This window comes from Haliotis asinina, chromosome 8 (genome assembly GCF_037392515.1).
Source record: "Haliotis asinina isolate JCU_RB_2024 chromosome 8, JCU_Hal_asi_v2, whole genome shotgun sequence".
NCBI lineage: Eukaryota > Metazoa > Mollusca > Gastropoda > Lepetellida > Haliotidae > Haliotis > Haliotis asinina.
In genome coordinates this window covers 62,144,541-62,208,570 of record NC_090287.1, presented here as the reverse complement: position 1 = coordinate 62,208,570, position 64,030 = coordinate 62,144,541, and the positions used below count along the sequence as shown (strand labels likewise).

At 39.0% G+C, this 64,030-nt stretch overlaps 1 protein-coding gene across 2 annotated transcripts; it reads left to right on the top strand.

Moving 5' to 3' along the window:
• Positions 1 to 31,253: 31,253 nt before the first annotated feature.
• LOC137295060 (homeobox protein SIX6-like) lies at positions 31,254 to 61,261 on the top strand. 2 transcript variants are annotated; one of them, XM_067826331.1, is made up of 2 exons: positions 31,254 to 32,091; positions 58,244 to 61,261. In XM_067826331.1, the coding sequence occupies exons 1-2, from the start codon at positions 31,307 to 31,309 to the stop codon at positions 58,446 to 58,448; spliced, it is 990 nt and encodes a 329-aa protein (XP_067682432.1). In that variant the 5' UTR covers positions 31,254 to 31,306; the 3' UTR covers positions 58,449 to 61,261. The 2 variants fall into 2 exon arrangements, with proteins under 2 accessions (XP_067682432.1, XP_067682431.1); XM_067826330.1 differs by having other exon boundaries at positions 58,241 to 61,261.
• Positions 61,262 to 64,030: the final 2,769 nt, after the last annotated feature.

Sequence of the window (64,030 nt, the reverse complement as noted above, 5' to 3'; positions counted from 1 at the left end):
GGTCCTAATGGCCATCGTAGTGTAGAAAAGTTTCTTCGTACTTGTATATAGACCTCTCAGTTCTTATTCTGTTCATGACTTGCTTGACTAAAGGCGGGTATGCTTGTCGTAAGAGGCGACTAACGGGATCGAGTGGTCAGGCTCGCTGTCTTGGTTGACACACGCCATGGGTTCCCAATTGTGCAGACCGATGCTCATGCTGTTGACCACTCGATTGTCTGATCCAGACTCGATTATTTCCAGACAGCCGCCATTCAGCTTGAATATTGCTGAGTGAAGCGATAAACAACAAACAAGCAACAAACTTCATAAACAAGGACCTTGAAATTTTGAAGCAATGAATTTGCCAAAACAGATCCTCGTCGGCAACGTGGTTTTGGGTGTTGTTGTATCTGTTAGTGTTGCAGGAGTCATCTCCATGGCCAGCTGCTTTTGCAACCATTACAGATGTTGACAGAAATTTATAAGTGATTGCGGCGTAAAACCAAACTCACTCTCTCATCACTTGCTTGATAACAATGTTCGAGCGTCGTTCTTCCTGTCATAAAGAAGTTGTTTATCCATATATTTTATCCTTTCCAATATCATCATAATAATGTGAAAAATAGGCTGCCTTAAGCGTTGCCTATATAATATCTATCGTACTCGCGTGTGTATGTAATTTGGGGCCTGAGGCTTTGTGTTAAGTAAGTTGATCAGTTTTGCCCTCAACAATTACCAACTCTATAGAATACAACTCTCAATGAAATATGGTATAACCCTTTTTAATTTTATTACATTCTATTGTTCTGCTCATTTTTCTACAAAGAAACTAATTAATCAAATAAAAATATGTCACAGTTTACTACGTGTACATATGAAACTGATCTTTATTTAAACGATTTAATAACGAAGATGACATTTTGTCATCTGTTTACCATACTCGAGGGCGGAGGATATTGATACTAAATGTTTTATGCGATTTTCTGAAATGTTTATGCCGTGGAAAGGTCCGCTTGTCATGATTAGCTAGGTCTCATCAATATTATTCGCCATAAAATCAAAATAACCCTGGCAATATACTCGGAAAGTCAAATTGTTGTTCATCATTAAAAAGCGCCAAAGGTCCATGGTATAAGATATGCATTCATAAAAAGGTAAATTTGACTAATATTTCTCTTATCTTAATAACAGTAATCATTATTATTATAGCCGTTATTTGAATATAAACATTGAAATTGGAGATTTTGATTTACACTGTATCATATAGTGTATGTTTGACATATAGCGCCATTGTTAGTCAAACATTGGAAGAAATCATTTTGCGTTGCAATACATTGATGCACATCTTCTCATTCAACATTCCCATTTTGAGGGTCGGACGCAGTGACGCTCATCTTGCATAAGATATTAAATTTGTAGGGCTATTAACTGTTTTTCCAGTTGTAAGTTTTGTCAAACAAAACGAATCAATAGATGTTTAATTCAACAACGCAAGAGGGAATGGGGACATTGTACCTCGAACTAAGTGACCAAAGAATGGCAACATGCGTGCACGTCGTTGTTTGAAACGCCACTAAAATATCCAGAATTACATTATCTCGTTGGACGAATGACTGAAATCATTGTTCTCCGTCGTTATCACGAATTTAAAAATATATCACGCCCAGAAGTCATTGTGTCATATTTATAATCATGATTTTAGGCATTTAGTGAAAACCTACTATGTAAAAGAAGATTACTGAGGAAACTCGAGTCCGTGGATAATTACCTTAGCACTACGACGTCTTTACTGTTATTCTGGCGTTAATGTTTGTTAAAAATGGTCTTATCTTCTGTGTGTCCTCATTTAAGGCCTCTTCCTCGTTTGCGTCCAGATCCTTCTTACCCACGTTGACGTCAACGTTAACGTCACAGTCCTTGCTACGTCAACGTCCTTACCGTCTTCCTCGTGTCGTCGCAACTGATTCGTGGGGCGTTGGGGTAGGCTTCTGGTTAAAGCGTTCGCTCGCCAGGCCGAAGTCCCGAGTTCGATTCCCCACATGGCTCCAGGTCCATTTCTGGCGTCCCCGTGGTGATATTACTGGAATATTGCTTACAGCGGCGTAAAACCGTACTGACGTATCCTATCTTAATGTGTCAGGTCCACGTCGTTGTCCTCGACATCGTCCACGATCACGTACAGATGTACATGTTTATTCTTCCACTTTAACTTCAGTTAGTTCACTTTAACTACCTTGTACTCGTCCTCGTCATCGTCCACGATCACGTACAGATGTACACGTTTACGTATTCTTCCACTTTAACTTCAGTTAGTTCACTTTAATCACCTTGTACTCGTCCTCGTCCTCGTCCTCGTCCTCGTCCTCGTCCTCGTCCTCGTCCACGATCACGTACAGATGCACATGTTTATTCTGTCACTTTAACTTCAGTTAGTTCACTTTAACTACCTTGAACTCGTCCTCGTCATCGTCCTCGTCCTCGTCCACGATCACGCTCAGATGTACATGTTTATTCTGTCGCTTTAACTTAATCTAGTTCACTGTAATGTCCAAGTCATCGTCATCGTTCACGTTCTTGTAGATGTCCAAGCACAGGCAAACTATAGAGCAAATGGGATTGCGCAGCATAGAGAATATGACCGGTCTTCTTGTATGCGAGCGAAGCGAGCAAAGGTTGCCAACTTGCTTCCCTCGCTTCCGTTCGCCACCATCAAACGTGGACATCCATTTCTTCACTGATTTCCAATCCCGTGTTGAATAATTACGCACGTGAATATATTTCATTAAATATTTTAAGGCAACTCGTGGTATATCAGCTTCCGTTTGAACGGAGTGAAGGCACAGGAGGGTATTACTTATGTAATATGGAATACTTACAGAGTTACCTCTCCTGCTTCGCCCACTACGCCAGAAGTGTTTTTTGTGTAGAATAAATGTTACGTAAATTGTAACGATAACCACGACAGATAAGACAAATTAACTCCAACAGGTTCGTGATAAAATGAGGCAATATTGTATTTCTTGTTCATTTCTGCTTATTCTAGTTCCTTCACTCCCTTGAACCGGAAGCTGGCGGGAGTAATGGAGGCAAAGAACCACCTGCATACCACAAGTGGCGCTTAAAATGTCGAATAAAATATATTTCACGTGAGTAATTATTAAATATGGACCGGATATCTGAGAGCACAACCAAGTGAGGAAATGGGAGTGTACTTTTGATGGTGGCGATATTTCATTTGACATGTAAAATATTTTTCGAACCGTAGCGAGCGAAGTTCGTTGCAAACCTTTGCTCGCTTCGCTCGCACGCGAGTATAAGAAGACTGGTCATATTCTCTATCCTGCGCAATCATAATTGCGCTACAGTTTGCCTGTGGTCCAAGCCCATACCCTTGTCGACTGTCACGTCCATGTCGCCATTGTTGCAAAGATACCTATCATAATGAACCTGATACCATGAGAAGAAAAACCTGCAGCAATGATCTTAAAAAAAAAAACGTTACAAAATTAGTCCGTCCAACTACCGTAACCGAACGTACGTGAGAGGTCCTTTTTCTAGTTCCACGCTCAAATCATAATAACAGAGTTCACCTGAAAGTTCACTGGCATTTATTCCGTTAAAGATAACCTATGAGGAACTTCCTAAGTTCTCGTGTTACAAAGAGCACACACAACCGGGTGTAATCAAGTGTGTTCAATTCCCTAAGGACCCAGGTTTACTGTTTGCAGCAGAGAGAAGACGAAACTGGCGTAACACAGCGTACATTCAGGCAAAATCAGTACCACTATTCCTCCAACTTGGCGATAGTTAATTGCTGCAAAATGGGCAATTACGGCTAGACAGGCTGTTACATGATGATGTGGATAGTTGCTAATGTTCGGTAACATTTTAACGTGGCTGGGAGAGTTACATTATGTTGTCAACAGTGTTATACACGCATAACGCTCTGAGACAATGACCACGATGAGTTTGAATTCCGATTCACATGTAGGTTTGCCAGCGCCAAAGTAGTAAATGTTTGAGACATGCTCTGAAACAAACTGAAAAGGCCACTCACTCATTCCCTTGTTCTGTCTTCGTGAGTTACAAGAATTCGAGTTAAGATTATGTTTGTCCGGGCTGCTCAAGGACACGTAGGCATCCACTAGCTTCAGTAAACAATGCGCTAAATAGAATTGGTCATTATCATCAGCTACAGATTAAACTTCTCCTACCAAAACCTTTCCGGAAAATGTGTTGATTCTGCAACACTGCCTTCTGCATTACCCAGAGTGTCAGATGGTCGATGTCCCTAACTGCAAACTAGTCTCCCGATTTCAGACGTTAGGTACAGAATCACAAGCTCTTCTGAAATTTTCTGTCACCATGTGAAGGATTTATTGTCGGATCAGTCAAACTAGCCCTCTTTGGTAGTAAATATTGTTCAACCTTTTGCACAACCAAGGCTGAACATACCTTGTATCCACTAGAGAAGTAATGACGTCTAGGTACAAGGGTGCAGTTCCTAATACCGGTTTCGAATACCACCAGACCCTGCAACTGGTACAGTACTGAATTTGACTTTGGTCCCTAGTATGGTGATCTACCTTCAGATGTTGGCGATATATAGTCTATTTTTATATTATGTATTTTCCAAATCGTGCTATTAGTTTTAACTTGACATGTTAGTTTTAAATTCGAAATGTGATAGTCTGGTTGCTTTACTTTCCTTTGAAGACAGTATTTTTATGCTTACATAGTCGTTATTATCGTCAAATTTGTGCTCGTCAGGACATCGCTGACATGTTACCGATGGGACGTTGAATGTTAACTCACTCACTATTGGACTGGACTGTTTCGTTTACTTTATTAAGCACTCTGATGTAATGAAACAACGCACTCCATAGTGACCATAATTGTCAGTGTAAATTGTAAGGTGTAATCCTCCACTTTGGTTCCTCAATTTTGCAGTTGCCGCGAACAGACAATAACTGCCCCCAATACCTTTCACTGTAATCCATATTGGTAATTATGTTTTTCAGCAGACCCATTCGTTGCATTTTGTTGCCTGTAAAACAATTTCGCATCTACAACTTGCCTTCAAGTCTTTTCTTGTGTTGTTTTGTATTTGGTTTGAATTTGTTCCAGTTTAATCTTTGACGATTTGTCATTTATTCCTCTGAGGTAAGTAATTTCAATCAACGTTCTATCACTGACATATCCCATCATGCTTCTTTAAACTTTGCCTCGAATCAGTTGTTTTTTGGGTTTTTTTGTGATTCTGTTTCTTACCATTTTGTGATTCTTTGTCATTTGGAAACTGTTCCCATGGAGTTCCTACAAAGTTCTTGCAGCAGCATATAGGCAACAGAAAGGTCATGCAAAGGACATATAACATGATTTGATTTATCATGTCAATTCTGTTTATCATACGATGCATCAAATATTTGATAAGATGGCATAAACAAAATACCAGAAACATCATTGGTAGGTAGGAATTGGAAGAAGGCGCTAAATCTTCGTGGTCAGCACCAGGGATTTCATTTTGTGGAACCGTCTGTACAATCACAGTTTCAGAACTGGTGATCCATTTATTATATTCCTTACCCATACACTCGCATACTTTAATCCCACATGCCTTCATACTTCATACATGATGTATGTGTGCTACCTTATTCATGTATTGAAATGGGTTTTTTATAACTTTGATTTTCACACATGAGTAGGATTTTATTGTAAATATTTCTCATGTATGTAAGGCCGAAGAGATCGATTAGAATTGGTTTCAGGAAACCATTCTTGCCGTAAGAGGCAACTCTCGGTATCGGGTGGTCAGGCTCGCTGACATGGTTGACGCATGTTGAACTTTTCCAGTAAATCGATGTTCATGCTGTTGATCACTGGAAGGCCTGTTCCAGATTCGATTAGATTGTATAGCTAAAACATGGCTGGATGCGGCGTAAAACTAATCTCTCTGACTCATGTAGTTATGGTCATGTACTTCCAGTAGTTATTTTGATTTTCGGTTTGTTCTTATTTATAGTGGTTGAATTTGTGTTTCAGTTGTTGGGCAGTATATGGGGTTTTCATGTGGCAAAATGACAGTGAGGTATGCCTAATGTGACTATGATTAGCATAATTTCTAAGAGTGAACTGATGAAAGTAAGCGTTAACTGTCAAAGCCTCGCATTCTTTCCACTCAAAAGATGAGGTGGTAACGCCAAGGCACGAGGACAGTCTGGATTCAGACAACTTGTCTCGTGGGATGTAAGCATAGCGTTTCGTACGTAAGGTCCTCATATTTGCCAAATGAATCTTATCAACTGTATCAATATCAAATGGAACAAATATTTAAAGATGTCAATGATTTCGTTAGTTTTTTTTAAACGACTAAGCCTGGTTTGTGTTGTAGAGACTTCTACAATCATCATTTTCCTTGAAGTCCTCTTCTTTTTCAGAGTCAGAAGCAAGGTGAAGACGGTACTGCAATGTTCTCACCATGTCATCTTGTCAACCAACTGAGCTCGCACCCACCACTAACGAGGTGTTGAACAGTCTCATCAGTCTAACATGACGCGTAATCTACGTCTCAGATTAACATTTTGATGCGCAATCACACTCTGAGGGTTTCGAGCGGGAAGAGACAAGGGTCTAGGAGCTATCAGAAGACCTTCTGTTTCATTTTTCAGGCCAGTTCACTACAGGGTTGCGTTTCTCTTCAACACATTGTCCATAACCACGTCACACTAGTCGTTTAGAGATGACAATGAGATTGTGTTGTACATAATTCTTTGGTTATTGGTATTGTTGATGTTATATTTACATTTACCCACTCTTTTGTGGCGGTGGTTAAAACGTTCGCTCGTCACGCCAAAGACCCGGGTTCCATTCCCCACATAGGTGCAATGTGTAAAGCCCATTTCTTGTGTCGCCCTCCGTGATATTGCTGGAATATTGCTAAAAGCGGCGTAACACCATCCTCACTCACTTGATTTATTATCAGAAATTGGTACATGCATTTCTATGTCATGCCTATACCCTCCGCCATGGTCACAAAACTAACTCACAGTACAAAAGACCTTAATAGATTCCTTTTGCATGACACTTGCGTGTTCTGAAATCCTTAAACTACCTATATGATGATTAAACGTTGATAAATGTTGACCATACAGAATCTCTGGACATAGAAGGAGATACGTGGAAATGAAGCCGTATGAATATTGAACAGCAGCTCTACGTTCAACTGTAAGTACATTCAACTTAAGAAAAAAATTACAATCTCTTTTTGAGATGTTGAGACAATAAAATTATTCCGAAGGGTTTTCGACTCAAATAACCAATGATTCCATCAAAAAGAAGAAATCCAATCCGAAAAGTTCTTTATGATCATCAAATGGCATCTTTTGATATGCCAGTCAAGCATTTGTGATAAATGGTGTTCATGGTTTCACTTCTCACGTAGCCTTTGTTTTATGAGTGTGGAAGCGCCATTGTCTTTACGTATCAATACGCGTATATATTTATACATCGTGACTGCTGTACCTTCTCTGTTGTCTGGTCCCTCCACATTCTGGATGTGTTACAGTTACTATTTTGTTTACAGTCTTTCATTGCGAAGATCGAGGCTGTGCCATATTAAGCCAAGACTATTGCAATGATAAGAAACGATGGAAGGATATTGATCTGGAGTACTTTATCTACACGAGTGAACTTTAAACTTTGTAAAGGCGACGCGAATCATTCGTGTCTTTACATCAAACACAAAACATTTAAACGTTCTTCATTAATAGCCATTTTCTCTCTTTAGAGTAGTCTAATCTCATTGAGGATCACATTTCAAAGTTCATTTTTGTCTGTTTCAGGAATTGACGAATAGATGTTGTGTTTAATTAACTATCAATGCCTAGTGAATCCTGTTTGTACTTGATGATTTAGATGATCATGGTAAGGTGAAGCGAAAACGATATGGTGACATTCCCGTTTATGTAATCATGATGCAATGCTGGTGTACTTGTAGCTACTATAGATACCGACAGAAACGTACATGACATATGCAATGTAACGTTACAGTGATGTGCACATATAATGTTCAGTGTGATATACCTATGTAACGTTACAGTGATGTGCACATGAATTGTTCAGGTGCTGTAACGTTAGGGTGATGTACACATGAATTGTTCAGCGTGATGTACCTATGTAACGCTAGAGTGATGTGCACATATGATGTTCAGTGTGATATACCTATGTAACGTTACAGTGATGTGCACATATAATGTTCAGTGTGATATACCTGTGTAACGTTACAGTGATGTACACATATAATGTTCAGAGTGATATACCTATGTAACGTTACAGTGATGTGCACATATAATGTTCAATGTGATATACCTGTGTAACGTTACAGTGATGTGCACATATAATGTTCAGTGTGATATACCTATGTAACGTTACAGTGATGTGCACATATAATGTTCAGAGTGATATACCTATGTAACGTTACAGTGATGTGTACACGTATATTGTTCAATGTGATATACCTATGTAACGTTACAGTGATGTGTACACGTATATTGTTCAGAGTGATATACCTATGTAACGCTAGAGTGATGTGCACATATGATGTTCAGTGTGATATACCTATGTAACGTTACAGTGACGTGCACATATGATGTTCAGTGTGATATACCTGTGTAACGTTACAGTGATGTACACATATGATGTTCAGAGTGATATACCTATGTAACGTTACAGTGATGTGCACATATAATGTTCAGAGTGATATACCTATGTAACGTTACAGTGATGTGCACATGAATTGTTCAGGTGATGTACCTATGTAACGTTACAGTGATATGTACACGTATATTGTTCAGAGTGATATACCTATGTAACGCTAGAGTGATGTCCACATATGATGTTCAGTGTGATATACCTATGTAACGTTACAGTGATGTGCACATATAATGTTCAGTGTGATATACCTATGTAACGTTACAGTGATGTACACATGAATTGTTCAGGTGATGTACCTATGTAACGTTACAGTGATGTCCACGTATATTGTTCAGCGTGATGTACCTATGTAACGTAAGAGTGATGTACACATGCAATGTAAGAAGTGATGTACCAGTGTAGCGTTAGAGTAATGTAACCATGTCAGTTTCGGCGTGATGGATCTATGTAACGGACATGTAATTTATCCTGTGTGTACATGTGAGTATGTGATTCAATGTACAGATATAAGATGAGATGATATTGTATAGACTTAGAACATGAACTACAACATACAAAAGACAGCGTTGTGTTATTTTCATTTTTCAATAGGCCAATGAAATCAGTCATACCATGCATGTACCCTACTGTTCGTTTGTTGTTCATGCACAATATAACAACATGGTAAATCAATGGAAATATCGGCCGTGGACGCTGTATCTGTGATTCATGACAACAAACAGACCAGACATCACGATAAAACCTCTTCAACAATATTCAGCTTTATGACACTCATTTTTTGGGGCCAGGGAGAGAAAGCAATACTTGGGAAATACGAGACCCATTTTCAAGTTGATTAGTTCTGAAGCCATTACTAGATTTTTATTTGCTTCTACACTGTTAATCTGTAGTGTATTACTCCCATAGCACAGCTTGGTCTTGGCTAGCCTGGACTCATATGCACAAGAACCAAAGAGGGACGCTGACTGGCTCAAATTACCAATCGCTACCTGAGCCTACCGGCTGTAATAACAGATATTCTCTCTCCGGCCGGCGGACCAAACACGAGCGAGACTAAATACTGCCGGCAACCATTATTGGAAATGTCTCGCTTTACACTCTTATAGTTTCTTCTTTCTGTTTAAACGCTAGGCTCTCGACATCGTAAATAGCTCCTTAAATTGTGATTTTGCATAATCCCGAGTATCAAATGAGAGCAAATTACGAACACCAGCGCCCAACGGGCTGCTGCCAAAATACACATGGGTCAGCCATGAAAACATAGGGTTGTTGTCACCGTTCTTGCAAAACAGTACAAACGGGATTTCACAAATCTCCTTAATTGTATTGCTTGCACAATACACAATAGGATTTGACCCTTTAGTGCTTTTATGTATAGCGTTTGATGCCGTATGGTTTGGTCACTTGAACCATGGCGATGAAGTTCATTTACGACCGTTAATGCAGTCTTGCAACAGCAGTGAAATTGTAACTGAGTTTTAGCAAAACAATAAACATCTAATTAAATGCGTTCAAGAGACAGGTAATACTGACGTAAGACTGGAGAACTCATACTGAATGTCACGTGTAACATGAAGTGATAAGTATTGACGCTATGTGTAAGAAGTAAATACTGAAGCTGTCCTGTAGAAGTTCATACTGAGGTTATGTGCTGAGCTATACTAGCGTAATGTGTCAAAAGTAAATCCTGAAGTTGTAGAATTTTATGCTGACGACATGTGGTAGAACGTAATAATGAAACTGTCTTGTAAACATTCATACTAACGTTATGCCTGGGAAATAAATGATGACACAACAATTTAGAAGTTCATGCTGACGTTATGTTTGGGAAGTATATGCTGTTTAGGAAGACAATATACCGAAACAACATCGTAGAAGTTCATACTGAGCTAATGTGTAGGAAGTATATGCTGAAACAACATCGTAGAAGTTCATACTGACGTTATGTGTAGGAAGTATATACTGAAACAACATTGTGGAAGTTAATACTGAGCTTTAAAAGATTATGTCTGGGACGTATATGCTGAAACAACATTGTAGAAGTTCATACTGACGTTATGTGTAGGAAGTATGTGCTGAAACAACATTGTAGAAGTTCATACTGACGTTATGTGTAGGAAGTATATGCTGAAACAACATCGTAGAAGTTCATACTGACGTTATGTCTGGCAAGTATATACTGAAACAACATTGTAGAAGTTCATACTGAGCATATGTCTGAGACGTATATGCTGAAACAACATTGTAGAAGTTCATAGTGACGCTATGTGTAGGAAGTATATGCTGAAACAACATTGTAAAAGTTCATACTGACGTTATGTCTGGCAAGTATATACTGAAACAACATTGTAGAAGTTCATACTGACGTTATGTGTAGGAAGTATATGCTGAAACAACATTGTAAAAGTTCATACTGACGTTATGTCTGGCAAGTATATGCTGAAACAACATCGTAGAAGTTCATACTGACGTTATGTCTGGCAAGTATATACTGAAACAACATTGTAGAAGTTCATACTGAGCATATGTCTGAGACGTATATGCTGAAACAACATTGTAGAAGTTCATAATGACGTTATTTGTAGGAAGTATATACTGAAACAACTTTGTAGAAGTTCATACTGAGGTTATGTTTAAGAAGTAAATATTGAAACAACATTGTAGGTGTTCATGGTGACGGTATGTTTGGGAAGAAAATACTGAAACATCATTGTAGGTGTTCATGGTGACGGTATGTTTGGGAAGAAAATACTGAAACATCATTGTAGGTGTTCATGGTGACGGTATGTTTGGGAGGAAAATACTGAAACATCATTGTAGGTGTTCATGGTGATGGTATGTTTGGGAAGAAAATACTGAAACATCATTGTAGGTGTTCATGGTGACGGTATGTTTGGGAAGAAAATACTGAAACATCATTGTAGGTGTTCATGGTGACGGTATGTTTGGGAAGAAAATACTGAAACATCATTGTAGAAGTTAATAAAAATACAACAGGTTCAGGCATTTACGACGTTCATCATGATACTACAAGCCACTCGAGTTGAAAAAAATATTCTTTATATCACATACAAATTATGGCATTAGGATGATTAAAAAATTATGTTATGTTAGTTGTGTTGAACAACGTAATTTAATTCAATGTATACATAAATCATAAATTGATATTGTATAAATCCGTGGAATACCAATCTTTGTTTTATACACACACACACACACACACACACACACACACACACACACACACACACACACACACACACACACACACACACACACACACACACACATACACACACACACACACTCCATGCCAGGGTTTTATGACCTTCGTCATTAGTGTTTATTCCCACATAGTGCTTTGACTTGCACAAGGTAATAGTTAATAGTTTAAATGATAAAATCTGAAAACAATATAATTAACAGACTGAGATTCTTAGATTGTTTGTACTGTCCCAGATCACCGTTTATGGATTTACACAGTACTCACTACAGCCTTGGAGCACGGCTAAGGTAGAACATAGCACATAATTACTCAGGCATGATAATCTCTTGATAATCATGATAATCTCTTGACGGTTATAGTGCTGGTTATTATTCTGAAGAACAAATAATCGATTTGTCAGGCCTAAGTCAGCCTAGGGGTAGAAGAGCTCTCTTTCCACTATTGAAACCTCACTCTATACGTATGAAAAGCAACGAGTTTAATGTCAACATGGACCTTCAAATACAGAGACAGCTATCGATAGATGAGGAATTCTCGTGAAAGGCAATCACATCTAATCTGTAAAAGGTCGCTACTTCATTCTACTGATGGTCACCATTTAACATAGTCTCATGATCTCAAATCGGCAAGTGTATGATAAAATTATGATTAACTTTGTTAATAGTCATTAAATGAAGACATGTTAGTTCCCGTTCTTGCAAACGTCTAGACGGTAGACTACACGCCAAATATTTTCAACGGTTTAATTCACCCGAAAGACTGGGATTAACGGGAACTTAAGAAATGAAATGATTAGTAGTTTGCCCTCTGAAGCGAGGGAACAAGATGGACGCCTTGACTTTATTACCTTCATGACGGATATAAGGGCACAGCACGCCATTAATCAAACGTATTGACTCTTGTGAGGAACTTGAAGAGAGCGTTAATCTATACATAGTTTTGATGAATGATGTATCCCCTTTCGGTTTGTTTATAATTTAGATAGGAATTGCTTTTTTATTTCATATTACTCCCAGTTTTAGAATGAAATGAACTGATTTATTTCCTTGCATCATTTCCGATGATTAGTTCCTGGAGTTAAAGTGCGGTGGTCAACGGTTAACATATGGTAACGTGTTAGCAAGGATCACTTTCCAAAGGTCAAACATACTCTCTGGAAATAAAAAATAATACATATACACAGTTTGTGGAACATGAAAAATCTTCCCACTGACAAAGCCTCGCGGAAAACATAACTATTACATGTAGCACATATATGTTTTGTTAACATTAACATAGTGACGTGTAAAATAATACAATATATTATTAAACGTTTCTGTTTTTATAGAAAAGTTCGATAAAATCCGGACAAAAACAACCTTAAAACACACTGAAACATTTTGTTCGCAGTTTGTTTTACATAAGTTGAATTACTATCATGTGCTTTCTGAAAAAAAACCTGAAAAGATTCGGTTAATATTCAGAACCTTTCAAAAGAAAATATGAATTAGTTCTGTCAAACATTGCTTAATACCTCAACTGTGGCACTGGAATGTCATTGGAAGTATTTTCCAATTTCAGTACAACCGCACGGGTTTTTTATTTATATAACAATATATTTATTTAGATTGTTATGAATCATATTTCCTCCGTGAACCTGTTTGGTGTTTGTACGAGAGTATGTGGAACTGTAAGTTCATACAGAAATATTTCGCTATGAACAATCATACAAAATTTGGTAAGAAACATATCTATGTAAAAATGATACAATCAATATCAGTAAGTACAATTTGCGATGAATAAACCGGACTAGAAACACAAACAAATTCTCAGTAGAAGAGAACTATTGATTTCACCAAGCATCATACTCTTCATCACAAACCACCAACAACGTCTCATGCTAACATTCCTCGCCGTAATTTATGAGGAGAGCTTCAATTTCACCGATGTTTAGAGAAAACGACATGTCATTTCAATTGATATATTATTCAACCTAACTATATGAATTTGACCCAACAAAACTAATGGCATGTAAAAACAACAGTACCTGAAACGCCGACATCGTTAGACAAGAATTACAGATCAAACGGCACTTTTTGTAGAGCGACAGCCTCATGTTATTATGTGTGTTTTGGCTCTAAGTATACTGTATGACATGATAGGAATGGTTTAATGTAATCCCGCTATAAAGCATACCTACTTAACAATTATAGGCAAACGGGAGAAACTCTAGCTGCTGCAGCGCTAATGATCACAGCAAAGCTCGAAATGTATCGCATGTGTACTTGTTAAAACTGTCAATGGGTCAAGCATCGAGTGTCGCTGTTGGCAACTCAAAGCCACAGCCGTTGCTTGAGCCGGTTTCACGTTGTAATGCACTGAGTAAGGAAATCAGGCAATAAAGAAACTCCCCCAAACACCCAGACTATATGCCATGAAATGTATTAATGACAAACCTGTAACCTACTCTCTTGCTGTATTTAGAGGCCTTGTAATTTTAGCAGTGGTAATAATTCACTTAATCCATGATAGGTTAAATCTAGATTCTCAGTTTCTAAATATCAGGTATATCACATTGCAACATGGTACACTTCCCAAAGGCGTTGACACAGCCACGATCACAAGAAGGGACGTAGGCCAAAGGTACCATTCATTTGGAGGAGTTGCTGCCCTTCCTGCAGGAACAGTTGGAACTGCACGAAGTTAGAACAGGACTATACTCTCAATCCCTGACAGAAATTAAACGATTGCACCTGATGGGTGGCTCTACAGTCATAAAAGCCCACAATGTCGACGAGAGAGTACAGTTCTTGATATTGTTTCGAAACTTTTGGCAAAGCTAGAAACAGAAGCACCTGAATCAGACAAAGACCAAATGTTCCTGAATCATAAATTTGCAAACAAGGGGAATGGTGCATTAAATATGGCAATAATCTGGGGCAAAAAACCAGCCCTCAAACATCGTTTCATCCAGGTTGTTCAGTTATGAAAATGTGTTACAGAGCATGGACTTGGCAGATCACGAGGTAAATTCCACATCATGTAACTTCTCCATTGTTGACAAAACAGCCTTCGTGAACTGTTTAAATATGGACCTAAATATCGTAAACAGTCTTCTATCATATGGGAATATAACATTATAATCATCATGGTTGCTGTAGAATAAGTTATGCTGCAATATATAAGTCCTAAAGAGAAGAACTCGTGGAATGCCTAATTGTGGGTGAGACAAGCGGAATTAATATCATTATACTCATTAACTACCCATAGTCGTCTATACTCACCTGTTGATTAGCCGTCTATACTCACCCACTGTTTAGCCCTCTTTACTCATCTCTTGACCTCAAGCTGACAATACCCATCACTTGATTAGCCGTCTATACTTACCCACTGTTTAGCCCTCTTTACTCATCTCTTGACCTCAAGCTGACAATACCCATCACTTGATTAGCCGTCTATACTTACCCACTGTTTAGCCCTCTTTACTCATCTCTTGACCTCAAGCTGACAATACCCATCACTTGATTAGCCGTCTATACTTACCCACTGTTTAGCCCTCTTTACTCATCTCTTGACCTCAAGCTGACAATACCCATCACTTGATTAGCCGTCTATACTCACCCACTGTTTAGCCCTCTTTACTCATCTCTTGACCTCAAGCGACAATACCCATCACTTGATTAGCCGTCTATACTTACCCACTGTTTAGCCCTCTTTACTCATCTCTTGACCTCAAGCTGACAATACTCATCACTTGATTAGCCTTCTATACTCAACTGTCCATTAGTCGTTTATACTCATCTCTTGACCTCAAGCAGTATAAACCTATCTGACGATCACCATGAAGCCTGACAGTCCCTTGACAGGAGCCACAGATGGAGCAGGATACACTGACCTTTTCGTGAACACCTGGTGTCATCACTAATTGACAGTGAAACACCTGCCCAAGTCGGAATCGTATTGTCCACATGCTTTTAACAGAGACTGTAATATTATGGAAATGATTTTGAGGACTTCAGGACTGGATTTAAGATATTTTAAATTGAAAATGGAATATCGTGACTTGATAACAATGTAAACAGAACCCTAAGCATGTATGGACCATTTTCCACCCGACATGCACAATGAAAGTTCTGTTGTTACATATTCTCCCAGACAAACATGCTTTCATAATGTTAAACCTATTAAGTTTAATCTGTTGAGTAATTTTTGCTTTTGAGATATTGTCCAAAGCAATGGACACTTTGCGATGCAACGATCCATTCGTATGTTGTTGGTATACAAGTGAATTTGTAACGTTAGTTTACATATAAAATGTGACATGGGAAGTAAGTATCAGGTTATATCACAAACTGTTGCCATTTAATCCTTAATACTGCCTTATTTATACTAGATGTCGAAAACCAATGTCATCGATGGTAGCTGGAAACGACGAATAGTGTAGATCTATTCGTGGAGAAAAATACGAGGCATGCATATTTCATGTTTTGCTGAATTGTAACAAATAATCAAAGGCTGTCTTGATGTGTTATATATATCCCCTTTTCTTGTGACAGATTTTTTTCATTTCAGTGGATCTTCATGCTGAAATGATCGATGGCCATATGTTTGAGTACGTGACTTTGGTACCACAATCAGATGCTGATCATTCAACGGGATAGAACGTGCTAGTTTTGTGTGGTTTAGTTCCTAACAGTATGCCAACACCAGGCGATACATTGCCTGGACTACCAGAATGAGTAGTTTGCTTTAAAAGAGTACTTTCTTTGGCAGATTGGCAGTCACTGTAGTTCAGTCAGTATTGGCATCACATGTCCCCCCTTATGGTGCTATGCACCGGTCGTAGTTTTTATTTTAATTTCAACGACAGCCTCGGCGGAAGGAGACACATAAAACTTGTCCACTGTCTGTAAGGATATACACCAGGTCCACTGTGAAGAAATACTTCATGCCCATTGTCTCTGAAGACATATATTATGCCCATTATCTCTGAAGGCATGCATTATGCATACTGTCTCTGAAGACATATATTATGCCCACTGTCTCTGAAGACATACAGTATGTCCACTGTCTCTGAAGACATACACTATATCCACTGTCTCTGAAGACATAGATTATGTCCACTGTCTCTGAATACATACACCATGTTCACTGTCTCTCAAGACATGAATTATGTTCATTGTCTCTGAAGACATATGTTATGCACACTGTCTCTGAAGACATACGGTATGTTCACTGTCTCTGAAAACATACATCATGACCAATTTTTTATATAGAGGGACATCAGGACGATTGTGTTCAATAATAAAGAGATCGTAGGTACTATTAACACAGTACTCTACACATCCTAAATGTGCACATTTATAGAATCGAAAAGATGCATGTCTTGTCTCCTACATGCAAGCGCATTCATACATAGCACAACACTGTCGTCATCCAGCCAGCTACTATCTACCGATACCATGTGTGACCCTCCACAAAAGGGGCTGGGGTTCATATTACCTTATGTGACCTTACATGGCGCAAATATACATATACTACTATATATATATTGTTTTGGCAAAACATGCAGTGTTTCTGACTTGCAAGTCCCGATCAAACCGCTGATCAGAATATTCAGATTAAATATGTTTCCTTTAAAATAATCCCAGAGAAACAGATGCCTACTTTCTTTTGTACATGGGTGTATATCAAACACCCTAAAACGATAACATGTTGATATACATGAGACACATGTAACACCAGGAAAGACGTCAGTTATAGTTTTACCTTTGGTCATCGCCCTGAAGTGTCCGCTTACGTGTCTTGACTTGGCTGTTACAAGTGATTGCAGATCGGTTTTCAGCCCACATGCATGTACATGTAAGAAACACAACCCTGGAAGTACATCAGAGCATGGACGCTCATGTCTGTTTCCCCGTAATTATGTTATCCTTTTAATCCTTTTCTTTACGTGTTCTACGCGTTATCGTAATTACATCATCGTAATTTCCGTTGTGAAAACCAGATTGGAACAGTAACATGGGTATGTTGTTGATAGTACTCCCAACAAACAATCATCGCACTTAATGAAATGAGATTAGAAATAAAATGAAATGTAATCGTTTGTGCCCTATGTCTTCCTGTGTGAATAACGCAGAAGTTATCTGTGGATCTACATCACGTGGTGTACCGTTACAAGCAATTACAGCCACAACTGGATGGCAAGGACATGGCATAGCAGTCTGGACGATTGAAGAAGCGTTATCGTTACAATGGTCTAGAAAAAGACAATAATTAAACCATCTTCCCTAACTTCAGACGTGGTATTTTTTCGTTTCGGTTTTACAAAACGTTGACATTAATTCCACTATGTAAATGCCACTTCCATACAAATTAATTGAATCATACGTCCGTAAATATCAATCGACATACTGACCAGGAACCTTGTACATGATAAATACGCCCAATATATGATCATGATTGAAAGGTTAATCTTCATTTTTTTTAACTAAAATACCTTTTTTCAGCGGTATTCACATTCACATATAATTCACATTAAGATCACAGAATGTGTTTTTTCTGACTCTAATTCCAATGACTAGAGAAAGAATGAAGGCGGGATCTCACAAGCTGATACTGGAAGTAGACGAAGCAGAAATATGACAATGGCTCTTACTTGTGTAAAACTTCAAGAATCATGAAGAATCGTTGAAGAGAATATTTCATATTTATTTACTGACTGACATAATGAGTTATGCTCATGGGATAAAATTTGATACAAATGGTTCGTTACACTTGAGCATAGTGTTGGATGTTACCAAGTTTTGTTAAGGGTTTTACTGCCAGTCCATCTGTGCTATTTGACTCTCCAAGCTCAGTGTTACTTTACGTAATGTGTCTGTTTGTATGCTGGGTGGTTCTTGGCGATGCTATGGTACATAATTCGTCAAATGCCCCTTTATGTCAACACAAAAATTGAAACCAACGTTTCGACTGAAAGGCAGGGACTTAACGGATCACATTTCACAGACAGAAATAAATACCTTGACTCTAATCTCATGTGGCGGGAAAAACCACAAATACAATTACATCTCTACTTAAAACAGAATTGTCATAATGAAATATCAGACTCACTTTTATCATTGTTACGTCATTTAGCACTGTGAGATGTTTCATCCGCTCTAATGGTATTACATTATCATAATAAAAACTTTTTTGACAGTTTCCGGACTAAATGTGGTTTATCAAATTTGCCATCTGTTTCCCAGCTGTTAAGCGGTTAGTTATACTCACTTCTTGTCATAGGAGAAGTGACCGAAAAGGAGAAAACTGTAAGAGTCCATTTACTGCCGCTTCGAACACTTTCACAGCTCTTCATCGTCTTCATGAGAGGCCGTGTAGACAGTGCATACTTTCGTATCGGTTATATTAACATTTCATTTTTTTTTTTAAATTGATCAAATTTTATCAATGATGAAATGAACTAAGACAAATATAGAACTCTTCACAGTTTCTTGATTTCAAAATTCTTGATTTCAACATTGAAAGGTTTAACGCTTCCACAGAAGCTTCATCCATGTCGTGATTAATATTTGCTCTACAGCTTCTGCAAGGCCTCTGTGCATGTAAAACATACCGTATCCCAAAACTGAAAACAGGAGGAAAGTTTATGTTATCACCATTTGAGGATATACCGATGTGTAAAAGCGACGTATCACTATTAGAAATGATTGGTTTGAAGTCTGATACAGTTTGGGGTTGTTCTTTTCTTCACATTTGCCAGTACCAAAGTATTCGCCCACACAACACAACGCTCTTCAGGCCTACTATTACAGCGAAACACTCTAGAGAGTCCTACACTTCGTACCACGACAAAGTAGAACAGACTAAGAGCTACATCCTGCAAAGGGTAATTTTTGAAAAAAAATAGAGCTAGCCAATCTCTTGACACGCCAAACAGAAATAGTACACAAACGAAATACCACGTTTAACTTTGGGAGACCGAGACAGCACCATTGGTATGGCCAACAAGGGAGCATCGCAGACCATGTTGTAGGCATCAGGACCTGCACTGCATGGAACTGCTTTGACTCTCAGACCTCGACCGGTTGCGTTGGACAAGGACTGTTCGACGTTGGCAGCGACGTCAGTGGCACCATGTTTACCGAGGAAGGATGAGAGCTTCTGGCACCATTGTGCGTCCATAGGTACTACCAAAGTGGAGGAAGTGGTCTTAGGATCTATGGATGAGTTGACTGTGATCAGAAAATAAACGGTAACCTAAATGCGCAAAGGTATCAAGACAAGGTCCTATGCAAGACATTGTCGGGCAACAGTCTGTCTCCTATTGTTCAGTATCCCCTTGGCAACCATGTTCAGGTACTGTTATGGTCGGTCTGATCCCCGAATATGACCCCTATTGACCTCTTATGAGACCACTCGGACAGGCAACTTAGAAACCCTCAACACCCACAGACAACAGGAATCAGCTGAAACAAGCTCTTTCAGAATAATGGCTCAGAATTTCCTATGACGTCATCAGCAGACTAACGACATCAGTATGGGTGCACATGCAGGACACAGACGATATCTAGCACAAGAAAATAAAAAATGGACATTATTTGGAACCCTACAATAAACCTGCACCATAATAGCAATGTCGGTTTCGATCCCACCTGTGTTAAAACTACATTTTATAGAGGCTCATTATTTGTTTGGTGTGAATTTATGTAACAACATATCATAAACATATACATACAACGTACAGTTTGATAACGGTTTATTGTTTATATAGCATGGTATTATGAAATATATACGAGAAGTATATAGTTTTGATATCGTATAGTTTTGATATCGGTTGTTTCTATAATATGATGTTATGAAATCTATACAATCTATGTATAATTTTGATAGCTGTATTTATATTGGATTTTCTTTCACTGAAATTCAAAACGAATGTGAAATGGCTCGTCGCTGCAGCTCAGAATTAAAAAAATGGGTGATCTTCTGGCCATGTGGTTCTGAGTAGCACTACTGCTTTCTGTGATTAAAACATATGGACGAACACAGTGGGGGCTCAAGCACCAACGTACCCCTGGCTGTAGCCGTATCGTCCATGCCATGCCCCGACAACGCTGGTGTTATTTGATTGATGGAATACTTCAACAATTCACATGTTGCTGGAGGAAATAAATGCAGTCGAGGAACAGACTGTCGACCAGATACGCTCTGTCATCCTTCCTAGGAACTATGGCGCGTGTGCTGTTTTGTGACAATCTTTCTGCACGTGCTCGCCACGCGCGTCTGGCGGAGTAATACCCTACTTAGCGACGAAGTGATAAGGTTTTGTAGCAGGTACTAGGATCGGATGACAGATCCCAGGGCAATTTTCTTCATTACAGTCAGTGAGCGTGCGCAGCCACGCCCGTCACGTGACCTAGTGTCATATTGCCACAACACTGGCAACTGATCCAGTCCTTATGTCACGTGACTGTTTGCAAACATGTATTTGACCTGCGATTCAAATTCTGATTACTTCGAGTTATCACTCGATTTCCTCTTGGAAAACATGGCTGCAACTGATGTGTATTAACAGCCGTAAATCCAGATTGTTGTGTTATTCGAACTAATTAGCAAACACTATCCTATGTACCAGTAATCTTCTCTGTGAAGGCTCAGAGAGGAATTGGTATTGCATTTAAAGGCTTTGGTGCTCAACATTATTTGTGATGAAACGGTTTCAGTTCCAAATCAGTTATGGTTAATTACTGTCAGAAACATGTCCTTAAACATTCTTTTGGCAAAGACAGCTAAATTAATCGATCTTCGAATAATTTTAGACTAACTGTGATGAATTCACAGAAATCATACAAGGTTTACGAAATGTCAGATAAATATACTCAAATACACAGCTAGAAAATCTGTACTAAAACGGTACCGTCTGAACATGTCTCAAATATATACATTATTGGTGCTTCTTGTCTTTTTTTCTGTAAATGTCTGAAGATTACGAAATACATAAATGAGTGTATTAGAAGCGGGTCTCTCTATCAGTGCATGTTGTTGAAGAATTTAGAACTATTCAGTTCTCTTAAAATAAAGCTCCTGTGTAATGAAATAGTGTAATTCGATCTCCGTTCAAAATATTATTTTCAAAGAAGCCTACAAATCCCCGATCCAGAGATGAATAGCTTCCATTCTAAATCTAAATTTGCGATCCCTGGAAACGTTAAAAATAATTAGGGGACTTCATGATGCCCGTCACTAGGAATGTCAATGTACTTGAAATAGGGAAGTCCGCATTTGGAAGCGCCAAAATGAACCAGAAAGCGTGTTATTATTCAAAAGAATTCAAGAATTATTTTATGCATTGCTATTAAATGCAGCAAATACTGCCGTATTTCTGGGTCTCGGCTTTGTCAAATTGGTATATTAGTCAATATGTCCTATCAGTATATCTGTTAATTATGAAATATGTCTGGGAGTATATTCTATCGATATATCCGGTAGTACTATTTACTCTGTCGGTATACCGGGACATATTATCATATTATCAAAGCAACATTAGGACTTCCGGTTCATTTTTGCAGTGGATCAAGAGAATCACATCTTAAGCTCACACAATGTGGATGGAACGCCATTTTCGATTCGCGCTGTGAGTAAGGGGCGTACATTATCGCAGAACACAGCACACTGAGGGAAGGGAATCTGGTTGGGGACGACGTGTATACTCACACGTGGATGAGGGAACTGCGTTTATATCGCACACGGCAAGTGAGGAGGGAACGGTGTTTATATCTCACACAGAGAGGAGGGAACGGCGTCTGTACCTCACACAGAGAGGAGGGAACGACGTTTATACCTCACACAGAGAGGAGGGAACGACGTTTATACCTTACACAAAGGGGAGGGAACGGCGTCTGTACCTCACACAGAGAGGAGGGAACGACGTTTATACCTCACAGAGAGAGGAGGGAACAACGTTTATACCCCACACAGAGAGGAGGGAACGACGTTTATACCTCACACAGAGAGGAGGGAACGGCGTTTATATCTCACACAGACCTATATGTACCTCACCCGAAGAGGAGGGAAAGCTACGTATATCTCATACGGAAGAGCGGGTGCTGAGGGAACGGTATGCTGAATGGCGATGACTGTCATATTGATTAGGGAATAGGATCACCTTTCTTTCTGAGAGAATAGCACCGCTTGTCGTACTGAGGAGAGATTGGAACCACCTTTCATAATGACCAGATCATAGAGCCACCCGCTACAGTAATGAGACGAGCCTTCTTCTAATAGGGAGCGAACAGTATCAACGTCCACGGTGAATACTAACAGACACTGCGAGGCAGCCTATCTGTATCTACTCTGTAGACTGTTCTGCTATCAGTTGTCTATTTTGGGGAAAATATATAAAAAGTGTAAATGTTCAGTTCCACTGTTGTTTTATTTAGTAACTAATTAGTCTAGACTGGAAATGTCGTCTTAGCGGCGTTCTAGTCACTTGGATCATATATCATACAGAGTGGTGAAAACAAAGTCCTAAGTCTATCCTTTCACCAAAGAAGACACCGAATTAGTGACGTTCGTTTTAATATCACTGACAATACAAGCGGCACTATCTCATTATGTATGGTGTAACTTAAGCAATGGGCCCTTGGGTTCTGCTCACAGTATTAAAGTACTTCAAGGAATTATGATTCGCCCAGCAAATGTCAAACTGTTTTTTTAACTTTAGTTCGCTGTTGTGACGCCCTTTGACATAGTAGAATCATAGGATGTTGATGGGTATTACATGAGTAGGTTAAACATTTATACACTGATTAACATGAAAATGCGCCACATTACCAATATATGGTAACCGATACAAGATGATGTTGCATTACCACAACAGCTTCCACACCCGACACATTTAGTGTTGACGTTAACGAAGTCGATTTAACACTGATTGTGACTTTCTGTTTATGCTGACTCGTACGTCTATGCGTGTATGCCTGTGTTCCTACGTCCCAACGAATACGTGCCAACGTCACTACCTGCCAACGTCACTACCTGCCAACGTGTCTTGTGCCTACGTACGTTTTACCTCAATCATAACTTGACCGATTTTCTTCCTTTTTTTCTTTCTTTTTTTTTCTTTTGAGGGAGGGGGGACTTCATAAACATCACGTGTATATCACGAATGTGTTGAATTTATTTTTCTCCGTTTCACGGATTCATTTTTCAGTTGCACGTGATGTTCAGATACACTTCCCTTTATCCATATATCTTCGTTATGACTGGAGTTCCCATAGACCTCCAATGAAGCTGGGTCTGACCTCCAATTAAAGCGCATTCAAGACAGCCACGACTCCATCAGGTAGTCATGGAAACTTCAAATGCAGAACCTTTTTTAATGTGGAAAGCTCTTAATGTATGAAAATCTTAAAGATCTCGATAAGGAACAAAGACGAAATGGTCTTTACAAAACGTGTGATTCCTGAATGACATTGCCTCAAGGCAATCATAACGTTTTTATTATTAAAAAATTGAATCCAGCACCCCGCTCGCCCAAGCTTGTCAAGCGGTCCCTAGTTTTCTATGAGTCCCCATTCAAAGGGTCCTTCTCGTCCCTCTCGTCGCCTTGGTCCGGCGAGCACCACACACTGTCAGACAAGTCCTGGACTTGAGAACTGCCTTGAGGACCTTGTCAGTCCCATATGACGCTCCTGGGTTTCCGCACATATAATAGCAAATTATAGGCTTTGTATCTTTCTTCTGCTCGTCAAATCTGTACGTAAACAGTGTGCTGATTTGTTCATTGGCCACGGGTGTGTTGGGATTAGACGGTCCCGGTCTTGACTTCAAGATGATTCGGCATCTGAGGATGGGATATTACTGATTGTTAGCCCTCCATAGCCACAATCGCTACTCACAGTCGCTTATTATCAACAAGTGTTTGCATTGGTAAAAAGAAGTTTAACCAGTGTTGGTGTTAAATGTATATATATTGAACGGAGTCGTTGGATCATTGCCTTGTCAATATTTAGCTAGTGGGTAACGATGCGTTAACAGGTTGTATATACAATGAACACAGCGTAGCTTCATTGTATCTCTTCCCCCGAAGCTGAAGTGGCCTGGAAATACACGCCAGTCACACCATCTCGGGCTGTAATCCATAGCATGACACCAATGTAATATTCAGATGAGATGTATACTCCAATAACAACCCACTATCTGTATGACCTTCAAAGGTCAAAACCGGCGTCTACGAACAGTCCATACACATACCGCCAGTACCTACAGCGTTAGCACTTTACGTGAATGATATGACAGCGATAGACAATACACCTAACCTTTCATGTATGTCTTTAACATTACGAATACACGGATTCAATCAGAATACCGAGTCGTTGATATGGCGTTCGTTACAAATTGTAATTTTCTAAGTAATTTCCTTAACGGATGGGAAAGACAATGACATATATTTTCCTGATGAATATCTGGAAAACTCAAACTACAGAATGTTAAAGTTTATTCAGACCACCAGTTAACACAATCTAATACAATAAAATATTGTTGTTTCGACCTTTGATGTCACGAACTAATCACTGTCTCGAAACAAATACTTTGTGTATTTCATTTCAATTCATCATTAACTTCGAATGTTCCCAATCGAATGTGTCGAAGTTACGGTTGTGTCGAATCCAGGTTCCACTCCCAAAACAAAATGTACCCGGATATGTCGATCTACCCCCGACTCATCGGTCATGCCCTTACAAGCCGCAAAAGTATATTATCTAAAGTACTCGAGCATTTTTAAAAACTGGAAATGATTTTCCTAGGTTATTTTACCAAAATGTGAAGAACGGAAAGAGTCATATAGATGGCCATGATATCGCTGTAATTTAGCATAAGAATAGACCAATACCCATCAAAGACCAGGAAGTCAGCAAAGTGGAAATTATGAACGCTGCAAAGAAACACCCAGGAGGCCAAATTCGACAAAAGGTGAAAAATGGCAAAACCGAAACCGTAACACATGAGAAACTGTAAACAATCAGGTGTCGTACATTCTCGACGAGATATGTACCAGCATGTTAGCAAGGCATGTGCTGTCTGTGCAGGGTACCATAAAAATCTGCCATTGATTATAAAGTACAATATGACTTCAGGAAAAGAAGAGCGTCGTTTAAGAGAGTATTGATGAGACAGCTCAATACGGACGTAGTATTCCCTGTTTATTAATTATAAAAGAATACAAGCTGGGCATAGGCACAGATATGTACGTGTATGTATTATCGCAATTAAGCGTGAGTTTCAAAATCAAATACCATCACGAAAACGGGACGTGAATGATTCAGTTATGCTCCTTACTCATGTCAGGATCCGCGTCTTGATTATGACCCCCCTCGGGGGTTTCACAAAAGTGTCTATATCAAGCATTTCGCCTACATAAACCAACACCTAGTGGCATACATAAATATTGTTCAAAGCGGCATTAAATTATACTCATACTATGACATACGGATCCGCGAATCACGGGTTCGAATCCAAGGCTAGATTGTCTCATGGTACATCAGCACAACAATCGAGGAGGTTGTATACGTTTACAATCTACATCAATAATGTGTTATTGTCCATAATAACTCCTGGTTTAAGTGAAATATTGTTCAAAGCGATGTTAAATAAAGTCAGGTATCAAAGTATACTCTATAATATTAGACTGATTTAATCTCTGTTACTTTAACATTTGACAAACGTACATTATTAAACACAAGTTAACTGTCAGTGCTTCAAATCTCTGTAAGTTGCACAATGAAACATGATATTGTATACCATTAAAAAAGTAGGGATATTTTGCGAGCATATCACTAGCCAACGCCAGTGCGTATGAGAAAAAAGTAATATATATCCTTACAGATGAAACATTTCAAAGGGAATGAATAAGTTGTCAGATTTTCCCTTAACTTCTCTTCATCATCTACTTCCTCCTTGACTTCATCATCTGCATTGTAACAATCTTGGAAATCCAATATCCCCTAGTCTTTTTGAATGGTGTACATAATGTGAAACATGTTTTACACAAATAAATCCTGTACCTTAAGCCGTGTTCACTGCGTTGTACTATATTATAATCATTGCAATGCGAAAACCACAAACTTATCAGGTAACGCATGCTATGTATATTGTAGATCAACGAAGATCCGTGTTAGAACTGGTCTTCAGTAACCCATGCTGGTCATAAGAGGATAACGGGATCGAATGATCAGGCTACTAACGGGATCGAATGATCAGGCGACTAACGGGATCGAATGATCAGGCTACTAACGGGATCGAATGATCAGGCTACTAACGGGATCGAATGATCAGGCTACTAACGGGATCGAATGATCAGGCGACTAACGGGATCGAATGATCAGGCTACTAACGGGATCGAATGATCAGGCTACTGACGCGATCGAATGATCAGGCTACTAACGGGATCGAATGATCAGGCTATTAACGGGATCGAATGATCAGGCTACTGACGCGATCGAATGATCAGGCTCACTGCCGTGGTTGACACATTGGCACATTGTCATCGTATCCCAATTGCGTAGATCGATGCTCATGCTGTTGATCACTACATAGTCTGGTCCAGTCTCGATTTTGTACAGACCGCCGCCATATAGCCGTAATATATCTGAGTGCGGCTTAAAACAACAACGATAGGTATACAGTAATATACAAATCGGCAGGATATAGAAGCAACAACAAGAATATATATGAAGTAATAAAATGGATAAAAGATAATCTCGTCTTGGAAGAAAACAATTCCCGTCTGAAATTATTTAAAATGAGTTTGACACATTCGTGTAGAAATCTTAAGTATATGTTTGCCGCATCGTGCGGAAATCCATCTCGTGCGGAAAGTCATCTAAGCACAACGTTCTCTGTATAATATGCAGGTTTTTGATGTGCTGGCATCATTCCATATTTGGAACATTGATCACAAAGGTGGAAAAGATATCACGTGTTTCTCATTGTTCCTAAATAACAGGCTTTGTTTCTAATTCTGAGTCTTTTAGCAGTTTTAATGCCGAGAAGCCATTGCACGTTATTACCTATCGCATGGTCAACTTGACTAGTTTTTGCGGTCATAAAGAAAATCGGAGCCAGGTGGTCAGTATGTGGACAGTAGATAATCTGTCCATAATAAGACGTGAAGGTACAATAATACATGTAACATGATTTTCTCTGTGCGTGAATGCTTATTAGATATCATATTTTAAATTGGAGGCAGTTTCAATTTAATGATACCTGCATGACAGACACATGTGCCTGGCACGTCGTATTATGATTTAATACAAAATAATGAAAAAGAGTAAGTAGTGAATCCAATTTATCTCGTCCCTCCATAGTCGTGGCAGTTTGGGTTTTTTTAACATGCTGACCTCTGGTTAGTTTTGTTGATGGACAATGGTATGTGAAGGTAGCGCGGAGTGGTATCCAAAGCTTCAAAGACTTACCTCAAAGAACGAAAACCATTATTAATTTTTTGCCTTTTTCGTCTTCCTGTTAACAAAAGTATAGAACATCCACCGGAGGTATCGATAGTGAAGGTAAGTTTGTTATTTATGTCAAATGAGCCAAGAGCATTTGGAATTATTTCATGTCGTCTGAGGCTTCAAAGGTCTTTAACTGAATATTTTATATAGCAAAATAAATATCACATCGAATATCAAAAATCGTCTTCTGTGGAAATGGTCAAACCCCAAATGCAAATTTTCTACATGTGAACATAATACCTGACCTCCTGTGATGATCTCCCGTGGTCTCGGGTCTGTTTGAATATTTGTGGGTTTCAAATTTGTCATGTACTTTTATTATCTCAGTTATAGAATTTCTTTCCTTTTCTCTCTCTCTTTTCTTCTATAATCACACATGATACATGTTGTACATACATTATCTATCGTCCAGGTAATTATTGTAATGACTCATTGCCAGTGATTTGAACACCTGGTGTCACCACTGGCAAAAACGGCGATGTTATTGCACGGAATGAAATGCGGATTGCCTGATTGTAACATCTGGTGTTTTCAAGGATATTGAAATCTTAAAATATAATGAATGAGTTATGACACCGGAGATCAAACACTATTTTGACGCTGTTATTGCAGCTGTAGACTGTTGGTGGTTTATTATCATCTCAGCATTTCCTGTAAAGTTGGATAATGTGCCCCATTTTCCAAAAGTGATTTTAAAGCACTTTTACTCAAATTACAATACAATGTACAATGTATCTGTAATGGCGATGTATTTTGTGTCACATAATGTCAGCTTGTAGCATATTTTATTCAAACTCACAACGTCAACAAACTCAGTTGTGATGCGTCAAGTGATATTGACCTTTAACCTTTCAAGAACACCGCGTCTGCCTTGTCGGAAGTAAAGTCTACATGCTGCCAGTCATCACTAGGCAACCGCCTATATTATCTCCTTGGTTACTATATATAACAATCGGATATATTTCGAATAATTATCCTGCCCATGAGTATTTCATAATAGGTCAAGTGTTTAGAGGCAAGGATATATATCCGAGGGTCGCACTTTTAGATTGTGTCAAATATATTCACAGTGAATGAACTCGCAACTGACATTTTATTTACACTGCAGATAACTGATACCCGAATAATACCACAATGTACAAAATTCGATATCTTGTGCATGCTCTATCAAAGGTACTTTCATACTGCATTGTGAACAATCTACACAACGCTCTTATTACTCAAATTAGGGTGTTGCAGCAAAGTGGTGTTTGACGTAAAAGTATTACAGTTTAATTTATTTTGAAAACACATACTACCTGCTCATCAAGTGTTCGGTTAAAAGGTTTAATTCTCCGTATAGTGGTGATGCTAATTGTCCTTGTTTCTCATATAGTTCTGTAACACTGGCATGTACGTTTAACTGAAGAACTGTCTTAATAAGATACTTCAATAGCTAGTACTTCAAGGCTCGTTTTATTAAAGAGGGAGGAAGAAAGAGAATTAAAGACATTGATTGAAAGTAACTGCTGAAGTAATGCTGAAAGTTCACCCAATACATTCAGCAATACCCCAGGCAAGGACAACATCCACAGGGAGTGGGCGTTATGAAATATACTTATAATATATTTCAAGTTGAAGTTGAAGAAGTACGCAGTTTCATATTATTATAGCTAATATGCCCTGCCATATCAACCATTGGAATATGAAAGAATCGGGATTCTTCATGATATATTGACTGTAGTAAAATTAAAGAATCGGGATTTTTCATGATATATTGACTGTAGTAAAATTAAAGAATCGGGATTTTTCATGACATGTTGACTGTAGTAATATGAAAGAAAGTCAATCGGTTTGACTTAAATTAATTGGTGTTAGTGTTTCGGTTTGCAAGGCATATTGACTGTAGTAATATGAAAGAAAGTCAGTGTGTAGTAATATGAAAGAAAGTCAATCGGTTTGACTTAAATTAATTGGTGTTAGTGTTTCGGTTTGCAAGGCAAATAGTAAGTATCTTAGCTCGAGTGAGTGAGATCGTTGTTAGCCTTGATAAGCAATATCACGTCTATGACGAAAATTGACGTCACTCAGTGTTCGCAAAAAGGAATCGAACCCGGGCCTTCGGCTGGAAGAACATACGCTTTAACCACTGGACTACCCCACCACCATTTATGACTGAATAATGTATAGCACGATGTCCAAAATCAGATACGGAAGTGCTGTACAGTCTCGTTATTAATCAGGAACAGTATCGTTTGGAAGTCCAGTCTATGTTTGAAAACGTCGTCCAAAGTGATAGTTTACATGGCACACGTGAGATCACGTGTCACGTGTGAGATTGACATAATAGCCGACGCATGTCACGTACATTAGAGCTACAAATACTTGACGACAACACGAATCAAATCACCAACTTGTCTTAATCACGTCAATTTTGCAACGTTAATATTGTGCAACAGCATCTGTTAGCACGCGTTCCATGTGTCCGAACACAGATTTCGGAATATCCCACACACCGACTTGGTGATTTACAGGTATAATCATGGTTAGAGAAGATAAAATCAAATTTTAATCAATTATTTCAAAGGCATCCTTTGCTATTTTCCAGCTCATTTCACGTAGTGTCTGAATGTGATGGAGAGCTGTATGTATCCTACCGGGGCTACCCCATTCAATGAAATATCTTCCTGAATCACAGTGTTGTTCGTTCAAAGGCGTGATAGGCTGTGGCGCTGAGTGGCCCCCGCCCATCGCTTTCACAGATGTGTCGAGTGAACGCCCCGTCGGCCAATGAGAATTGTTCGTTCCAGTTTCTTAGTAATTATAAAAGTGTTCGGCATGAGCTCTCTTGTACTGCAGTCACGCGGGTAAACATTGTGTCTGCTGCACGAGGCTAGCTGTCATAGAGAGTATGGATCCAAGTCCATCGCACATGGAAGCAAGTCTCAGCCCAGACGTAACGGCACCCACCTGTCTGAATGGGGACTCCGAGGATTCAATCCTCACCCCCGGGGATCCGACAGTAGCGGGTGGGGACGTCCACAACACAGTGACGGCAAATGACAACACCAGCAGCAACAACAGATCTACAGATGTAAAATCGCCATCTTCAACATCTAACTCGGAATTACTAGCTGGCAAAAATTTGACTTTTTCTCCCGAACAGGTAGCGTGTGTTTGTGAGGCTTTACAGCAGAAAGGAGACATTGAACGACTTGCTCGATTCCTCTGGTCTCTCCCTCCGAGTGAGTTATTACGAGGGAGTGAAGCCGTGCTTAAGGCAAGGGCAACTGTCGCCTTTCATAGGGGTAGCTACAGGGAACTCTATGCTATCTTAGAGAGTCATAGTTTTGAAAGCTCTAATCATGCGTTTTTACAGCAGTTGTGGTACAAAGCGCATTACATGGAGGCTCAGAAGATTCGCGGAAGACCTCTCGGGGCTGTCGATAAGTACAGGCTAAGGAGGAAGTTCCCTCTTCCTAAAACAATCTGGGATGGCGAAGAGACAGTATATTGCTTTAAGGAGAAATCTCGACAAGCTCTGAAAGAGTGTTACAAACAGAACAGATACCCCACCCCCGACGAGAAGCGGAATCTGGCCAAAAAAACAGGCCTGACTTTGACGCAAGTCAGCAATTGGTTCAAGAATCGCCGGCAGCGTGACCGGACCCCTCACAGTCAGGGACACAGTGGACAGTGAGTAACGAATACCTACACCAACATTTTCATTTTTCTGAAACTGAGAGATTGTTTGTTTTCCAGCTGTCTTGTTGCAATAGAAATGTAATAACACGTACACGCAGGTATCGCTGGGGCCGAGATTCCAATCTGTAACATATGCTGGCGGGTCCGATACTAGGGTCGGCACCGTTGTTTGGATAGTGTCACCGATATATTTACCAACGATGAGCACGGGGACCTGAGCAGAACATTGTTAGGCTGTTGATTTTGCCCTTTCATATCCGAGGACAATGAGAAGGAGACACTCTGTATTCAGAATCACGTTAACGGGCGATCGCGTAGATGGCCACAGCGCATAGGCACGTTTTCGCTATGACATCAATTATATTGAATTTTTACAATTCAAACAATCCTTAAGCTTTCCAAAATGTCGTTCATTTGATACACTCACGTAGCACTGGTTAGCAAAAAGAAATTCGTACCGTGTCTGAAATCCGGTAGGTTGTTTTCAAGTGCGAGGTTTATTTTAGAGATTACTGGCTTCACAATGGCAAGCCGCCCAAGACGAGATTGAGAGAGCGATAACGCGAGATGTCGGAAAGGGGCCCTCCTCTTCCTCCCCCTCTTTTTCCTCCCCGCATCGTGAGACACCTCATCTTAGTCAGGGAGGCACAGCTCCCCTCCAGACCCCTGACTGACACAAAAAAAACTTCTTTATAAATCACACGTTTTACCGACACAGTTTTACTCTTGTTCAGCGATAGAGGGATCTGTCATAAATGTTTCTTGACACGATGTTGATTAAATTACTAAAATATGTGTTTTTGAAGTTTAGTGTTTCATGATAAATTGTTTTCGTAGCTAATACATGCAGTTACACGCCCTAAGATGTACTGTTAACATTTCTTTGAAATAATATTTTTCATCAGAGATAGACGCTCTTCTGAATAGAATAAGATAAGAATGTATTCGGCAGAACTTGCAGCAAATAAGTTGTGTCTTCAAATTCAAAGCCTTGAGTTACATTATAATAGAAGAAAAGACTATCACCGTTCTGTTTTTATGAAACGTGTCTACTACGAACAAAATCATTATCTTTATATCTATACTGATATTTAAAATATCATTTTCGTAAATGCTAGCGTGATGTTAGAGAAGAAAAATGTAATCAATTTTAAATTATTTAGGAGTAAAAACGAGGGAATGCAATAACAATGGAAAATATTTGATCATAAATGAATATAGATTTTTACCTATTGAAATGCGCAGTATGGCATTTAGGTTGTGTGTTATATTAGCTTTAGTTAATACAATATTCAAGCATATGGAATCATTCCTTTATATATATATATATATATATATATGTATATATCACGTACCGCAGAATGAAATAATGGTTATCTTCAAATCCAAGTTAGTCATAACGTTATTTAACAAATTTAAAACTATGATATTTGAAGAAATGAATTAAAAACATTCACTGAAGGTCTGAATATTGCTTCCGACGACATGGTTCTACAATGGAAACTATTTGGGTTGCATGAAGGCCACAGATTTGACTTCCTCATGTGAGATAATAACTGAGAGTCGATTTTCTTATTTCATTTGATCAAGCCAAGCTATCTTGTCAGCAACAATCTCTGCCCAGAGTATTAAATATTAACAAGACGTTCAACAGGCACTTTGAAACACGGACGTGCTTCACATCCCAACTCACAAAAATCTTTCTTGACCCAAATACGACTTTAAAATCAATCAAAACCCATGTCAGTGTCGGTCCATGTATAAGCAAAAGGCGTATCATATACTTTTGTGGATGCAGCCCCTCCTAAATCCGCCTCATTAGTAAACAACATATAAATACATTGTGAAAATAAATCAGAGATGCACTAACATTTGTTGCAATAAAGTTAAATTGTACATTATATTTTAACTCATTGGTGGTATGTCCATATTCTACTTATTTGGGGAATGAGCATACATTTGTTTACTGTTTCTATTGACTGACAGACGAAAATGTAATCTCGCTATTTCTTGTCATGATGGGTTTGATATTCGACATCAGAAACATGCGGATCTCATTAACTTCTTTCCCGAGTAAACTGACACCTTATATCAGCTTATCAATATCTTCAGACGTCATATAGTATATTTGGCATTCTTAATGCTCTGTATTTCATCAGTAGAAAGAATAACAGGTATATTAATAAATCGTTATGAAGAAAGAATATGCTTAATGTGTAATAATAGCTCTCAGAAATACAAGGCATTAAATATTATTAACAGGTATACAACCTTGACGTGGGGAGGTCGCTACTCCAGAACACATATGGTGATGTTTATGAGGAAAATGTTTCTTTGATACACCGATTCATCAGTACCATCATTTCTCAACTCTAATCAGACATTTTTAAAAGTGCTTCCATAAACACAGAAGTAATGCCTTCCTACAACAAACATTATTAAACATGTTACACAATATGTTAGTAAACATCAGTTATCCTTGAATGTCTCAATGTCTTCGCAGTCGTTATGCTCTAATGATCATACAATTATGTGAACTGATCTTCTCATCTTTGTTGGAGACTACAATAGAATATCTTCAAAGATCAGTGTGCAAGTGTGGATGAAAATGTTTCCTTTAAATGTTGACATTATGTGAAAATGACGAGTTAAAGTGTTACAATGAAGGAATATAGGTCGGGCATTGTGAAACAAGTGTCAGTTACTTGAATTCCGCTGTATGAATACATAACATAGTCAATGACTTCATTTTCCCTTTCAAACATTGAAGATACTTCCCTACTTGTGACACATAGACTACACCCGGCGTAGGTTTATGGTTACCTTGAATACGGCGCTAAACTCAATGATGGCGAGTAGTTTCCATGACAAAGATACCACGATGCAGGCAGGGTAATGGTACAATGAAGTCTTGAAGAAAACACATATATCATAAAAAAACATGACCTATATCTGATTCGGCTCATTACCCTCTGCTTCACTGCAGTGTTCAGCAGTGTTCAGCTGTGTTCAGCTGATTGTGTGCTGGACTAGGGGCGGGAGCAGAACAGTTGAGAGACTTGTCGTGTTGAGTGATTGATGCACAACCTGTAGCGTTGATAGCCAAGTCGCTCAACCATGGCCGGATCAGCCAGCCAGTGCCACAGCCGAGTGAGAATAATGTGCCCAGTGCTGGGGAAAATACCCCTTAATCCCGGGGACAGGACTTCATCATCGCTTAGTCTCTATTCATAGTGTTCACAAACCTTAACTATCGGGATAACAGTCTCTGCAAGCAATTTCCTCGCCTGTCCGTATCGCCACTAAGGGAAACTGGTGGCTATCCCATCCTCATTATCACCCAACTTTGTACAGAAAAGCTCCACCCGACTGGAAGTGTATGCATGCCATTCAATTATGACCTCGCTATAAACAATATATACACATTATTTTAAACCAGAATTTATGTTTAACCTGCTTTTATGGGGAAGGTTTATGCTTAGGCTTAATGGCTCAGAAAAGTGGATTTAAACTCAAACAGCAGGCAGGTCACTGCTGCACGTCGATAATCTAAACGGAAGAAAATCACAATCACAAGCAGTGATCAGACTATGTTTTTAGTTCATTATAAGGTCATGTTCAAAAACGTGGGGAGATGTCGTCAATTGTGTTGAAAATGATAAAACTAGAAAAAGTTTACTTATTCATATAAAATTCAAAATAAAAATTCATTATCTCTGTCTTTTTAAATGCAATATCCTGTAAAGGTCAAAATTCTAGCAATGTTTACATTCGTGTTTGTTCCCAAGTCCATTGTTACCAAGTCTGTGACTAACTTGATTAATGTTTCTTAAAATGGTGTACATCACATGCTAAGAAATGAATATTGTCCAAAAATAACTTAGGGTCTTGCAAAAGCTGAATTGATATACTGTAATTTCATTAAAGTCGACAGGCAAAAATCCAAACACTACCAACGTGTAACCGATGAAGGCAATGTCTGGCATGAAAAGGGCATTTTATCTTTTTATGCATATTCCGTATGTGAGTGATTCAGCAGGTAGCATAAGAAACAAAACTGAGTCTTTGAAAGAGCATAATTGAAATTAAAAAAGCAAACAATATTTTCTTGTAACAGGAATGATATACATGGGGAATTTAATTAAAGTGCGGCGGGCGATAGTGTCACCATAGCAACTATCACAACAGTGAGCATGGATGCGGAGAGACCATATATAATGAAATGAGGGTAACGTGAGGAACAATGCGAGAAAATATATAGGTTTACGACAAATAACATGCACGTGACACCGCTGCCCAAGCGGCCTCATCCGCTCAGGGTTGTATTGGTATGGTAGCGGTCAGTTCCGCTCATCCACAGACTGCCGGACCAACAGGAAGTCTAATTAAACGATCGACTCGCATTTTGTGGCGGAATCATTGAGAATGTTCTATTTCTTCCAAGTAGAGTACTTGTACGACGTCACGCCTGGCGCCAAGGGAGTCCCCGATGATAACTTTTTGACATGCGCCATTTGAAGGTGTTGTCTAGCTATTGTTCTCCGCCAAAACAGGCTGGGGTTTGTCAATTTACGTCACACTAACACAAACAGATTCTCGTTAATACGTTACTCGCAATCCCGATGGAGAAATGGCAAACAGATCATTCCTGTGCAGCTGATTCTGGTTCTTGTCAAGCGAGCTTTGGACCATGTTTAGGTGAGGGTGGATCCCACGGAGAAGCTGAAGGATAATAATGCCTTGAGCAAGATACATACTTAAATATGGGAAGGATGTTTTGTTATTTTAAAATTATCAAATGATAACATTATGGGTCTCAAGTATTTTCAAAATGTTTAGAATGAAATACATGGTTAACATAAAATGAAATGCATGTGTAATATAATGTGGTTTTATCTATATATGTCTATTTATGCATCTATCATTCTCTTTCACACCCTCTCTCTCACTCTCTTTCTCTCTCTCTATCTCTCACTGTCTGTCTCTCTCTCTCTCTCTCCCTCTTGGATCCGCCCATTATGAACCTCCACTGATAACAAGACCACTATGCAGTATATGAATCACCTCTCAGCTCCAAGAGCCACATTTGGACCACTTTCAGGAAGTAGTGTACTCATAATTGCGGGTGACCCAGCCCTGGGAGGGTCCGTTACGACGTGACGCAATGTCTCATCGCCAGGAGAACCCTCGTCACTGCCTGACAGTGACCCCAGAGTTGACAGATAACAGCGACTATTGAAGGCATACCTACTCTCCCGGAAACAGTGACGTAGCATTTTAACTCCAAGTAGTTATCGGCTTTTTGACAAATGTTACAAGGTTAAAATCCGGTGAATCGTTTCTTTATGCACTTCTACTCCATTTAATCCGAACGTTATGAAATGATTCGTTGCAAAATTGTTTGCATCAACGTCAGGACTTTCCTCGCAATTGCAGACTATTAGACAGTGTTATGTGTTATTCAATTCGACGATTATGGAAACTTAAGTTGATTTATGGGAGGACATTATGATACGGTAGCTAACACAAAAAGCAAAAGATGTCAGTTCAAAACGAATGGATGAGGAATACTGCTTGATATTAGATCGTTAATGATGTTATACTTCACGCCAAATCATACAGATAAGTTTTGTTTAATTTTTCAACAACTCATATTTTAGTGACGTCATACGGGACAATATCGTCCTTAAGTGGTCATCTATCACACACGTGTACATGAACAAGTGTCAAAGGACTTTTTGTAAATTAATGACACGTGCATCACGTGCGTTTTAGAGAATTATGTCTTCTTATACGCATTATTAATGCGAGAAAGACGAGGTCTTTCTTTCAAGGTAACAGTCCTCCCAGATTTCACACGTTCGGTAACTTATTAAAAAATCTAATCCGACAATTAGGGCGTTATCTTTTTTACGTTTATGATGTATTATGATACATGGACAAATTAAACACTTATTTCGGTTCCTACATCTCGATGGTGATAGACGAGTACGCTGAGCTTGGCCGCCACGCGCCAATAGTATTCATATCTGTTGTCAACACGTTGTTTGTGCTGTTACAATACTGCTCTCAGCATAACAACAGTTCTTGCACCAGTGTTTCCTTTCTAACTCTTCATATTTCACTGTAATCCATTCACGATCGTAAATCACCAACTCCAGCCAATGTACCGCCGCACGGAGGGGCACCTTGCTCCCCCGGTTCGTCCATTGTGCGATAGGACCCAGCTACAGTGGTTTAATCATTACAAAGTAGAGACCGAGGGTGGGAGAAACGACAAGCCGATCCCCAGCAGGGACGGTGGGTAGAGACGTCATCCCTCCTATCACTCTACTTGCCGTGCCTCAATGGCCCGAGCTTATGACAATATCTAGTGTTTGAAGGCCGTGGACATGTTATTAACTAGCTAGACCGATCGGGGGGCTGAAGGCTCGCCCCCTACTGCTCTCCGCTAAAGATGGATTCTCCCAGAATAATAAATCCCACAACGAACAGTCATGCGAAAAAGCACGAGTTATTAATTATATTCAGGGAGATGTGAAGTTGTCCGCGTTCCGTCAGCGAGGAGTAAGGGGGACGAGAAGCTGAATGCGACGTCACTGAAGGCCCCGCTGGGGCATGGCGTGCCATTAACCGCGGACAGAACGAACCTCTGAAATTATACAAAATTTTCCACTCTAGCGCCTGTGTTGAAAATGGAGGCCACCTACCGGAATATATGGAATTTCGGCAAACAATGGACACTACTTTAGCCCACGGCTAATACACACATATAATTTCCTTCGACAAAAAAATTTTAATGGTAAGAATCAGTTTAGGGGTAGGACAATGAATCGTTTATATAGCGATAGAGGTAGAGACTATTTAGCACTCAGCCTCGAGAAGGGAATTTCTTCATACCTTAATAATCTGTCCACATTTCCAAATAATTCCAGTTCATTACACCTTTCAGATAAAGCATGCATATATATGCATGATTAAGTTGATAATAATCTCGACAAACATTAGGCATGGTTCCTATGGTGTCCGAAGTGTCACGGTCGCCGTCATTAGACGCTGAACAATAGACCATGACACTTGATAATATCTCCATGTTTGTTGTTGACATCTTTATAATTATCGTCATCATCGTCACCACCACCACCACCACCATCGTCGTCATCATAATCATCACCATCATCATCGTCATCATCATCATCATCATCATCATCATCATCATTTGCGGATTAATAACCTCAAAGCCATATCATCCGTATCAAGAGAAAAATTAAATTAAATTACTAAAATACGTAAGCTTCAATTTTATGATGTCTGCCCCTTGGATATTTATGTATTTCTCAATAACCTCGGTTATATTCATAAGATCAGACACAACATTACCAACCGACATGAGAGATACTTCTCACCTTGCATCCACCCCCCAGAACGCTACACAGGAACAGGTGACGCCTACATGGAAACAGTAAAATCAAAACTCTAGTCAAATTTTGTTTGAACGTCAGTTAATTTATGCCTGCCTAGAAGACCATGTCAAAGTAACGGCGTCTAGGGTCATTAACCCCCTAAGCATGCTAACACAATCGGCACAACTGATTTATCAGTTCGCCGTGTATTCAGCTGAACTTCCTCCCAAAATTCATATTTTATCCCACAAGCTTCCTAAATATTTAACAGAAATGCCTTTGTCGTCCCTGTCTTACAATCTTAACTAAGTCTTCGGTTTGTTTGACGAAAATGAGGCTTACTTGTCATAAATTGATATTGTTAAACATTAAATAATATTAAGTGTTGTATCTACATAAGGTTAATTTAATTTAGAATTTGAATAAGAGTATTTCAAGTATGTTCCCTAGTTCATTAAAAACGCTTTTCAAAAATACATATTTGGTTTGATATGTCTTTGAATCTGTAGGCCGACAGACTTTAGACTTTAACATGCTACCAAAGACACCAAACGTTACTTTTGTTCTAATTTCACATTTAAAAAATGATTTATTCAAACAGAACGTTTTTGTGTCTTGAACGAATAAGTACTGAAATAACAGAGGTTGTTTTGAGGTATTTGTTTTCAAAGATGTAATTTATATCTTTTTTTTATAAATTGTGGCCAAATATACCAGCCTTCAGCATACCTATGTTTAAAAAAATCGTTGCATTTGTTTTATATACCTACTCGTGTGAAGGAGTAATATACATAAATTATTTTGTAAAAGTATAATGTAAGGAAAGGCTCGCTCTTGATATTTATATTACGTCTGTTATCAAACTCTCTTTGATTATATTGCGTTCATTTTCATTTCTGTGGATAACACCGTTCCTATAAAACACCATACGGCAAAGTCAGGATTTTAGAACAAAAAGGATTAGGGGATTACCACAGATAAAAGTGATCGAGTATACATTTCAGTATTTAGTGTAATTCATCATAGGTTTGTGAACGTTTCCATAGCAACATTTATTAGATAGACATAATGGTATGTTTTTCGATTCCATCCTTCTGGCGATCAAGTGTAGCATCTTGGGTGTTGTATTTGCGTCGATGTTGTTGTCTGAATGGCGTTATTGACGTTCATGTTTCATACTGTGCAGAGTCCTAAAACAAAGACTGTAGTTTTTGTGCTGGTTTTTTTGGACAGCGCGAATAATGTCAAAAATGTTAACCCTTTTATGTGAACACCCGGTGTTCATTTTCTGTGGCATGTCCTGATGTGTTTATTTCTACTTTGTCGTTTCCTTCAATTTTCGATGTAAAATCTAGACCGGTGACGTCTGTTCTACTGTGGCGTTGACGTTTGATATTAACTACTGTCTGGTGTTTGATGTTTGATGGAAGTATGTGTTTGACTCGATTTGTACCTATGTTACTGTTTGACATGGTTAATGTTATTTTGTTAGTTGTTTGAGGCTGTCGGTATTAACTGTGCATGTTGGTGATTTTGAGTTAAGTTTGACACTGTCTGACAAACAAAAATATGAAGTTTATTAACCGGTGATGTATTAAACTGTAAATGACGAGCTTGAATAAAGGGGTGTTTGGCGCCACCAGTCTGCATAGTATGAGGATACAGCAAAACTTTCAAAAACTATTATGGAATTTGACATATTTATCCATATCGCCAAACAATAAAGAGTGAATGAAAACCTTTTAAATATATTAACACCAGAAAGTCACGTCTATTCAAAGATTTCATTTGAAGAAGTAGGACCTATCCTTTTTCTCTGAACATATGTGTATATTTGGCAATGTCAGTAGGCCTAAACGCACGTCTAGATAAGAAAGAATGTTATTAACCATTCGAACATGTCTCATATCAACATTTCAAGGGTTTCGAAACTTCGAAAAATGAAGTTTCCAGTGTGCCTAAATGTTCCATTTTCCTGCATACTCCTAATTTGGATTAAACTCTGTACAAAAATAGAATCAAACACACGAAATATCATTAAGGACAATATATCCCTATGACACTTTTATGCTTCTCAGTGTCCAATTCATATTCTTTTGTACCAGTATATGAGGAGACGATAAATATTTGAAAAAAATGCAAAATAACCATTTGTTGCACTGACGACTGTATTATATTCTAGAGGTATTGTGTTATAGAGATGTGAAAGGGCTTGTAAACATATCCTTTAAGTCATGTACAATCAAAACGTGCACATTCAAAACACTTAAGGCAACAGATAAATTGTACAGAAAGGAACGGGTACGTTTTGTATATGTTTATACGAACGTTTAAGCACCAATTTCAATGATGACGTCGCAAGGTAGAAAAATGTTAGAGTAAAATCGAATTTTTCAAAACGTGACAGAACGAGAGACAAGATGTCATTTAAAGAAGGTAACACCACCTAAAAAGTCAGTTTTTGCTTTTCAAGAACTAACACTTTATCAATGTTTAAAATGATCTTTTCGATAGCTATGTACTAATGAGAGAAAGTTGATTATTTAACTACTAATTCATGTGTTTGTGTAGGAAAACTCTTTACAGCTAATATGTGAAATCTGTTGAAAGTAAAGTAAAGCAAAAGACTTCTAAACCCTTATTCTTTAATATTTAGAATTGATATTTAGTGGACTGGCATCGCATATACATATTCCTTGGTGAAGAATTAATATTTTTCGGTCTTAAATTATTGTCGTAAAACCAATTAGGGAGAAGAACAATGTTTTGTACAGGTATATATGGCAGCGTACAGCATACAGCATACAGCATACATACACTGTGTACATAAATGTTTTGCAGATGAGGTTGCGGTAAGGGTTTAAAATAAAATCAAAACGTCTTTCCTCGATGAATGCCACAAACACATTGCCTGACGAAAACTGTTAAGTAGTTGTTAGGTGTCTAGTGTGAGCATTTGAAATCGGAATCCTTGACTTGAATTACGTTTGAGGCTGCCTGGGAGTTAATTATCCTACTTATATTCAGGGTTACGTACCCATCTTTCTAAACTATATGATTCTAGACTTGTGATTTTTTATCATTTTCATTTCTGTACTGAATTCTGTCAACGCATCATTTTACCGTTGTTTCCATCTTTCAGACATATCTTGCCATTGCTTAAGCGGTGCTTCTTAAATCATGTACTTTGAAAATGATCTCGTATCAGTGTTATAAATATACACCTGATAATCACCCGTTAAGGGGGTATCTGACCCCCAGATATCTTTCCTTTCTGTTTCAGGAGAGTCAATTGTTATTTGTCCATTCAAAAAACCTCATTGGGATTTTGATCACACAAATCTTGGCTGCCCCGTGACTCGCTATTTGTATGATAATGTGTCTCGAGTCCTGTTCAATATTATTACCAAATATGCTAGCAATGGTGTAATAGTTTTCAAGAGCTAATACAAATTTAATGTTGAGCCCCAACGTGCTTAAAGCACGGCCAAGCAAGCTAAGTTGTTTGGTTGTGTGTCGTTTCGCCATCCGAAGACAATCCCAAGGGTTAGACAAGAGCCCTAAGCTTTTTAGCCCTATTCGTCAGTGGAAGGCAAAGCTTGAGCGTAACAGTTTATGAGTCCTGGGAGATTTTGAATATGAATAATTTAGAAAAGCAAAGAGCGGTACACAGAGAGCACGTGCTTCTTTAATCCCCCTTGGTGGTTAGAACGCTGTGTAGGGGATGTCTTTAAGAGGATTATCGAGGTTTCCTGATCATTCTGGTGCTAATCCTGTAAAAGTAGGGTTGCGATAAAACTGTTTGAGTTCAGACTGGCCTCGATAGCGCGATCAGATTAATTCAGGTTTGTCTATGGCAACATTTGATGAATGGCTATTTCTTTTTATCAAAATGAACTGGAAATTCGCAGATGATTGACAGAAGTAATCGTGAAGGACCCTCCATTTCATCATCATGAAAATTTAATTAAGCATCCCGATGATGTTGAGAAGGATGATAATGAGAATAATCCTTACATGTTCTTTTAATATACTATGCCTTCAGGTGAATTAATACTATTAATGGCAATCTTAATAATGCCACATATATTTCAGAAATACCATTAACAAAGTCTGGGTGTGTTTTCCGCTCGGTATGAGACTAAATTGATAGAACTGGATAATAAAACGGCTGCGTAAATGTGAAAATATAGTAAACTCACAGGATGCCAATACTTCTTGTAAGGTTACTATAACACCAGGTTACCAGTGATATTTAAATGTTAAATTCATACGGCAGTGATAAAGACATCGACCACGTGGTAAACAAAAGATTTTTTTTGTAAACAAAAGATGTGCACATGTCCACGGGAAAAGTAACTGGCCACTGAAAAGCATGCGTTCAGGAAAACGGTGATCTACTTGACGGTCTCAATGTCGCCAATTGTTTTAGAGCGTCTGTGCATATATTACCTGGACAATGCAATTGTACCTGTATTGCTGTGTGCAGTGGTGTAAGCCTAATGTTGATCACACATTGGTATTTAGAACCGTTCAGTCAATGCATTGTCATCTCCGCTAACCATCTCCCCGACTGAAATCGCTGCGATGTTTTCATGCTTGCTATTTAACGCTTGTTAACATCGACTATAAACTATTGTTTATTTTCTGTCTAGTTGGCGTTCATATTGAATTTCACACTTTCTATCAAGTTTATCGCCTAAAGCTTTTACATTGTGAGTATGACGCTTAAATGCATTAGTCACACATGGGCTCTGGAAGCTCAATCCGTAGGCGCGAGAATTGACGCTCACGTCGTGCTAGAGCGACCGACCTACAACACACGATGAAATTTCCAGAACTGTGAGATTTCAGACAATCTGTAGCAACAGTATTCACCTTTTACCTCTGTTGTTCAATATTTGTCGAAAGACACGATTTGCAGTTTTCGACAACAAATGTAACCCAGGAAATTGAGCGTATTATGATAGACGGATTTTCTTTAATGAATTGTAAACTCTGTTTTGGCACATTCACATGTGTAGACATTTCGTATTTAATAATATCTTTAAACAATCCATAAGTCAATACAAAGAGAACATTGTTAATCTTCATTAAAATTGACGGCATGAATTGAGAACTTACTTGAATGAACCAAAGTTAAAATGAGAAACGGTGTCAGAACACAGTGGTTTATTTTGTATATATTTTATTAGCTGACGCGTGTTGTTTTACAGTGGACAAATGACGGACTTTATTAAACACATACATTGCTGTTGGTACAATCTCTCACGAAAGTCAAGTTGGAAGTAATAACTTTGACATAAATGTTTTGATTGAAGATGGAACGAAAACGAAAGTAGTGTAATTCGCTATTATTCCTTAAAACAGATTAGATTTAAAAGGAAATTTGAAACCTATCATACGTATTTATGTAATGACACAACTACCCTACCCTACCCTACCCTACCCTACCCTACCCTACCCTACAAAACCCTACCCTACAAAACCCTACCCTACAAAACCCTACAAAACCCTACAAAAGCTAATCAACTGCTTCGACGGGAATAAGTGCTCGTTCTTGTGACAAACAGAATTACCCACAAATAGGTATCCATAAATTGTACAAACGACTTAAAGAGCAATGACTGATATACGCATATACAATTTGGTAGAATTCGTTTGCTCAATACAATAAAACGAAATATGATTTTTAGATGAAGTATATCTGCTTAAGTCTAGTCAATGAGACGTTTGTCAAATTTAGTGATTCGATTTTCCGTTTAAACATATCAGTTCAAAAGGGAAGAATGGGTAATAAAAATAATGATCTTACTTTATTGTATGATGTTCATTTTGCGTTCTGGTTCTATACTAACGGTTGTTATGAAAGTGCACCATGGTGTTATTCAACGGCTCGGGAATATTTCATGCTATATCATATTGTACCCGTCTCATGAGAATTGAGTTGCCATTTGTACTTCTTTATAAAAAGTTGTAATTTGAATAAATACGAGCAATATTAAATAATATAAAGCTTTCATTCTTTCGATGATTATAATCTGACGCCTGTGTTTTCAAGGGGAAACATTGCCGTAGCGTTCCAAGTCATTGATTTCAGTCTGTATCAACTTCTTATCTAAACCTATAAGAGTAAGGTTGCAATGTATTATACGCGGTAGTCACTTAATATTTCAGTCTGTCCTCACATGACATCAGTGTCATTTGCTACAAATTGAGCCTGGACCAATGTTAATAGATGTGGAGATTTGTCAGTATCATTTGTCTGCCAATTGTCTTATGAATATTACAACACTTCGAAGTTTCTGTGCGTCCGCGCTTCATTAAATGCCGCTCGCCCCTATCGGAGGACAATACCGACCCAGGCTGTGCCCCACTTTAGCTATTCAGCCATGTACAAGTTAGGAACTCGCACTGGATTAAACATTCATGATATCTTAAATTACCATGTGAAGTTTGATCCTTTAAGTTTGACACTGTCCTGTTTTGTGAGCATTTGTTTCACGCCAGATGTTGTGCGATCTTCATATGCAGATATTCGCTCATCAAGGAGAATTGTCAAGTAGTGAAGTCGATAGTTATAAACTGCCTCCTATGTACCACGGTGTTTGTCAGCGATGTAAATGAGGCCGCAAAAAATTCTTTGAAAAGTCAGCATCAGACAATGTATTTTGTCTATAGAGAGCGAAAAATGAGTATGGTGCAGGCGGAGTTCAGTACAACTTTACAAACTTTATCCCCGTATATGCACTGGCTTCAGTTGCTGTGGCACAGGATATAAACTAATGTCATCTGTTTACTTTCTGACATTAGTGTGTGGTTCGAGACCACATCATCGATGATAGTTTATCATCAGAGCTCTCTCTCTCTCTCTCTCTCTCTCTCTCTCTCTCTCTCTGTGTGTGTGTGTGTGTGTGCATCATGCATGTGTATCTGCATTTCCAGTTTTAGCATGTGTGTAAAACTGTGTGATTCAGTAGCGGTATGTGGTGAGAGAACGCGCGCGTGTGTGTGTGTATGGAGAGAGAGGAGCGAAAGCGAGCGAGCTGGTCTGAGGGAGAGAGAGAGAGAGAGAGAGAGAGAGAGAGAGAGAGAGAGAGGAGAGAGAGAGCGTGTGGGGGCTTCTGTACCACTATGTGTGGAGATGTGACTAGGTGCCAGTGTGTGTTTGTGTGTGTTTGTGTGTGTGTGTGTGTGTGTGTGTGTGTGTGTGTGTGTGTGTGTGTGTGTGTGTGTGTGTGTGTGTGTGTGGTTCAGTCCCAGAGAGTTCCGTGTTCAGTATCAGTGTGTCATCGTGTATAACTTGTGATTCAATAATATTTGGTATGATTCGTCTCATGTGTGATTCAGTAACATTCCGTGTGATTCGTTTCATGTGTGAGTCAGTTAAATTCCGTGTCATTCTTCTCATGTGTGATTCAGGAACATTTTGTGTGATTTGTCTCATGTGTGATTAACATTTCGTGTGATTCGTCTCATGTGTGATTAAGTAACATTTCGTGTGATTCGTCTTATGTGTCGACTCATGTGCAAGTTAGTAAAATTCCGTGTCATTCGTCTCATGTGTCATTCATTCAATTCCAATTTAGTCTGTATGTAGATATGTAAATTGTCATATTTAGGAAAGAATTATATATACAAATTATGGACTTACGTAAATCACATTTGATGATATTTCCAATTTTCCGTGCATTGGCAGCGACTAAACGCACGTGTAACAATGGGTATTTAAGAGCAAACATAACAATCACATATAACTGACAAGAATATCAATATTACGCAATATGTCCAAGTTGTTGGAAACAATTGCCTGACGTCGGGATGACGTCCACCAGATGTGTGGCACCAATGGTCAGGGGCCCAATTACTTGCTCACCTTCAGGTAACCTCATTACCTGGCCATACAGGTAGATAATCATCTCTGATGATGTACCTCGTAAGAGTTAATGGAACAGCGCGTCAGTGCGGGATGACGTCTTTCAAGAGAAAGGGGAACAGTTGAGTCTGTTAATAGACCCGCGTTAGCCACCGCCCATCCCCGCCCCTTCCTGTGTTGTTTAAACATAGAGATTTAACCAGCTTATTGATTTTCTGACCGGCGCTGACAAGGGGTTGCATAGAAGAGACGCCGAGCGCGTGTTCAAGTTGTGTTCATCTGTCAAGGGGGTGTCATTGTTACATTGAAAATGATCATTCTCTATTTTATGAATCAAAATTACCATGAATCTCCAAATATAGCGGTGGGGTGCATGACGATGATGTTAATTAGATGCACTTAATATATTTTCATATTAAGTTTAAAATTCAAACATCAGACGTAAATTCTGGGTGTTTTTTTGTCTAGTGGCATTCCAATTACATTTATTCAAAGCGCTGTTGGCAGTGGAATTTTATTTGGCGTGAACTCAAAAACCACATTTGGCCCAAGGTTCTTGAGTTTCAAGAAGTTAGTAAATGTTCCTCTATATAAGCATGGCTTTGAGCCGTTTTAGTAACATTCCGGCAGTTCAGCAGTGGGAGCGACCAGAAATGGTCTTCACGATTAACTGTCATCCTGAATGGAGATGTTTCGTGTTAACGAAGAGTGTCTTGGTAACAAAGACTTACATACCATGTGTGCATCAATAACACCAGTTGGAGCTGATGGTTTAGAACCCAGTCAGCCAACCAAGTCATCCGAACGCATATACCTGGACGACGCTAGATGTCTACGCTATGCATCTACAGCGTTCCAGCCCACCAACAGGCATATACCCTAATGCATATACCATATGACTATACTTGTGGTGTAAGGTTCCGACAGAGCCGTCAAGGAAAGTGTTCCATTCGATCTCCAGACATTCCCCAGAGGCGTCACGTGTCAGTGAACACTGTATGGGCAGTGTCGGCCTTCAAGTGTTTCCTATTGTCAGCTTGAAGCGTCTCGCACACACCAGTCGGAAACCATAGCAGTTAAACTGTATAATCTCAAGTAGCTCAATGTACAACCAGGATGCTAGAGGGCCGAGAAGAACCACGAGAAGGAAGTCAGGGTACTCGCGTTGCATGCCGGTCGTCCGCGTTGAATGCGCAAATTTTCCAAACATGAAAGAATTTGTTCCCAGAATAATATCCCGTAGCATCTTTACATCCTCAGTTATTCCTTCCCCTTCCTACTCCTCATCAGGCCGTTATTCCTTCCTCTTCCTTCTCCTCATCAGGCCGCCAGTAGCCCCAACTCCAAGCCTGTGTGTTTGGCGTCCGTCAGTGAACAACGAAGTTACGTCTCTTTCTCCTAATCTTCGTTTTTATGCTTCCTCCATCGTCTTGAACATTCATGTTTGTATGCTTTACCTTGAACATTGCACAGATAAACATAACTGAAAATATAATTTCACAAAAAGCTAGGTACTACTACTCGACGGGAGGACACCAGATCCTGCAGCGTTGACATGGAGACATAACCGACATGTCTTGCACCTGCACAGGACAAACTAAATCCTAATAAATACTTCGAAATAAATGCGTCTAGCAACTACCGTTCACACCAAATGGAATCTGTTTGATCGGATACTTCAGACTGGTTATTCGCTGATCGTTTCAGATTTACTACAATAGACTATCTATAAACTTTAACATATTACTCCTCAGACAGTCTAGCCTACCATGATAATGCTCCACTTACAGCGTGCCGTTTCCTCTGTACATCCGGGTGTGAACGTGCCCTTGAACACAGGAAACCTTGCACTTACACGTGTCTATTATGTCATGTTAGAAAGATGACCCCTAGCAACAATGTACTGCATATCAATGGTTAAAACATCAAATTTTATCTCGCCTGTCACATGTATTTACACCACATACTGAGTTTGAATCAAGACTTACATACTAGTATCAAGTTGCTGTTAGAGCATCAGGTGACAAGTTTCTATGCGCAGTAACCTTTTTCACCATGTTACTACAGCGTTATTTCTAAAATAACTCGTTAGAGGTGTTTGCATTCTACAATTGCCTCAAAATCAGTTTTTCTCAGTTTGATTTTGTGTCCAAATATTTTATAAGGAAGGATCTAACAGGTTTCAAAACGAAAACAATCGATAGATCTCAAACAACGTGAACAAATGCCGTTAATAGTTTGTACAATGCACAGAGGAGTCATCTTTGAATATTAGAGGTAGCTACCACTTGTGTCCAGCAGTAACATGAAGCAATGATTGGGCAGCTTCTCTATTTCCAGTTCCAGCAGACAACACTTCAGTATTGACTGTACTCCATGAGCCATTGACTAGGGCGTTTCGAAACAGTCCTGGCATATCGAGTCCTGGCATACCTTTGTCAGTATACACGGATCTTAAAAATAATTGTTCATAATTAAATTTTATTTTCAAAGGTGGCTGAGTCAAAACCCTAAACAAACACCACAACCACACATACACCCTTGGATCCAACACTGCCAATGTTTACGCACACACAGATTTCCAGTTACATAATTTTGCTTTCGGTTTTAGATAGAAAAGTTGAATTGGTGAATTTAACCATACGTCGATTAGATACACATTTGTTGAAAAAACAAACATTGGACAATATGATATTCTAATAGGTTTAATTGCGAACTGAAAAGATATAATATGACACATATTTCATATTTTCCCATTAGTCATGGCTGAAAGAACATTGAGTCTCGAGTGACGGGGCAGGTCACTAATGGCGAATAACTGTAACCAGATAATGGATGGACAATATTCTTCCTTCAAAACTTTGATGAAAACACTATCTTTTAATTATGTTTGTTGGCAACCGATGTTCAAGGTGTACATCTTGTTGAACGTGCAGTGATTTGTTAACATGATCAATAGTTGCCACTTAATATGGTTAGGAAACGTTTGTTGACAAGCGATGTTTAAGGTGTACATCTTGTTGAACGTGCAATGATTTGTTAACATGATCAATAGTTGCCACTTAATATGGTTAGGAAACGTTTGTTGACAACCGATGTTTAAGGTGTACATCTTGTTGAACGTGCAATGATTTGTTAACATGATCAATAGTTGCCACTTAATATGGTTAGGAAACGTTTGTTGACAACCGATGTTTAAGGTGTACATCTTGTTGAACGTGCAATGATTTGTTAACATGATGCAGAATTGCGATGCATTTATTTGTTAACGTTTTGATTCTCCGTACAATGCACGCGTGACTCCATATTTTTTGTAAATTCTCTTGAAGTGTTGCTGTTGATTTTTAAGGTTTATTTAGTTACGTAACTTGCTTTGTGATTAATGCGTTTAAAAATATCACTCTTAGTTAAAAAATACCCTAATTCCTGTTTCTTCATTTAAATATTGCCCGATAAAGTAACCCCTTTAAGTGTCATATCCGCGTCTGTGAAATTATAAATATTCACATCCAAACACCACAAGAAGTTCTAACTGTTTGGTCCCTCGAATTGCGTTCTGACGTCAACACTCATGTCTAGTGTGAGAAAGAAATCCTTTGTATTTTAATTACCTAAGTGTATCAGAGATGCCTAACTAACGCCCACGTCCATGAAGACATTCTCAACCGGCGACCACAACACTTGTTCGATATTAAGGCGTTTGTATGAATGGGGGGTTGTGCTATATTAAGTTCAGGATATCAAACATACGGAAGTCGGATATAGTTCTAGAAGTGTCGCGCGTCTCAGTGACGACCATACAATTGTCTTTTCCTCAGCCCTCAAGACCACGACTTGGCCACTACGTCGTTGACGTCCACAGCTTAAAGGGGCAACTTCGGCATCGTTCCTTCCTTAAGTGGCATTTAGAAGCTGGTCTAATTTTTATGGATAGGCAACTTCTGTATGCAATAGATGTGCATTTTGGTGAGCACAGAGAATTTGTCTGTCCAAAAACAGTTTTTCTCTTACTCATCGTTTGTTATGTTAAATTTAGGATAATAGGTAACGGCGCCAATTGTCTAGTTCTATTAAAGTGTTCAATTAGAAAATGTCAGAGTAGGTGAAAATTTGTTTCATTCCAGATTGTCTTACTTTATTTAATTTTTACTCCAACCATCAAACAGATTACTTTCAGGATTTGTTTGTAAAATAACTTCAGCAAGTAAAGATTATATTTTTATTATTTTGGCTTCGGAAACGAAATAGGATTCAGTGTTCATTGCCATTAGGTGATACCAGTTTATTTAATGACACACCTTACAACAAAGTACTTGGAGGTATATTATTTATCACATACTAACAAAGATATTAGACAGTAGGACGTGACACCTAAGTCAAGCTAGCAACACTGTTCCCATGAATATTGTACAAACAATCAATACCCACTATTAAATAGCGTGCGACCGACAGGTACAACGAGGGGCCAACGGCACTGCCCTCTGTATAGTTAATGGTCCTTTGTGTTTGGTCAAGATGCAGATAAGAGACTGGACATTCATTGACACCTGTAACAAAGAAGCTGTCATATCGGCTTCGTTATTATAAATATTAATGAAAAAACTCTGAGTACATTATTTCCCATTAATAGGTTTGCGCTACTAAGATACTCGATTTGCTCATCCAAAACGTGTTTCTTCGAACAAGTGCTTGAGTCATGATTAATTATAAAAGTTTTGTTTGATTTTGGTCGGTTTTTTTTCCGGTATGATATGAATCATCATTTTTAAAACGATCAACATTGTTGCAGTTACCCCGGTTTGAATGGAGTTCGATTGATCTATTTTATATGAAGATATAGCTAGTGTTTTCGTTATGTCTCATAAACAGGCTTGTCACAATCAGTAGTCATTTAAAGTCAAATAACCCCCTGGATCCCTTCCTCATTAAATATGCACGATGGAGTTCTCTATCCCAATAGCAATCTGTCCAATTAGTCGTGATTCGGGGCGGTTTCGCATCAGACATATGCTAATACCAGGTGCAATCTTAGAGCCCTGTACACGCGCCACGTCACCCGTGACGTCACTCGGTCATGGAAGATAACAATTTGCTTTCTTATGGCGATAGGACATTTCGCAAACACATCTCTGAAAAGTTTAAATTTGAAATTTGAGTTGCTATCAATTATTTAGCAGAGTTGACGAAATCAGGTAAACATTAATTAATATTTGATTTCCTGAAATGGAATACAATAATTTAACTGAATAAACATATGTAGAGCATAACAAATAATAATTGTTGTAGTTGGTGTTCGTAGTGATGCTGACCACGTCGTGCAGGCAACAGATGGTAGTCGTAGGTGATGATGTCATCATTACCATCCCCATCTAATGTCTAATTTAAGTGTCTTTTTAATTTTATCTCTTAAATATACAGCGTCTGTATTTTAGTAATCCAAGATCATGTTCGGCTAATTAATGTTATTTAAGTATGAAACCATTTTTATTCCTGATATGATAACAACCCTCAGATGGCCATGATATAGCGAAATATTTTATACAGTTAATTATTGTCTAAAGTCAATAAAAACCAAACTGTTTCTTGGATTTTTTTTCCCTAGAATGATGATATTGATGCTTAAAACTGCTTAATGACATGTTAAGCGTGAAAAGCAATTTCCGCAGGAATCGGGTGAATTCTTACATTGTGTTTCAAATCATCGCTTCGTTGCATCCGAAAAAGGGGACTGTTTTTCTACGACAAACACTAATCTCCCCAGTGACAAATTTTAAGTGTTAAATCGTGGAACTATCGGGCAAGCTTTATGAACGTGTAAGTGGAAGTCGACAGCCTCTTTGTGAAATGTCGCCACAACTGCCGGGATCATAAGCTAACCTAGCACCAATTCTTTCAAAGTATATCCGATTCCCAATACATGGAATTATGATTGATTGCATTTCAGCTTCCAAGGGATGTTTTGTTCCCGTTTTATAGAAAGGTGGATTCGTATGGACAAAGATGTATAGTCTTCAAACAAAAGTTTGTTTAAAAGTTATCGTCGAAGAAGACTGATAAAGTACCTGGCATTGTGGTGAACTGGTATATGCTGTGCTAGTCCAGATGGGAAGTTAATTACTCAAGAAAACAACTTCTTCGAACGATATTTAATTTCAGTCCTATGACTTACTAAATCCAGTGTGATTGATAACATTATGGTTCTTTGAAAAGGTCAGAGAGTGTGGAAAATGTATGTAGCCGTTTATAAACATTATACGTTATGATTAGTTACCTGAGAATTCAGACAAAATAAACAAAAACAAACAATACGCCCACTGATTATTACGTTTACAAAACAACTAAATCCATAATAGTCAAGATACTTTACTTTGATAATTAATCGTAAATATATAGACTCTATATATTTAAAGATAATCAAAAGTACAGTATGTTTGAAATCACGCATGTACTTTGCAATACGAGATGCTTTATAAGTCTTCGTCGAAGCTACAGATTCTCGTCTACAAAATGCAAAATAGGCTGAGTCATTTACACCAACTGAAAACATGTCATTTATATCAGTACAGCAGTGGGTTACACACAGGACCATAGCGTGCAACGCACGTCTCGCCAGAACAGTCTCTTTTGGGGAAAACACTTCTTTTGGGTCAGTTTGTTTTGCTTGTAACGAAAAACAGAAAAGGCGATTGTAGATAAGTGGGTAAAGGCACCGAGATTTATTGTAGGGGTCAGAAGTTGGATTCCGGGAGAGGGTGGGGCGGACACTTGTAGGAAATGGGGCTACGCTTCTGTACTGACTGTATGATAACACGGAGTCTGGCTACAGATCCGCTGCTAAACCAGTGTCAAGCACTGTATTTATGTATCCGACAAGTATGTATCATATTAGTTGCGTAGCACAGTAAATTTACTTGTTTGCGAAATCGTGAATTTGTAGTCATATGAATGTTTATGTTCATGTACATGTGCACATACTTGTAATATTATGATTCGAGTGTGGCGGCAACAACCAGCCAGAAAGTATAATGTACCAGTATACCATTGTATTTCCTTATTCATTAACATCATATCATGGATGAAAACAGCTGAAAACCTCATCAGAACATTTTTTATTAATTTTCAAATACGTAAGAAGTAAAACCTTTAGTATATTACCCCTACGACATTGTTAAACACGGTATATGCAACACGAACTTTCATTTGGGCTGTGAGGTTATGTTCAACTTGATAGTTTTAGATATATTTTATGTCTTAAGCGCCATGTCTCCATCATTAACAGTTAGATCACTGCGCCTATGTACCCTCTTCGCAAGTTTAGGAATTAGGAGATAAACATCATGTGCTGGCCAATTTCCGGGTGTTCTTGAGTATTTGAACCACGTGAATACTTTTGGACCCGACGGCGTCAGCCGGAGGTTTCAAATGAAATATTCCTATGCTTCAAATACTCAATAACACCCGGAAATTGGCCAACGCATGATGTTTATCGACATTGTAAACACAAAAGTAAACCAAAGGGTTTTAGTGTCTGCACTCGTTTACATCGAGAACGGGTACAGCAGTGAAGTGTCAACTGCTGGCCGTTTCAGCTGGTTCCCATGATAGCATCTGGAGCAGCTCATTTGTGACGTTATTCTGACTTTACGTCACAATATGATGTGAATGACTTCACGACTGTTTCTACGTGTCAATACGCAGCGAACAGTCCTGCAGTTTCCGGAAATCAAATCCCGTTTAGTCATGTTTTTCAGCCAATCAGATTACAGAACACAGTGACTTTTGGTTTATAATACCAAATACATATACCCGTGTGTCAGCAAATATATCCATAATAGCATGTGCCCCAATTTGTGGTACAACCGGGCTGATATCCTTACTTCAGCACTGATATTGTTGGGGGTCAGAGCTGAGCATTTCCATGTTGGATCTGTCCACTGAAGCTTATTTGCCAACTTCATAATGGCTGCGTTGTAACAGGTTAAGTCATGAATGGAGTGTAATAATCAACGTTAACACTAACAACGCCACACACGCCGAAAGTCTGAACATGTTTCGTTATAATGAATCCCCTGAATAAACTACACAAAATATTAGGCATGTATATTGATGAAGCGTGTCAAAGGTTACAGGATGTGATTGTCATTCGAGGAATGACGTGGTTATGTTGCGTTGTAATGACGTAATATATCATATCCAGTTTAAGTACATGCATTTTTGCGTTTAGTTTTAAACCTTAGTTTTTATTTGACAATCAGGATATTTAAAGTTATAAGTTAACGTGTCATCTGGCGTTTGAGACGGATAATGCAGATTAAAAGAGTCAAATGTTGCTGCTGAATGCAAGATAATTTAAACTTGGAAAAATGTCCATGTGACAATGGATATTGTTCTAAACCTTCAGGTATGAGTCTAAACAAATGACTTTGATCTTTATCAGTGAATTCCCTTGTGTGTTATATTGTACAGTCAGAAGTTAATGACGACAGTTAGGAAACCCAAGAAGAATTAAAAATATCAGTACTTCCGTGCGATTTTATTGCTTGTTGATTGGAACTGTTTTAGTCTCTGACAATGCCTATAACAAAATCTAGATGTCCACTTTAGATCAAACCCGGCAAAAACCAGCAAACCATGCCTGTTTAACACATGAAATCCCTTCTTTGAGAGCTTCACGTTAGCACTATAGGGCGAGGAGAGATATGATCTACTGTGATTAGTGCACAGGGAGGAACCGTGCTTATAATGGATATTACTCACACATGCCTCATCGACCTATTGTTCTGTCACGTTGACAAACGCAGTGAGATAATAAGCTGCATACACGCCCTAATCTGTCAAAGCCATACTATAAATATAACACGACTGTAAACCACGACACGCATATCTTCCGGTAACAATTTGTGTTTCCTACATGCAATAATAATCAAAGCTAAAAGGGTATTTACCCACACGTCAAGTAAAACGTGATGCTCCTGTTAAAACGTTTGCTTGCATCGTTGACCCTGTCTGCCAAGTGTGTCACTGTCGTATTGCCTTGTGCTGTCATTAATATATGTTTCAGGTATCATGAATGGCCCCAGTTTGGTACAACTGCTAATCTCAGGTCGATTTTGCGTTCAGTGAATCTAAATGGCAATGCATTGGAAAAGGTTAAGTTGTGGAATTAGGAAGGGTTCGAGGTCATCCGAAAATGAGATTCAACTGGTTGGAGAATGGGGTGCTTGTAGCAATATAAAAGCGGGGGGTATGTTGTCATTAAACCCAGCAAGTGGGAGTATCGATCAAGCAGAGCTGACAAGCAAAGATTGATGTCCGCTTGAGACAGAAACAAAAACGCAATGCAATTGTTTCCGACCATCCAGTGCCATATTTCAGAAAACCATTCCCCGTTCCATATGAAACAGTCCGTGATCCATGGTGTAGAAAAGATTGATCATAACAGGGACGGTACGAGGGTTTGTACTGCGGTCTGCGGGGGACCCGTGATTGATGTATCGTGTCACGACCAGCCAGCCGAGACGCGGACCTGTTTGTCCAGGAATCAGAGCCACTGATTTGTGATGCTGTGATAGCCAGTTGTCTCATGGACGATGTCGTTCACAACGGCCATACACTCACGTCAGGTGCTCGTCGCTGGTCTCGCGAGAGTTGTCTGTCAGACTTAGTTAAACCGCCACTCATAGTGAGGCTGGGATTAGTCTCGAAGCAGATTGTGGAGTGATTAATGGCATGTCTCTTTAATGCCAACGCGACATATTATTTTGATCGACTTTCCTCAGATCGAGACCGTCTTTCAATTTGGTGCTGTCTGTGTTTGGAGTTATGAATTATTAAGTACTTCACTACCATGAACTGTGATTAGAATTGAAATTTACACAATGTCAACGTGAATACTCGTCGACTGAAGATTAAAGTAATTATGACTGCACATACTCAGTGTAATTTATTTCTCCTCGAAATAACCAGGGGATTCACGCAGTGTAAGTTTCGTGGGACTGCATTTGCTTTCAGAAACGCCACCTTGTTTTGTCGAGGTTAACATGAACTCCCTGCATTGTAGATATCATTACGTAATAAAATTAAAAGCACCCCCCACACACACACACCTCCCCGTGTGTTGTGTGTGTGTTGTGTGTGTGTGTGTGTGTGTTTCTCTCTGTCCGTGCCCTGCTTGTGTAGCAGCACTGTACAAACCGAAACTCTTAAGGAGTTAAATGTTGCTAACCCATTCGTACACATTAATGAACAAATACGAACATCTGAAAAATACAACATGTGTTATCCACAAAGAGTTTGCATGTGGGTACGGTATCGATTGCTTTCGTCAAAATTCTACTATCCAAAGACCAACCTTAGAGTGTTTCTTCTGAAACCTATCTGAAACTATCTTATTCTAAGTATAAGCGATATACAAATTTCTATAAAAATGTAGGGACATTGTGTGTATGAACTGTTGTCAAAAAGTCATGATGCCGAGTGTTTACGGGGAGAGGAACGTCTTCTGCCCCACTAGTGAGACCTGTTGTAAACAAGGCCACCGGTCACCTGTTCACCTATAATGGTACGGGGAAATAAAATTGATAATTGCAACGGATATCACTTTTGTCACTGATATGTCAAACTGGGAATGTCCTGCGCGTCTACCATTAAAATCTTTGTGAAATTTTTGCTGAAACATTGAATGTTATTTTCGGGTTCAGATAACCAAGTTGAGGTTCTACTCAACTGCAGCCAAGTAGTGGCATGAGACCTTAGTGAAAAAAACGTGTTCAGTTATACCTGAAAGTTTAACAGGAGGTTTTACTTCATGCAAATCATGTTCTTTGTTCTTGTCGTCATGGTTATGTTTGCTATGTTCCAGCAGGGACCTAGTTGAGGAGAACATGAAGCAAGCCATGCATCAGATGTGCAACATAAACCAACCCATGATGCCTCACGACTATGGCCATCGAGACTTCAACCTGTCCATGCCCTTGGTCAAGTCAGAGCCCATCCCACCCCACTACCTCTGTTCACCACCCATGGACCACCACCATCACCACCTGCACCACTCCGTGCCCCCCGTTTGACAGTGGGCCAATCCGGGAATGGACTCGACCTGTTGGTAGCAGACGACATGCTGACGAGATATAGTATAACGACTATGTTACCTGTGCTTGAGTCCAGTCCTGGAGAGGGTGTGCTTCATCCGTTTCGGGAAAGGATGTGCTTCGGACCAGTCCCTGAAAGGATGCGAGCCTCGCCCTGGTGAAAGGGTATTTTGCGCCATAATGAACTCGGTCTCCAGTATTTAATTAAGTTGATTCATCAGCTACAACATTCTGACCTCTAGTTTGCTCTAGACAAATACTGCTATGTAGAACTGTCCATTGCAGACTAAGGACATCAGAAGTACGCCGTTGGTTTAAAACTAAGAACTTATCAGCATGGAGGGCGTGAAGTCTTCAAGATGTATCAACGAACATTCCTGTCTTCCTCCAGTGTAGGGGGAGACGTTTGATGGCTTTAAGGACTCATTTCCTAACTTTTGTCCAAGTCACTCATGTTGCTTGGAAGAAAGACGTTGACATTGACACATTCTGCAAGGTGAATCTTCTGTACCGTGCTTTGTTATCACGTGCTATGTTTTCTCTGAACATTTGTTTATTGTGTATGTTCCCAGTATGCTGTGATGAAGATTATCATGATGATGATGATGATGGGAGAGTCTTAAAGAACGTATATGTGAGAGTGACTGATTTCAATACCTAAGCGATCGGGAGGTCAGGCTCGCTGACTTGATTGACACATGTCATCGGTTCCCATATGCGTAGACCCATGCTCATGCTGTTGATCACTGGATTATCTGGTCCAGACTCGATTATTTCCAGACCACAACCGTATAGCTGGAATATTGCTGTGTGTGGCGTAAAGCTAAACTCACTCAAAACCCAAAGCCCATTGTTTCTGGTTCGGTCGCATCAGAGGTACGATGAGGTTCTACCGTTGGCGCCAGAGTGACTAGGATGAATATTAATTCTTAACAAACGCAGTACCATCAATAAATTATTAGCCAATATGACGTGGCAACTGGCATCACTATCATCATCACGGGGGATTACATTGTTTATCTGACAGCACATGCCTAGTGCCTTTTAAATATATAAAAAAATAATGTCACTTATTGGACACGAGGTTTCATGATTGGTTTAGGTTTTAGCCTACAGATATAAAATAAGTACAAACTGCCACGATGCGTTCTTTAAAAGTCTGGAATTAATATAGGTAACGATGATACGCCAAAGCAGTTGTTCTTTAGAACCAAGCCTAAGGCTTTCTGTGAACCCATTTATGGATAAAAAGTCTGAAATACTAATTTTAAACAGTTTTCACTCGAAAGTAGTTACTGGGATTCTTGTCAACATTTCCTCTGAATTCAAAACAACACTGAGATATTTCCTCCTTATCACTCATCCTTATATTTTAATTTTGTTTGCTAAAACATTTCAAAACAACCTTATAAGGTTCTTAACTTAGTTCGTACGGTCTAAATTTTCTCTGGGATAATCGGTAACCTAAATAAGAACGAAATATTTCCAAATTTTACTACGATACTGTATGACCATATGATGGTAGCCTCCAGAGAGAAAGAGTGTACATTATTCTGAAGAAGTCTAAATGTAGTGTTAGCATACGTTGTGTAGTGTACATAATATAAGACAATATGAGGAGTTTTCGCTTTGTCATGATGTATACAGTGTGTCAATAATTGTTCAAGGATTATTCAAATTAATGTTATGGGCTTTCCATAACAGAGTAATTTATATTTTACAGCATGCTTTAACTTATGTCACTCCCTTTCTATGTCAGATGGATAATTTCATATAAACCTTTTTGCATTATGTGTTTTCTTGAATCAGAATAAAAGTGTTATGTTTTCTATAGTTGATAAGTCTCAATTTGTATTTTAAGCTTAGCAAAATGGCTGTTATGCGACGCTTTTCAGTAGTCAAATACCATATGCGGGTACCACTGGTTGGTAAAAGTGTCAACAGTGATAGGAAGCACCTAAAATATTGGATCTGGAACCGTTCCACTAAGCAGCCACAATCTCAAGTGTAAGCTATCTTAAGTCTGGAAGTGGTGCTGAGAATGGTCTGCAGAATGGACCTGAACACAAACCATTACAGCCCAATATGAAATCAAGTATGAAGTGCCACTAGGTACAAAAAGGTACATGTTTTATTGTCAACATGTATAGTATGTTTCATGGTATTTCTAATACTCCGACGTCATTGCCTGCTGCTATTCAGTGCACATCTCCAGTGATAAGTGTTTAATAATCATCCTCACGCATTTTTAAATGCATTGAGTGTATTCACCAATCTTTAGTCGCACGCTTTGAAGACTTAATCGAATTTCAAACATACCAGTTACAACAGCCATAGTGCTATTGCCGCTTTGGTGGAACGGTCCCCAGATGATAGCGATATGGATACAAAGTTAGCACATTTGCATGCATACAACTCTAGACATGGTGACCGTGACCTCCTTTCAAGAAGGACTCGGTGATATCCCCGTCGATCTCAAAATGTGTATCTGCAGGCGTTTATATAACGTAACTGGGTTGCGTTCAGATAATGGATGTATATCTGACAGAGTTAAGTGCCCTTACCTCCGAGTTTTCAGTCGTAGGGCTTAATCTATTAAATTAAATTTAATAGATTTAAATTTAATCTATTTTTCAATTTTCTTATGTTTGTTACATTTTTATTTTTCGTCAAACATGAATATCGATTATGTGTGAGTGAATAAGACGTTCGTGGTTTCCACACGTTACCGTATATTCGTGTCATTTTATATGTGCAATCATGTCCGAAAATAAACAAATGATAAAACTATACTATTTCATATTTTGTGATATTTTTGTTTGTATTATATCGTCACACAGTCGCAGTACAAGACATAACATATTGTCCACTCAATACCTGTTTTGTAATCGAACCTGTTTACCCGGTGAGGAAGAAAGCTTTTTAACCGCAGAACTACCCAGACGCCATTGTTTCTCAACAACATATATGCTGACCAGCAAAAGAAACGCAACACTGACTTTCTGTCAACATTTTGAATAAAAAAACATGAACATGAACGCTTACTTTTATGAGATTTCCTTTTTTTCAAAAAGTTGCGTTTCTTTTGCTGCTCTGTATATTTATTCAACATCATCAGTATGTATGGTTCACATGGAAACAAGGTCGAAGTTGAACTCAAATAATCCAGCATGTTGCTTCTTCAGAATACATGTTGCAAGGAAACCGCCAAGGCTAAGTAGTGATTATGTGTACACTGTGCTGTTAAGATTAGCCACATTGCAAAACCGTCACCGACACATTTACAGCATGTCGGCCGATTTATGTCAGTCACAGCCCTGCGTGTCTTTGCGAGGATTAAAGATTTAAAAAAAAGATATTGTTTTTGAGATGACCCCTACTCAAATACTTCATAGTACAATACGTCATGACAGGGTCAGTGTGCATTATCCTGTGAAGGTTTTCGAGTAGGGGGGTCGTCTCAATGTTTATGTATATTTCATTTTGAAAAATAACATTCGCAAAGACACGAGAGCCTGTGACAGGAGCATCCATAGATGGCATAATGTCGCAGAAATCCTGCTTGTTCCTGAAATTGCAGGGTGATACGGTTTCGTCACATACTTTCGCCCATACTCGAGAGATGCTTGTTGTGCATATACCTTGGTGAACTGCTATCAGTTCATTCGAAAATGAAAGTGTGGTTATCATATTTATCCTCTTGCATATATGTATACATTTTTTTTCATTCATGTACTGTGACATCCTATTTTTCACTATCGTGTGACATGTTGTACTTACTTGTATGATGCATTCTCCTGTAAGATGTTGTACTCTCATGTACCGTGTTGTATTCCGTGGTTCTATATTGTACTCCGTTGTATCATCTCCTACTCTGCGGTATTATGTTGTACTCTGATGTATTCTGAATTGTCGAGTCTGTGTTTTCTTGTTTTAGAGGGGTGGGGGGAAGGGGAGATAGATAGAGAGATAGAGAGAAACTAGCAACATAACTGATATATGGACCCTTCACGGTGCACACCAAACCCTCGCAACATCATTGATACATTATAATCCTTAGTGAACAAATCATCGACACACACGGCCTCTGTACCATCCGTCCACTTTCACACACCCGACAACTGACACACCTCGTCCCTGTAACATCCGTTCACACTCACACACCTGACAACTGACACACCTCGTCCCTGTAACATCCGTCCACACTCACACATCCGACCACTGACACCTGGTCCCTGCAACATCCGTCCACTCTCACACCCTACCACTGACACAACTGGTCCTTGTAGCATTCGTCTACTCTCACACCCGACTACTGACACACCTGACCTCTGCAACATTCGTCTGTATCACACCCGACTGCCGACATACATGCCGACTACGGTGACACCTGACCTCTGTTACACTCCTTCTCAACACAACCTCCGACGCACACGAATCACAGAAAACCACAGGCATATCCAACCAGTATCATATTACAGGGAAATGTCACACCCACAGACAACCTCTGCAACCTTTCACTTATGTCTACAGGCAACCTAAAGACACCCAGTGAAAAGTCCTGTCATCTTTAGAGGACGTTGCTCTTTCCTTTGCCACTGTTGAATTCTTGGTGGCGGGCTTCAAGAGGGGAAGAGTGGTTACTAGGATGGGATTATTGCATGACCGTCAACTCACCATAGCAAATAAAGTAAGCAAACCCTGAACACATTCTGATGAAAGATCTTGGAGTGAAGAAAGTTTCATCAAACTTGTTCCATCGTTTCTGACTGATCAGAATCGCTCTATGTTCATCTCTCATGAGACTTCAAGCATACCCATCAATATTTGATAAGTCATATATCCATGTATCAGTCTTGCGTTCATTGCCACAAGCAAAAACAGTCAGAACATCTAACGTTTCCACCTTCCAAGTTGAGTCTTAGTGAATGACAATGAAATCTATCAGAACCTCCACTGAAGGCCATAGCATATATGAGCAATTTCATGCTACTCTGTTAAGGCAATATCTTGGGAATCTAGAAAATTCACTGAAGGTTTGATGTTTCACCAGAACACTCTAGACAGCTATTGGTGCCATACATAGTTATGGCTTTAAACTCACCAAAGAACGTACGCTTTGACCAGGATCTTCACTCCTCCAAACCATGAAGCAAAAATAACAATCTGCCAATGTGACTTCATTTCTACTGTGGATGTCTTTTGACAGTACCAGGGTGAAGGAAGCCTTCTACATCAGTGAGATCCAGGTACTGGCTGACAAACTGGGTGGAAGGGAACCTCTACATCAGTGAGATCCAAGTACTCGTTAGTACGTGGGTGGAAGGAATCCTCAGTATGACCCAGGCACCCGTTGGTAATTGTCGGGAAGAAGCCCTCTAGTACAGCAATATAATCACAACACCGGTCGGTAAGTTGGTGGAAAGAAGCCCTCTACATCAGTGGGATGTAGCACACGTTGCCAGAGTGGATGGACCTTTGAGGGGATTATACTACAATCTAAGAACCTAACACCTAAACAAAGCAGTCCATTCCAAGTCCATAACCTTTGAGTCATACTT

Excerpts from the sequence above, each read along its gene's own strand:
- LOC137295060 (XM_067826330.1), top strand. The coding sequence starts at position 31,307 with ATGGATCCAAGTCCATCGCACATGGAAGCAAGTCTCAGCCCAGACGTA. Across the intron at positions 32,092-58,240 it reads AGTCAGGGACACAGTGGACA|CAGGGACCTAGTTGAGGAGA; the intron begins GTGAGTAACGAA and ends GCTATGTTCCAG.